The sequence below is a fragment of the Hesperophylax consimilis genome, chromosome 20 (genome assembly GCF_061612785.1).
Source record: "Hesperophylax consimilis isolate HC1 chromosome 20, BYU_Hcon_1.0, whole genome shotgun sequence".
NCBI classification, from domain to species: Eukaryota; Metazoa; Arthropoda; class Insecta; order Trichoptera; family Limnephilidae; genus Hesperophylax; species Hesperophylax consimilis.
Genome location: NC_142855.1, coordinates 32827935 through 32900023, shown reverse-complemented (window position 1 = coordinate 32900023; position 72089 = coordinate 32827935). Strand labels below are relative to the sequence as shown.

Sequence of the window (72089 nt, the reverse complement as noted above, 5' to 3'; positions counted from 1 at the left end):
CGATTCACATTACCAATTCACCCTGTTGAGGGGGAGAGAGAATTCGATAATATGTGTTCTTTAAAGCTAATATGTGCTCTCCGTGTAATTCTACTGTAATAAAACTTTGTCCTACAAGTTCTGTTTTGTGATAATTGAAGTGACCTTTCCCCATATACTGACCGTTGGGGACGTGGAAGTGAACAGAGAGTCCCCCACGCCCTGATGAACTTAGATTCTCACCTGTCTACCACGAGCTAGCCTAACCTGCCCTTGGTTCGATTCCAATTTGGGGCCTAAACACCATTTATATTACACTGACTTCGAAGATGGGGGCATTTTACATTACAGTAGGATAATGAATATTTATAAAAAGAATTAGGAGAAACCTTGTGTGTAACAAGCAAGGTACCCACGGAAGATACCACAAATCAAAACAACCCAAACTAACCTAACCCAACCTAACCGAACCGCTAACCCAACGAGCTACTTCCATTGCTCAGAAAAAAATGCACATTGTCAACAATCAATACTGATGCATTTACTATAATTTAAAAAAAAATGATACAAAAAACGAAAAGATTATTGGTGCATACAACGAGATATTATAAGATTTGTATCAATTCCTTTTATTGAATAATCAATCAATTTACAGAGTATAATCATTTATGATTACAAAGATTATTAAATTTATGTTATAATGCATATTGGCCCATAACTCGTTACTTCTCTCTTTTTTCCTTATTTGTGAATATAGGCATCAAATGACTAAACTTCCAAAAGAAACACACCTGATGAGAGTAACTTCATAAATAACTTATGTAAGGGATGTGATAATGAATGTATACAATTAACTAGGAATCTAGGTGGAAATTTATCGGGTCCTGCGGATTTGGGGGAATCAAGACTCTCCAGATTAGATATAACGTCATCTATAATGACTGCACAGTCAGATATATTAAGGTTCTCAACCAAATTAGAACAAGAGTACTTACTGTCTACACTTTTACTAACATATATTATACACCACCATAAAACTCAGCAAACAGATTAACAGTTTCCTGTAGATTTGTGATAGTTTACAATCGAATGACAAATGACATAGTACTAGGTATATAAGTTCAATTTTCTTTTTGGAATTAAACATATTTACAAAATAAATTTCAGTTCTCTATGAGAGAGCCTTCGACAACACACAAGTAACTGTTATAACATTTAGTAGAGAGTTTATTACATTCTGCCCTCAATTTATGAAAGGAAATATGATCGATAGCCAGGCGACTTTGTAATTAAGTCTATCAGTTCTTTTGAGAACCATTTCGGCAATTCAGTTTGCCTGTAAATTGTCAAGGGTACAATATTTTTGATTGCAAAATTAACAATGGAGTAAAATTTAACAAGTTGTACATTGATGTCAGCATCAGTGTCCAAGATTGACGGGTTAATCTGTTTAATTGAGTTCGTGTTTAAATAAGCCGCGACCAATTGGCTGGCACAATCGTAATTCAACACATCCACAGTTTCGTTCTGGTTGGACGTATAATCATTTTATCTTCAAAATTTAAATATATTTTAATGATCTAAGATGCACGAGCTGTATGAAAGTCGTAGTTGCGTCCGAGAAGAGTAAATAAAATCAAGCTTTTTAACATCAGCTAAACTAAAGATTTTAACGTTTTTCGTGTATATCATTTATCTTGCATTTCATGGAGAATTTTGAGGTGTGGTTAAAATTTTCAATTAAAATGTTTTCCGGAAACTTTTAACTGTGAATCAGCATGTGGTTCATTAGAAAACCCTTTCGAGAATATTAATCGTTGAATGTGAAACATGCAATATTTTTTCCTGACTCTTCTGTTAATTATAACGTGTCTTCTCAAATCTCCCTTTCGAGTTCATGGTTAGTTTCATTCGGAACATAAAAAAGGTTAACTCCACTGTTAGTCAGCATTTGTCTTATCAGATTGCCCTTCAGAGATCATAGTTGCATTCGAAAAATGAATAAGGTTTTTCTACACTGTGAGTCAGCACGTGTTTCTTCAGATAGCCCCTTGGAGAGCAAAAATTGTTGCACTCGGAACATGAAAAAGGTTTTTTTCCAATGTAAGTCAGAATGTGACAAGTCAGATTGCTTTTTATAGAAGATGCATAGCTACAGTCAGAACATAAAAAAGGTTTTCCCCACTATGAGTCTGCATGTGGCTCGTCAGAGTGGTTCTTTGAGAACATGAATACTATCACTATGAACATGAAAAAGGTTTGTTGGACTCGAAACATAAAAAAGTTTTTCAACACAGTGAGTTAACATGTGGCTCTTCAGAGTTGCCTTCAGAATATGAAAAAGGTTTTTCTGAACTGTGAGTCTGCATGTGGCTTTTCAAATTGCTTCTTTTAAGAAGATGCATAATTAAATTCAGAACATGAAAAAGGTTTTTCTCCACTGTGAGTCAGCATGTGAATCGTCAGATTGCTTTTTTGAGAAGATGTATAATTGCACTCAGAACATGAAAAAGGTTTTTTGCCCCTGTAAGTCCACATGTGTCTTTTCAGAACGTCTTTTTGAGAACATGAATAGTTGCACTCCAAACATGAAAAAGGTTTTTCTCCTCCGTGATTCAGCAAGTGTCTCTTCAGATGGCTTTTGGTAGAATATGAATTGCTGCACTTGGAACATGAAAAAGGTTTTTTTCCACTGTGAGTCAGCATGTGGTTTTTCAGAGTGATTTTTTGAGAAGATGCATAATTGCACTCAGAACATGAAAAAGGTTTTTCTACACTGTGAGTCAGCATGTGAATCGTCAGATTGCTTTTTCGAGAAGATGTATAATTGCACTCAGAACATGAAAAAGGTTTTATTCCACTGTGAGTGAGCATGTGGTTTTTCAGAGTGCTTTTTTGAGAAGATGCATAATTGCACTCAGAACATGAAAAAGGTTTTTCTCCACTGTGAGTCAGCATGTGGCTTTTCAGAGTGGTTTTTTGAGAAGATGCATAATTGCACTCAGAACATGAAAAAGGTTTTTCTCCACTGTGAGTCAGCATGTGAATCGTCATATTGCTTTTTTGAGAAGATGTATAATTGCACTCAGAACATGAAAAAGGTTTTTCTCCACTGTGAGTCAGCATGTGAATCGTCATATTGCTTTTTTGAGAAGATGTGTAATTGCACTCAGAACATGAAAAAGGTTTTTTTCCACTGTGAGTCAGCATGTGCCTTTTCAGATTGCTTTTTTGATAAGATACATAATTGCACTCATAACATGAAAAAGGTTTTTCACCACTGTGAGTCAGCATGTGTCTCGTCAGATAGCTTTTTCTAGAATATGATTTGATGCACTGGGAACATGAAAAAGGTTTTTTTCCACTGTGAGTCAGCATGTGGCTTTTCAGATTGGTTTTTTGAGAAGATGCATAATTGCACTCAGAACATGAAAAAGGTTTTGTTCCACTGTGAGTCAGCATGTGGTTTTTCAGAGTGCTTTTTTGAGAAGATGCATAATTGCACTCAGAACATGAAAAAGGTTTTTCTCCACTGTGAGTCAACATGTGGCTTTGCAGAGTGCTTTTTCGAGAAGATGCATAATTGCACTCAGAACATGAAAAAGGTTTTTCTCCACTGTGAGTCAGCTTGTGAATCGTCAGATTGCTTTTTTGAGTAGATGTATAATTGCACTCAGAACATGAAAAAGGTTTTTCTCCACTGTGAGTCAGCATGTGAATCGTCAGATTGCTTTTTCGAGAAAATGTATAATTGCACTTAGAACATGAAAAAGGTTTTTTTCCACTGTGAGTCAGCATGTGGCTTTTCAGATTGGTTTTTTGAGAAGATGAATAATTGCACTCAGAACATGAAAAAGGTTTTATTCCACTGTGAGTCAGCATGTGGTTTTTCAGAGTGCTTTTTTGAGAAGATGCATAATTGTACTCAGAACATGAAAAAGGTTTTTCTCCACTGTGAGTCAACATGTGGCTTTGCAAAGTGCTTTTTCGAGAAGATGCATAATTGCACTCAGAACATGAAAAAGGTTTTTCTCCACTGTGAGTCATTATGTGAATCGTCAGACTGCTTTTTCGAGAAGATGCATAATTGCACTCAGAACATGAAAAAGGTTTTTTTCCACTGTGAGTCAGCATGTGGTTTTTCAGAGTGGTTTTGTGAGAAGATGCATAATTGCACTCAGAACATGAAAAAGGTTTTTCTCCACTGTGAGTCAAAATGTGAATCGTCATATTGCTTTTTTGAGAAGATGCATAGTTGCACTCAGAACATGAAAAAGGTTTTTCTCCACTGTGAGTCAACATGTGGCTTTGCAGAGTGCTTTTTCGAGAAGATGCATAATTGCACTCAGAACATGAAAAAGGTTTTTCTCCACTGTGAGTCAGCTTGTGAATCGTCAGATTGCTTTTTTGAGAAGATGTATAATTGCACTCAGAACATGAAAAAGGTTTTTCTCCACTGTGAGTCAGCATGTGAATCGTCAGATTGCTTTTTCGAGAAGATGTATAATTGCACTTAGAACATGAAAAAGGTTTTTCTCCACTGTGAGTCATTATGTGAATCGTCAGACTGCTTTTTCGAGAAGATGCATAATTGCACTCAGAACATGAAAAAGGTTTTTTTCCACTGTGAGTCAGCATGTGGTTTTTCAGAGTGGTTTTTTGAGAAGATGCATAATTGCACTCAGAACATGAAAAAGGTTTTTCTCCACTGTGAGTCAGCATGTGAATCGTCATATTGCTTTTTTGAGAAGATGTGTAATTGCACTCAGAACATGAAAAAGGTTTTTTTCCACTGTGAGTCAGCATGTGGCTTTTCAGATTGCTTTTTTGATAAGATACATAATTGCACTCATAACATGAAAAAGGTTTTTCACCACTGTGAGTCAGCATGTGTCTCGTCAGATAGCTTTTTCTAGAATATGATTTGATGCACTGGGAACATGAAAAAGGTTTTTCTCCACTGTGAGTCAGAATATGAAACTTAAGATCAATTTTTCGAGAGTATGAATTGTCGCACTCCGAACATGAAAATTGTTTTTTTCCTGCATGTGTGCGTAAGTGTCTTTTGAAATTCGACTTATGAGAATGGGAGTAGATACAATGAGGCCAAATTATTTGTTTTTCCACAGGATGCGTCGAGACGATATCTGTTGAAAAAAATAAAATATCACGATTATAAATGCTTAGTACGACTTAATATCTACACTTAGCATAAGAAAGGACAGAAATTGAAAAAAAAATTAACAAATCACGATGTCAGAAATAGTTAAATTTCAGAAAAGAAATTGTTTTTACCGGATTGGTCAATTCTTTCAAAGCGTTCTAAGCATTCCTTTTTAACATCCGGCAGGTCTATGTCAATTTCCATACAAGGGAATACCCCATCATTATCTTCTCGGCGTCCGAGTTCCGCCTTGACGGTTATAGTCTCCACATTAATGCAAGCTAGAAAACAACATGTACGTACATTGACAATTATTGTTAAACACAACAATTTTTTTCAAAATTAAATATTTTTGATAAAATACATAATTTTTTAACCCTGCAGAAGTGAGAATTAGTTGAAGAGAGTTCAAGGTTCATTTGAGAAAATTAATAAGAATAACCCCGGATGTCCGCTTTTAGAAGGAAAAGGTATTTGTTCTTGAGCACCTTAAGTATGGAGTTGTTTTAAGTTAACAAAATGATGTTTTCTTCCATCGATGTGTATTTTTAACGTATGAGGATGATGTGGAAAACTTAAGGAATCGAGCACTTTTTGTGTGCATTGACGGCTTCTGTGATCGTAGGCTTTCGTATGGCTTTCGACTAGTAATTTGGAGGCCCCGGGATAAAATCCAAGCGTGATACGTGATAATATATTCCAGAGTGGGAGATACTATCGGTATCGCTTTGCTATAAACATTTTTTTCATTTAAAAATCGATTGAAATTATAAAATCTGAATAGGCAGTTACTTTCACCTTTCACCTCCCTCCCCTCCTTTTGACCTTAAGCCACACAACATACTATTACGCCAAGAGCTTAAGAGCAGTTGGGACTCGTGTGGAGTATTCTCCATTGGGGTAGGGAGGTTGGATTAATAATATATAATTTATTTAACATAAGCAATGCAACTCACTGGCTGTCTGAGTACTCTCCGCATATCGCAAACATTCCTTCTTTACATATGGGAGGTCAAAGTCCAGATCCGTGTACGGCATTTCACTTCCGCCTTCTTCCTGGAGCCCTGGTTCCGTCTTGATGGAAACAGTTTCTGGATTTACTAGATCCATGGCACCGCTGTCGTAGGCTGAGGTAATTGTTACAATATATATACCTGAAACAGAACATAGCTGTAAGGGAACCTTATTTTAAATGAGCCTTATATTTTGTTTGGTTAAATATATTGTCAAAACAATGATATCTTATGTGAAAAATTTATTTGGAAATACATATTGTGACTATCTCGACCTTGAAGTTGACATTTGAAATCTGGTGAAAGATTTGTCGGATAACTCAATATAACTAGAACCATAAGTAAAGTTAAGTCGGTAAAGCTTTTATTGAGTCACTAATCCGCTTTTAACAGACTAATTTAATTTTAAACTAATTTAAAAAATATTTTTATCAAAATAAGCAGACGTCTGATTGACAGTTTGAACGTTCCCCAAACAAAAGGCCAATATATTTCCTGACTTAGGTGTACCGATAACGGCCGCTATTAAAATGATTAGCGTGATTACTAAAAAACTTACTAATAAATATCACAAGCACGGGAAGATAAATTTAACTTCGTGGGTTCAACAGTGTAAGCGATATAAAGAAGAACAAAAACCAGGTGATGCGACTGGGCATAAATATACCACTCTCTAGATCGATATCTTCGGGCTTTTTGTATCCAACAGAATTATACAGTACTCAACCACAGATATACAAGCAGTACCTACCGTGCGGAGCAGAGCAGTAGACAAGGTAGAGGAAACTCAAGGCCATTTAAAAAAAGATGCGACCATAGACAACATAATTGCTCTCAGCCTACTCTATTCATTCACTAGCCCAAAAAAACTATTATAAAAATAAAAATGTCCTTGAAGCAGAAAAATGTCGAAATGTTTTCCAAGGGCAAGGTTCATCTGACTAAGAAAATAAACTTTTACAGTGCATTTCCTTAAGATGAAACTTGTTAATCTGAGAAGAAACCCAAAATGACAAGAAATTTGCAAAAACACTGAAGAAAATTTCCAAAACATGATTTTCCGACAGTACGACGAAAAATTCCGACATTTTTCAGCCTCATGAACTCATGGTTACATATGTTTAAAAATCTTTAATTTCACCAAAACAATAAGATAATACAGGATAACACTAATCAATAACATGAATAAGTTTATCGATATAATAAATAACATTTATACGTTGTGGAGGAAGACATATGTCAAGTATGAAGCATTGTTCAAAAAACCGAACGAATAACCGAAAAAACTGTTAATTCACTTTAAACTTGAACTTACGTAGGTAGGTTGAATATATGTTTGTAACTCGCTAAAACTATACTGGCTTATATTGTATTTTTATCACGAACAACTTTAACACGCAATATTTTCGACGGAAATGATAGTATTTCGGCAGCAAATGACAACCCGCGTGTATAAATAAACCACTCTCATTTTGTTTGAATGATTTGAAACTGTCAAACGGCAAAATTCCGTCATCTCTTTCTGTTACACGAGTCATTATGGTAGAGAGCGAGAGATCAAACCAATCATTCTGCTCTCACCAATGAGATCTGAGCTTTTAGCCATATTATTCGTTTTCTATAAGAATTTTGAGGTGGGCGTGGCGGTTTCAAATGAGTTTCAACGCCAAAGCTTAGTTAAATGCCCCTGCGACTGGGCAAATGGCGAAGAAAAAGGATGAGTCAACAAATTAGGTTACTTTTACACAGACAATAATAAAGTCATAGACAAGCATTATGCCACCAGCAGTAATGCTTGTATATTTTATTTAACAAAAAACCGATGTATGCAAAAAGTTACAGACGGGTAAATTAATTATATTGTCTCCAAAATACGCATTTATTGCGTTGTGTTGTGTGTTAAAGTGGTTATCTCCAGCCATAGACTGAAGAACATTAGACATTGCGTATGAAGATATAAACAGTTTGAATAAATGGTTGGATGACAATTACCTATCATTAACCCTAGACACCTAACGTTCGTGTGTACCCTAGTAAACCTAACCATTCGTCGAATCGACGAAAAAAAATTTCATCAGTATTTTATCTATTTAATACTTATTTAAAAAAAAAATTATTTTCAAAAAAAATGAAACAAAGGTTATATTGATAAACAAAACTATTTATTTAAATGTAATTGGAAAATATATTTGTTTTTAAATCTTTTTAGTAAGGCACTAGGTATTTATAAAACTAGAAGTGAGATCATACTTAGAAAATTAATAATAAAGAAATAAAAATAAAAACAGCCTCTTTTCTTTGTCAAAAATAATTAAAAAGATCACGATCCTTTGTGTGAAAAAATAAAAAAAACTAGTTTTTTGAAGCGCAAATAGTGCAAAAATCAATTTTATGTTCACCACAAATTGCAGTGCTGCACTTTGAGCAATAAGTCTTCGTCATACGCCTTTTTTTATACGGACATAATCCACAAACTTTTCTTTTTCGCAAATTGGCAGTCTCTGTCGATCCAGGGTCATTTCTGGAGGTAGACTGACCACTTTGATCTTGAATTTCAGTGCTGACACGTAATATATCTTGTATTTTACTTTTTATGTGTGTTGGCATTGTACGAATTTGCAGTCGTATTTGGAGCCAAGGTGTTACAAGTTGTGAATGAATTTGTGTCCTCTTCCGTCAATAAACGTTGAATATTTGCAACATACAGCGATTTTTGCGAAGCCATAGCGAAAAAACTGCAAAAAACACGACAATAACAATATACCAAAAAGTCACACAAACCCTAACCATTCGTTGAAACGACTATGCGCGTAATATATCAAAAAATACTGCACTTACCCGCCGAACACTGCCACTCCCCGTAAGAGTTGTACGAGCACTGAGTTGGCAAGGAACGACACGATCATCCGCGCATGCGTTAAAAAAGGACAGCATATTTTGTGTCGCGTAATCGTTGAATCGACGAAGGTTAGGTTTCTAGGGTTAAAAACTTATTACAAAACAACTAATAGACAGACAGTCTGTGGAGGATCATATAAAACTTATTACATGACATTTACACTAACAGACAGACAGTCTGGGCAGGATAATATAAAACACACTTAGCCCACAGACATAGGAATTAATAGACGAGAAGATAAAGGCGAGGGGTAAAATCAACTGTTGAAGAACGAAGGGAGTGAAGATGACTGTGATTCGTCAATAAATCAATCTGACAGTAAATAGGCATCTCGCATTATAATATCACCATTTACTTCTTAAAAGTAAAATCTGCTTTGAATGAATAGACATTTTTACATGGGAGCGCAAATTACTCGCCACGTTATGAACAAATTTGCGAAGACCAAATTCGGCAAAGTAAATTTCTTCTGTTTGCAGAGTCGTAGTTAGTTTCAGAGTATTTAGTTAAGACCCTTTTACGAATGTTCATAATTTACTTACCCCAGTAAACAGCGACAAGCACACTTGACAACGGCTATATTATTACTCTAAGCAACGGCCACATTCGAACAATGATCTAGGGTTGTCACAACCGCTTTTTTTCCTATTAATAATAAAATAGTGTAATTATCACTTTTAATTAAAATTAATTTACGCGAATTATTTCAAACATTATTTCATCACAATAATACGTAGCATTTACATTATTATTTGCTCCTTGTTTTTGTAGATACTCTCAGTATCGCCCCAACTACTTGAAATGGCTTTAGGCGTGTTCAGTGACCAGATTTACATAGCTAGGTACTTCTCACCACCACATAGCCAGGTGTGGGGTATTATTTGGGAGTATTTTGTCGATGAAGGTGCTTTTTATTTATTTTTTGGGTATAATATTTGCATAAACATTTTTTTAGGTACATTTAAGCATCATAATATGTCTGCAAGAAATTAGTAAAACAGTATTATATACACCGACATAATAACAGTATTCTAAGACTATGCATAATATTATTAAAAAATATACGAGTTATACATATAAATTATGTAAATATAAATATATACGGACAATGGAAGAAATCAAAAGAAAAAGACAAAAGGGTTAATAATTAAAGTATATTTGTGAGAACAGCATCCAATAAACAACTTACAGGGGTTTAAATAATGTACAAAAATAAAAGCACAGTTTAAGAGAAAACAACATGTACAATAGTTATATTATCGATGCTAGATAAATAATAACAGCTGAATAAAAATATATTTTAAAGATGAACCAACATAGAAAGAAGGTATTAATCTGTTGACTGTGATGACGCCCGTGTCCGTGAGAAAAATTACAAATCATAGATATGAAGGTCTCCGTAGTCGAGGGGTAACGCTCTCAACTAGCAAGCGGGAAGTTTCGGGTTCGAAACCCAGCGTGCAAATAAAATTTTTATTTGATTAATTTGAATTATTTCACGATTTACTAATTTAAAATAATTTAAAGGATGTTTGCGGCACGTTCTAAAGTGGAAGATAATATATTCCAACGCCGTCAAAGAAGCTGCGTTTATCAAATAAAAAATATTTCCTAAAGAAATATTTAGCGCAAGCGATTCTGGCCGTATTATTCATACAGTTCCTTTGTAAACACGGGTTAAAATTGATTTAAAAAAAATCTTCGATTTTAGTTTGGAGGACTCCGGAGTCCCTCCCACAGTTGATAGGTTAATAATTGAATATGATCGAAAACAACGTAATACCATAGACATATGAATATTAGTAGACCTGCCCTAAGTGATTAAAAGCGTATTATCCCCACTCCCCATACCGGTTCCATTGGAGCCGGCTGGGCTCGCGTATGGCCTCAAGTGAAATTTGAAAACGTGACGTCATCATTCTTGTGCGAACTATGGTCGAGGCATCATCGGTTCATTTTACGAAATAACACGGCAAAATGTTGACTTGTGATATGAAAACTTGTAAAAATAGATGTGAAAAAGAGAATAAACCCAATTGTCGTATTACATTCCATAAGTAAGTATTATTTTACTTTATTTTAAGCTTATTCACACCGTATTATATGGATCAGTTTTAGAAACACATACTACCACATCACAATGTAGCGATTCTCAAGTGTGCTCATCGTTGTTTACTGGGGTAAGTAAATTATGAAACATTTGTAAAAGTCTCTTAACTAAATACTCTGAAACTAACTACGACTCTGCAAACAGAAGAAATTTACTTTGCCGAATTTGGACTTCGCAAATTAGTTCATAACGTGGCGAGTAATTTGCGCTCCCATATAAAAATGTCTATTCATTCAAAAGCAGATTTTACTTTTAAGAACTAAATGGTGATATTATAATGCGAGATGCCTATTTACTGTCAGATTGATTTATTGACGAATCACAGTCAGCTTAACCCCCTTCGTTCTTCAACAGTTGATTTTACCCCTCGCCATTATCTTCTCGTCTATTAATTCCTATGTATGTGCGTAATACGACAATTAAAACAGAACATACATTGTCTAGTGAGGCGGGTAACTTACTAACATTAACTAAATATAATTCAATAAACGCCCGGGTTGCCGGCAATTAAATTAATTAATATATATTTTTTATATAGAATAGGTGCTGAAATTTCCAATTTTATGTCCGGGTTAAATCTTCCCCATAGGAAAAACTAAACCCTTTCACGCACTTTTCCACAAATTATCATCTAGTCAATCAACATTATGCAAGTGCATTATATAAGCAATATAAATACAAAACAATACAAGAACAACACGTCAACTCACCAGAGATCAAATGGGAAAATAATTCACCGACTCCAGATATTTTCATATCAGAGGGATCGGCTCGGTAGAACTCTATTATTTGTTATTATTTCTAATACACCTATGTGTAAATGGTAAATTAATCTTTTACACAGATGACATCTGCACAGTTTCGCAAATGAATATACCAAAGATAACATAACAAGTAAAGATTTCGATGCATAAAACCACAATTTTCAATATCATTTCAAATAATTATTTTTGGTAACCTATTGTTTATTACTAAACCTTGTGTAAAAATGTAAACAACACGTACCCGTGATATGTATAAAATAAAATTAATAAAATATTAAGTAAATGAATAAAGCAATTTCAGTTCCCAGAAAATAAAATCGCTTTCGTATAAACTTGTCTTTTCAACTTCCCTGAATTAGACATCAATTTTGAAAAATAATGTAGTCTAACATCGGTATATTTGTCAGCAATAGCTCTTATAAGGTCGTGAATGTGATTTTCGGTAGGAAATTGATCGAATTGATGACTGTACAATGAATGAAATAGGTTTGTAGCTAGAAATGCCTTTAAAATTTTACCTACCATCCAAGATTTTTTAAACTTTGGTGAAATAACGGTTCCTCCACTTTGTGCCAGAAGTTTTTTTAAGAGGACTTCTGTTTTCCAACAAACATCAATTACATCCTTTGAAGGATAAAGTAATCCACCTTTATCTTTAATTACTATCAATCTATGTTCAGGGTATATTTCATTGGAAAACAGAGCGTTAATGCACTGATTGCAGCGTAGTTTTTTTCCTAAGTGTCGAACGATAAACCCTGAAATGTATGTCACAACAATGAGGTTCAATTGAACCGTAACTAAGTCTTGGCTTAAATAATTATCTATTTCGTCAAAATAACATATGCTATCGTCATTGTCGCTACAATTTTCAAAATATGTACCAGATGTAATATTTATTCTTTCTACTGCCGATGAACAGTTTAAAACTGAAATTTGTTCAAACGGAATACAATTGCCTGTTGTTGTTTGTTTTAGTTCCATATGAACTAGCGATTTTTTATATATAGACATAAATTGCCGAGCTGTTGGGTTATTGTTAAATCCTCCAGCCGATCTAACGTTGCAAAAAAATAATTCTAAATGGTCTTGTGAGCATTTATACAAAGGTATGTATTTTAATAGTTGCCTCTCTTCTATTAAGGTATTGTACAACCGTTTTGTGCTTTCTATACAAATACAAAAACCGAGGAAACCTGTTTTTCGATTCGTATTTATAATATTTTTGTTGTTTGCTGCAATGCGTATATTTTGTAAGTAATATATGGCTTTATTCAAAAAAAATATATTTGTATTGTAATTTTCAGCATTTATCGGCTTTTTAAAACCAAATTGATGCAAATTACGCGAATTTAAAATATCAAATAAATCATTTATCAGTCTTAAAAAGAATACGGTTCCTTCTACACCATCAAATTCTTTTAGTTTTAAATCGTTTCTATAAAATTCTAGAGCATTAGCACAGCTATTGCTAAATAATTGTGAGGCCAAATTAACCTTCATTTTGTTGTTATGGAAATCAATATGAATTGGCCTTAATTTATTTGCGACGTGGAGTTTTTCACGCACCTGAATCTCATTCAATTTACAAAGGTAATTCCAATTTATTTCATTTCCTTTACTATCAATCAATATCTTTTTGGCTTCGAATGCATTACGTACTAGCTTCAGCATGTGACAAGCGTCAAGAAAAATAGCCACTTCCTTTTTCGTAACCGGATGAATGAAGGATGGTTTCAAGTTATTACTCTCTAATGAACAACCGAGTATCTTAGCCATAGAAATATTTGAGGGACAACCATCGAACGTCATGGACACAATATCAATACCCACTTTGTCAGCTTCCTCTAAACACTCAAGCACGAGGTCAGCTCTTTGCCGACCAGATACGCCATCCACAAGAAAGTAACCAACGGGTACTTTCTAATTGGCGTTTATAGCAACAATCATGAAAACGAGTGCCTCTTTTGCAACGGACTGACCATGATGGAGTTTGTCTCCGCCAAATCCAAAGTCTACGTACCCATGATGATTATTTCCATCCCACTCCACAAGTTGCCTTATGGCCATCTCGTCTATGACCAAATTGCAAACAAGTTTATATCCTGTAGTCGACGCTTTTAACTCCAAAGCACGAAAAGACTCTTTTGTAAAACCAGGTCGTCCATCAATCACTTGAAGCCATTTACACAATGTTCGTGGGGCAGGAAGGCAAAAATCAAAATATTCTCTAACGTACTGATAAGCTTTGGGAGAATAATAGTTAAGGGTAAAAGCAAATACTCTAAGTGATGCGGAATATTTTCTAGGTAACTTAAGCTTTTGGTTTTTTGTTTCTACTCTTTTAACGAGCTCAAAACATTTAGAATTAGCTAAAATATCGCCATGTGAGGTTTGATTTGATTTACATTTTTCCAGTTTGCAAGTAAGTTGCGAGATTTTACGTTTATAAACAACGTTAATTTTTTTCAATTTTCTAATTAGTAACTTACTTTCTAATAATAAGTTTTCCATTTTTTTGCAATTGACTTCAATTGCTTTATTTTTTTGAGTGGTTTTTGATATTATAAGTGGTTCTTCCATAAAGACGGGTTGGGGTTCCTGAATCTGCGGAATAGAGACATAATATTATATTTTTAGGTATAAAACATTAAATCGGTTACTAGGTGATCCGCGCACTACATTATAATACAATATGTTTTTGAAGTCATCAAAGGTCAATAATCAATTGGTACTCACAATGCTTTCTGGAATAGGAGTGGGTAACATACAACTGACGAGCACACATGACTGTGCAGCTGCAGCTACGGCCTCGATCTCCGTGAAGCACATAGTCATAGGTTCTGGTTCGCATTCCTTTTCGTAACGAGAAAAAGTTGACAATATTAGGTATATAGTCATTATTTTATTTCAAAAATGTACATATTTATTACAAATTTGTGACATGCACTAGTTGGACAGCCAAAGATCACTGTAATATGTAATGTTTTTTTTTTTAAATTAATAAAAAAAAAATATATATATATATATATATACATATTTTATCAAAGCGCAAAAGGCGAAGGCACATCCCTGATTCTTGTGGACACGGCTTTGTTGTTCGCGTCCATCGCGTGATAGTATATGTTTCTAAAACTGATCTATATTATACGATGTGATAAGCTTAAAACAAATTAAAATAATGCTTACCTATGGAATGTAATACGACAATTGGGTTTATTCTCTTTTTCACTTCTATTTTTACAAGTTTTCATAGCGCAACCGACCATTTTGCCGCGTTATTTCGTAAAACGAACTCGACCGTAGCTCGACGCTAGTTCGAACAAGAATGATGACGTCACATTCTTTTGATTCATGGGAAGCCATACGCGAGCCCAGCCGGCTCAATGGAACCGGTATGGGGAGTGGGGATAATACGCTTTTAATCACTTAGGGCAGGTCTACTAATATTCATATGTCTATGACTTAGCCCAATTGGAAGTTATCCAAAGAAATTTCATAACAAGGTGAGTAACTCTAGTTGCAGGTTAGTACAACACAGAAAATTTGTTATCTAATGAGGCGGTTAATTGACTATTTATAGAAACAATTCACATTCATTAGTAAAAGGAGCGTAACTGATGGCAATTCTTTACCTGGAACTGACGTTTTTTATACGCATTTAAACAAACACAAAAACTAACATTTGATTCAACTCAATGACAATGAACAACAACTTGTTGCATTTACGATTTTGAAAAATATTGATAATTAATATTATATACGAAAATAATAATTTACGCGAAAATTAGCCAACCGACGCACCATTTCGAAAGAACACCGATATGAAGTTTGCGCATAATTCGCGTTTGTTTGTAGGCAGTACTGCCAACCTAACAATAGAAACCACGTAACACATAATCAGAAACGCAAAAATCTAAATGCAATTAATAATAATTGACAATAATATACTTATCTGGTATGTACAATAAAACAATAATTTTACCAGGTATATCTTTTATATATTAAATAAATATATATTATATATTTATTTAAAATGCATTAATTTTTATTTACCCACTTAGGTAATTATTCGGGATCGCTGGCAATGCTTAATACGATTTATTTTTTATATAAAACGTTTTGATTTTAGATTAGGATAGGTTAGTATATGTACCGGTTTAAAACAACAAGCCCCAATGGACAATCTTATAGTGTATCGGCATATAACTCCGCTCTGGCCTTGAAACCCATTTATATACACATATTCGACACCTAGCATATGGCCCATTCACACTTTTAGTTTAGATTTTATTAATCAAGATGGCGTCAAGTGAAATGAAATTATCGCTGCGTGCGTCCCTATGATTTCGGACTTTTACAGAACGAACTTTAGAACTTAAAAAAGCACAAAAACTTCGAATGTGGGCTACAAAATAGATCATAAGGATTAAATTATAAGTCGTTAGAAGATACTAAAAGCTATCGCAATCATTTTCGAATTTCGGAAGAACAATTTGACGTACGTAAAGATTTTTATTATTATTACGTCTAAGATTCAAGAAAAAATCAAAAAAAAGTTAAGCGCGCGACTGTCCCGGAAAAAATAAAGTTACAAATTACGCTAAGTAACCTGTCAACGGGGGATTCTTTTTCCTTATATGCACAGAGTTCCAAAAATACGATATCATTGTTTATGAAAGAAGTGTACGTTGCAATATAGTTGATGCCCTAAAACTTGTTATTAAGATAATTTTATTTTTATTTTTTTAAACATTCAGAGATGTTTATAACATATAGAGATTATTTAATAATAATAACTACTAAGTTACAACAAACATTTCAAATATAATATTATTAACTGCAGTGTCACGGGCATTCTTATTTTTGTAAACTTCTTGCTTTTGATCCCCAAGATAAGGATGGCTTTGATATAGATCCAGAAATGTAAACATCACATCATCATATGAGTATAATATTGAAAAAAGTTATTTATTTAAGTATTTATTTATTTATTAACGCCCTATTGGGCTTTTAGATTATTACAATACATTATAATTACAGTATGTAAGTACAAGTAGGAAAATATTGTTCTATTAGTTACAGTGCATAAGTATAATACCAGTACAACAAGTATGAATATATTATTATATTAGTTACAGTATTATAACAGTACAACAAGTATGAATATATTATTATATTAGTTACAGTATAATACCAGTACAACAAGTATGAATATATTATTATATTAGTTACAGTATTATAACAGTACAACAAGTATGAATATATTATTATATTAGTTACAGTATAATACCAGTACAACAAGTATGAATATATTATTATATTAGTTACAGTATTATAACAGTACAACAAGTATGAAAATATTATTATATTAGCTACAGTATATAAATAAAATAACAGTACAAGTATGAAAAGATTGCTATATTACTTACAATATTTCGGCCTAACTCATGTTTCCAAAACAGCTGTATTACGACAGAATTGCACGGAATCGCGGCCGGGATAGTGAACTAATTCGTGGTTCAGTTCGCGTTTTGTTCGCTAGATGTATGCGTAGAATTAGATCTGGGCAAGATCTAGAGTCTAGAATCTAAACGACATACGTCACTTTTTTTCTGTAAGACGACAAAAAATTACCAAATCTTTATTCGGCCATGAGCTGAGCTCAAGCAACTGGAGGAGGAACAACAGAGACCACACTTACAATGTTGACAGTTTTGAATAAAATGAATCAATATTTTTATTCCATATCAACATCATAAGTGTGGTCGTAGCGATAGCTACGCAGTTGTTCCTCCCCCTCCAGCTGCTTGAGCTCGGCTTCGTGCACGGCCGAATTTAATTTCATTTTCAACTGGTCTATCTTTGGTAGTTTTTTTTAACGTCTTGCCCGAAATAGATCACCTTTTTCATGCCCAGAAAAAGTGATCTATTTCGTCCAGATCTTGTTTTTTGCCTTATTTCCTGGGAATTTCTCATCATTCCCATAATTTCCGCCACAGTTCCATCAGCACTTCCATTCCTTTTGTACGCCCCACTGGTCGTGGGCGTCTGATAAATCTACGATAGATGTGATATCAAGATTGCCTGTGGTGGGACGTCCTTTCCCCGCTTGGCCAATTTTCTCAATGCGCCTTTTAATCGCACTGTTGTAGTAATTACTTACATCTTAACTTATTCCAGTCGTCTTTACACTGCTCAACTTAAACAATCATATTTTTTTATTAACCACAGGTTTTTGGCTACGGGAAATTCATTTCGATCTATAGTATTCAGTTATCGCAGAGGATTTTCCACTGTAAACAATATAGTCAAAGAAGTTTGTGAAGCTATTTGTAAACATCTGGAATTTTCCTATTTGCATTCAATTGGTGCTCTAGATGGTAAACATATCAATATTAAGTGTCCAATAAATGGCGGTTCAGACTACTGGAATTATAAAAGTCAAAATTCCACAGTATTGGTGGCCTTAGAAGATGCTAATTATAAATTTATAACGGTAGACGTTGGCTCATATAGAAGAAACAGTGATACCCATTGGTAACAGGACGAAACCGTTACCATACGTTATAGTGGGTGATGGTGCGTTTCCGCTGAATTATTGTTTAATGAGACCGTACAACAAAAACGCCTTGCTGAACAATGAACCGAATAAAATTTTCAACTATCGGCTGTCTCGAGCCAAAAGGATAGTGGAAAATGCATTTGGAATATTAAGAGCATTTTTTTCCAAAGATATTGTTAATGATTCCACTGCAGACTATTCATAGTAGAATATAATTCATAGTAAATGTAAGACTGAATTTCTTCAGACTATAATTCATAGTAAAATGTAAGATTATTTTTTTTCCAAAAATGCAACATTACCCAGAAGTTGTTAATGATTGTACTTAAGACCATAATATAATCTGTACGTTTGCAAAATTTTAGTCAGTTCAGCCTCATCATACAGCCTGAGAAAACGTCATTAAAATTTCGAACCCAATTGTGCCCATACTACTGAAAATAGCCCGGTGCTGTACATATATTTTGTAAATTCTAAGAATTCAGCGGAATTCGACTAGTTTATAATTAAAATTATCCTTTGGGAATATATTCAGCTAATAGAAAAATTGTCCCAAATAATTGTTTTAGAGAGTTTTCTATTATTTTTAGTCATGTTCATTATACTTTTGAAGCAGAAAACAACAATCGATTTAAAATGAAAGTCCTATTCCATAGATATCGCATTTTTTGACAGGTTTACCGCCCGATAATGGCCCTTTGTTATAAATTTCATTAATGATTGTCAGTGTTCTGTGGATATGTCCTGTAATTTGCTTCCTAAAACCTTACAACGCAATTGATTGTGTTAAATTTATACAACTTGAGACTATTTCAATAACCATTTTATACATACATATACATTTTTATAAGCAAAGTTTCGTTTATTTAGTTAAGCATTTCTACTATTCTAGTGACTTTTCTTCAACACTTCGGAATTGTCCGCCCTATACGTTGGTGGGTTCTCGCCATGTTGTCTAAGTAACACCTAACCTCCTTAATTGGCGATTGTTTAATGTTTTTATAGCTAGACGAATTCGTTCATTATTTATTGACGGCCGCTGTCACAAATTTAATGAAAGCGTTTAGTTAGTTGATTTAAAATTCCATTGGTAAATTTTATCTATTTTGTCTTGCATACACTCATTATATTTACGGGGGGGATAAGACCGAGTTAGTTTAAAACGTTCTGAGTGGTCAATCTTGTGTCGTTTCATTGGTAAAAGCGGCCGTTAACAATATATTGATAATTTATAAATTGCGTTTCACCACAGCGATTTTTAACCGCCAGGGATGTGGGTTTTTTCCTGCTGCAATTTATTTGTAGCTACTTTAAAACCAATCAATTCAAACGTTTTTTTATAGGAAATCTACATTTCCAGTTAATAAAACTAATTATCAATATATATGTTAGGGGACAAGTTATTTAAAAGCAGAATCATTATTCCGACCGGCACAATGTCAATGAAAGGTTAGGTTAGGATAGGTTCGGTTAGGTTAGTAGGTAGGTTAGGTTAGGTTAGTAGGTAGGTTAGGTTAGGATAGGTTCGGTTAGGTTAGTAGGTAGGTTAGGTTAGTTCTGCATCTCAGAATAATAAAAGTCGTGTGCCTGCGGGCTAGCGTGGAGTTGTCGGTAACATTTTGTTTGTATAATATCAGAAATACAGACATGGCCCTTCATAAGATTATGTTCTGTCATCAGAATAGCAGTTTTAATTCTATCGGCGAGGCTATTTATACCCAGCATACCGGACAGAAAGAATGATGGATGTAACCAGAGAATTATTAATCTAAAGTCTATTAAGATAAAAATCTCTCAGAAAATTGTTTTGCTTTGTTACAGTTGTACTTTACTCTAAGCAGAGACCAATTACGATGATCGGATTTCAACTCCTAATTAAATAATGTTTATTTTTTCAGTTTTACTTTATTTTCAGCCGAGAACAATTACCGCCACATGGCAAGACGGTATAACAGCAGTGCCATGGATCGTCCCAACATAGAGAGTGTTTTCATCAAGATGGAACCAGGGTCTCAGGAAGAGGATGAAGGTTTTTTTTACTTATTAGTATTATTCTTAGCTCTTGCGAGTTCAGTGAAGAAAATATGCATATACAGTACAAAAAATTTATTCAAAATTGAGAAGAAATCAAATTTTCTAAGAAACCAATCCTGGTTCCGAAGGCAATTATGAATTATCTGTATGTTCACATTCTTGCGTATTCTCAAAACAAACCATTCCTTGGAGTGCAATTCATAATTTTCTCCTTAAGTATCATTTGCAAAGCATATTTTCTCTTTAGTTAATAACAGTCAGTGACAACAATATTACGAGCAAGCAAGCTAATAAATACTTGAACATTGGCGGGATGGATCGAATATTTTACAATTGTTTTCGTATGCTTAATTTGGATTTTTGAATGCTGATTTTTTTTTAGTTTTTCTACTATATTTTTTCTTCCGACTTTATGTCCGGGTTAAATCTTCCACACAGGAAAAACTAAACCTTCCACACACTTTCCACAAATGATCATCTAGTCAATCCACACAATGCAAGTGCATTATATAAGCATAATAAATACTAAACAATACAAGATCAACAACACGTCAACTCACCAGAGATCAAAAGGGAAAATAATTCACCGACTCCAGGTTTTTTCATATCAGAGGGTTCGGCTCGGTAGAACTCCGAAACTGGACCTATAAATCCTTCTGATCCCTCAATATAAATATTTTAAAAATCTTTCGTAATCCTACATGTATTTAATATAACGGATTTTTGCATTTTTATATATATATATATATATATATATATATATATATATATAAATTCTTTGATTTTTTTATTATTTATTTATTTGATAGATTTTTGATAGATCTAATAGCCTAAATTTTGAATAAGAGAGCTAGGTATAATGCCAGTAACCGAAATAACAAATGGTTATATTTTTATAGTCTGAGAATGCCAAATTTTTTTATCTCATTTCCTAAATCTGTGTATTTTCTTAGTTTTTCACTAACAGATTTTTGAATAATAATAATGATATAATTTAAATTTAATAATAACATTATTATTAAATTTAAAAAAAACCGTCTATTTTTAAAAAGTTCTGCTGCGACTATTATGTTCTTATTACTACGCGCGACAGTTGTTTCGTTTAATTAATCTGTACTTTATATAGAAGTTTCTAATTACTCTCTTAATTGCTCAATATTTATTATTTTTTTGATAAATTAATGTTTTTAAGACAAGATTTTATTTATGCATAGCACAAAGGATAACAATTATTTTTATAAGCAATAATTGTTCGCCTGAAACACTCATCCACATTGAAAAAATCTCCTGATAAAAAATACATGACGCCAACGGGACTCGAACCCGTGTCCATTCGATTTCCAGGCGAATGTTCGATGTCCAGTGTTTCAGGCGAACAATTATTGCTTATAAAAATAATTGTTATCCTTTGTGCTATGCATAAATAAAATCTTGTCTTAAAAACATTAATTTATCAAAAAAATAATAATTAATATTTGACAAGTTCAAGTATTTCACCTAAAAATGTAGACAATTTGTCTCAACGCCATCTAGTGAGAGAGTTAGCACTTACAATGCCTTTCTCATATAAAATAAAGTTGGTTGTTCTCAGGTGAAAAAAAATGTAACAAGCAGTAATTGTTGAATGAAACACTAGCATATATTGAATAATTTCGCGGGTAAGAGATTAGCCTCCATAGCTCAGTGGTCAGAGCTTTCGACCGGAAATCGAATGGACACGGGTTCGAGTCCCGTTGTCGTCATGTATTTTTTATCAGGAGATTTTTTCAATGTGGATGAGTGTTTCAGGCGAACAATTATTGCTTATAAAAATAATTGCTCAATATTTTGTAAGTAACAGAATCATATACATGTACATCTCCACATATAGATGATCCAGAACTTTCAACTGTTCATATATATATATATACTAACCTACTGCATAATGTTATTATATTTTCCTTATAATTAGTGTAACTCGCTCACCAAGTACAAGAACCAGTCTCTTCTTTGGTAATATTGCGATAATAAATAAGTTTTGTACCTATATGTAATTTATATAACACCACTGTACCCACTTATATCTATATTAAATATAAAACAAATTATTAACGTACTGTTGATGAACCCTTAACATATTCACTGTGTGTTCGTATATTTAAAGAGAAATTGATGTATTTATAAACATGTAAAATCACTCTTTATTATTTTTGTTTCGTATTTATTATTTACCTATTGTTGTTTTGTTGTTTCAGGTAGCATTAATGTGAAGAATATTCCCATCAAGGCAGAATCGGAACCCCGAGAAGAAGATGCTAGAGGGATTCCTTATATGGAAATAGACATAGACCTGCAGGATGTTAAAAAGGAATGCTTAGAGCATTCTGAAAGTATTTCTCACACTGCAGGTAAAATTGATTTGCATTTGTCTGAAATAATAATTTTGCTGTTGTTATTATAGATACCTACTTATTGAGCTTTATCCGCCATCTATTTCAGACTTAATATCGGAACCGAAAACGCATCCTGGAGGAAAACCTAATTCAAGTTCCCATTCTCACTACTTCGGCCACCAATCGTCAGTGTTAGCGCGGCACTTGCTCACCCGTACAGGAAAGAAACTATTCTCGTGTTCTGATTGCAATGCTTCATTTTCTAAGAAGGGGACATTAAAAGTTCACATGCTCATACATACTGGAAAAAAACCTTATGCGTGTTCCTTCTGCGACTATTCATGTTCTCAAAAAGGACATTTAAAACTTCACATGAATGCTCATACTGGAGAAAAACCTTTTTCGTGTTCCATCTGCAGCTATTCGTCTTCTCAAAGGGTATCTTTAAAACGTCACATGTTTACTCACACTGGAGAAAAACCTTTTACATGTTCCATCTGCAGCTATTCATTTTCTCAAAAGGGACATTTAAAACTTCACATGCTTTCTCATACTGGAGAAAAACCTTTTTCGTGTTCCATCTGCAGCTATTCGTGTTCAACAAACGGAAGTTTAAAAGTTCACGTGCTAATCCATACTAGAGAAAAACTTTTTTTATGTTCCTACTGCAGCTGTTCATTTTCTCATGAGGTATCTTTAAAGCGTCACATACTTACACATACCGGAGAAAAACCTTATTTATGTTCCGAATGTAACCATTCGTGTTCTCAAAAAGGACATTTAAAACGTCACATGCTTACACATACAGGAGAAAAACCTTTCTCGTGTTCCTACTGCAGTTATTTATGTTCAGAAAAAGGACATCTAAAAAGTCACATGCTTACCCATACTGGAGAAAAATCTTTTTCTTGTTCCCTTTGCAGTTATTCATGTTCTCAAAAGCAATCTTTAGAATTTCACTTGCTTACCCATACTGGCGAAAAACCGTACTCATGTTCTGTCTGCAACAATTCATATTCAATAAAAGGACGTTTGAAACGTCACATGCTTACGCATAGAGGTGAGACAACTTAATCGGGTTCCTACTGCAGTTATTCGTGTATTTCAGAGGGACGTTTTAAAAGTCACATGCTTGCCCATACCGAGAAAATCTCTTATGCATGTTCCAGTTGCAACTATTCAAGTACTTTCCATCTCAGTAGAGAAATCAATTCTCGAGTCGGGGAGTAGTGTCATTACATTTTTAATATAAATGTATAATATTATAATTTCACAATATTTGGATTGAATAACCTGGCAATATTTGAAAATATCCTACTACCGCCACAGAAAGCGGAAAGTGATGCTTGTGTAGTGTCGGGGGACTAGTACGACATTTGTGTGGCACCCAAACGCGATTCCAATTCAGTCACTGACCTGTCAATGGACAGTCACATAGTGGTATGAGACGTAAAATAAAATAAAACAAGGCGTTAAGATAACAACAATTTAAACATTTATGAATTTTTTGGAATATTTGAAACGAATATTTCAATAAATCATTTTTCCAAATCCAAAGACTACATCTGATTTTTAAACTGCTCGTATATTTAATTTGGCTTTTTAGTTTAAGCGCATTATTGCATAATGATAATTATCCCTAATAACTTTTATTTTATTTTATGTTTTTAATTTGTTTTATATATTTCTTACGAAACTGAGTATTTTCTTGTTAAATTGTAAGAAACCTCTCATTGTAACATTTTTTTTAATACATTAAATATTATCAGTAAGTTTTTTCTTTTACTTATGTTAAAAGTTTTACTTGATACAATATGCTGCAGCGTGAATTAAAAGTAGGTTTATTTCTGGCAACTAATATTTTATGTGATGCGTATTGTATTATTTGTACTATTTTCTGCTGAATGTAGTTTTGCATACCTAATTCATAATATGATAGATTCATAGATAGAAAGGTATTTATTATTTTAATGTTCTATGGAGGTTGAAAACTGAAACTAAACCTGACTTCGAAATAGATGTCTCTTTTTTAATGTAGTAATAACTTCATATAGTCATTGTAGCCTTTGGGAGGCGTGTATGAATACCGCCGCTCCATTTATTGGATAACTAACACCTCTGCAATGCTAAGTGTGGTGTTTTGTTGTTTGCCACTGTTATGGTTCCTTTGATGGGCACTTTAATATTCCAGTTAGGACTTTATAATATTAATAACTCTCTCGGTTCGTTACAGTATTTATTTACGATGAAGGCTACGACAAGCTTGTACAATAGAGGATATGATAACGTCAGATCTTTAATAGGGTGAATTCTCGTCTGCGGAGCGCGGACTCGAGCCGCGCTCGCAAAGCCTATGCCAAACCAATCGGAAGTGCTCGGCGATCCCGAGTAGTTCCGAGCGCTTCGCCAATCTACCAACACTACACTAAGATTGGCGATAAGTCACCTGCTAAGGCAGGTGTGCCCGGGTTAATCGGGTGAGGATAAGGGTAAGATCCTGCGGTGGATGTGTCTGATACCGGTTTGGAGAGACCCTTTAACCTCCAGCTCTCTCAACCCATCGTCACGGGAGGGAACGTCTCGGATAATGGTAATCAGCGGAATCGACGTAACTGCTACAAAGAACATGCAAAAAACTCTAAAAAGGAACCATGAACGAGAGAATCGCCGAAACACATCCTTAAGCACTTCAACGTTAGCTGAATTAAATGCTAGTATTTCTTCAGCCACATCATCAGAGACAGAAAAATCTGATTGCTCCATGATCAAATGCGTTATTAAAAAGAAAATAAAAAAATCGACGCTTAATTTCCCTACAATATCGAAGACATGTGATAGGTATGGAGTGTCTGACAGAGCAGCAGCAGCAATAGCATCATCTGTTTTGTTCGACATTGGGTCTGATGTTGAGGTCATTGATCGGCACGAGTTACGAAGAGAGAGAACTAAAACTAGAGAAAAAATAACGGAAAATGCAACAATTACAGAGCTCTTGGCCTTATACTTTGACGTGAAAAAAGACAAAACTTTGAGTATTGTTAAAAAGGGCGGTAAATGCTACAGGACTATGGTTGTGGAGGAACATATCTCACTAATTCAAGAGCCGGGATCCATTTACATGGGATACGTGGTACCTGATGTTGGGACAGCAAAAGGAATAGAAACCGCGATAACAGGGTTTCTGTTACATAAAGAAGTTTCCCAAGATAGAATTATGGCAATTGGTTGCGATGGTACGAATGTAAATACTGGAAAGTATGCTGGAATTATAAGACTGCTTGAGAAAAAGCTACAAAAACCACTTCAGTGGATAATTTGTTTGCTTCACATGAACGAACTGCCTTTGAGACATCTGTTTCTTCATCTCGATGGGTGTACTTCGGGACCTAAATCTTATATTGGTCCACTGGGAAAATCACTGGAAACCTGTGAAAAGCTGCTTGTTAAAAAATTTGAACGCATCGAAGGTCAAATGCTACCAAAAAGGCCAAAGATCTGAGTTCAGACCAACAGTACTTGCATAAAATTGTCTCGGCGGTAATTTCAGGTGAATTTCCAGAAGACCTAGGCAATAAATCTCCAGGGAAACTATCACATGCCCGTTGGATCACGCGTGCTAACCGAATACTACGTTTGTATGTATCTACTGAAGAACCATCTGAAAATTTGAAAACTCTGGCTACTTTTGTGGTCAAAGTTTACGCACCGTCTTGGTTCTCAATTAAAAATAAACCATCATGCAAAGATGGCACGCGTCATCTGTTCAATATCATTAAGGCCTCCAGATACCTGCTAGAAACTCTAAAAAAATATAAAGATCCTGTTATCCAAAGAAACGGCTACTTTGCGCATCCTGAAGGGATTCTACTTGCGATGATAACAGATGATAAAAAACATGTTAGAGAGCTGGCAGCCCGCCGCATACTAAAAGCACGCAGTACAACTTCCAACACCTATAATGTTTCAAGTGCCATTGATAGATTTCAATGCTTCTACATATATTGATTTAATAAATTGGCAGGAAAACTTAACCGAACCACCGATTTTGAAAAACTTATCGGACCAGGAAATTCAGAATATCGTGGAATCTGGTGGCGAAAGCGAACTATTGTTTATAAGGCTTCCCTGCCATACTCAAGCTGTTGAAAGAACTGTAAAGAATACGACAGAAGCTTCCATTTCTCAGTGCACAAGAAAGTCGCGACTAGGTTCCATAAATGCCAAGCTGGAATCGCGGAACATAATGCCTAAATTTAAAACTAAAAAGGATTTTAAACCTCAATAATAAATGTATAATTTTTCAAGTTTGTTTCAAATTTCAAGAGCTGTAAAGACTACGACAGAAGCTTCCATTTCTCAGTGTACAAGAAAGTCGCGACTAGGTGATGCCCGGCTGGAATCGCGGAACAAAATACCTAAATTTTAAACTAAAAAAGGATTTTAAACCTAAATAATAAATGTATAATTATGTTTAATTTTTTTTTTTTTAGAGCGATGCCTTAATAAACATCTTAATATATATTGTTTATCATTTAACACCTACTTACTACTAAATTAATCATAATGTATCGCCTTAAAAACTTTTAACTTTTTTACCCTAATTTTCAATTTTTGGGGTCACTGCGCAGGCAGAGGATCTTAATTAAATGAAATGAAAAATCCCACGTATTTTTATTTTAACATAAGGCACAAATCCCCCCCCCTCTTAGAACTCTGAATCATAATTTTTGTTGTTTGTTTTTGGGGTGTTATGCCGTGTTGCGCTAACTCCTTCTTTAGCCGACGTTTCGGACAGCGTTGCAGTGTCCATCATCAGAGAAGATCCGGTAGATCCGAAGATGTGTCTACCGGATCTGCCCTGATGATGGACACTGCAACGCTGTCCGAAACGTCGGCTAAAGAAGGAGTTAGCGCAACACGGCATAACACCCCAAAAACAAACAACAAAAATGCTTTTGGCCGTGAGAATCTAAAAACTTATCTGAATCATAATTTTTTTTTTCATACATCCGTGCTGCTTAATTACGCATGTGACGTTAAAATACAATCAGCCAATCACGGGCCGTTTTAAGTTTGTCAGTATTTGATCGTTTTTAAAATCAACAATTTTTAATGAAAACATAAAAAACAAACATTTTTAGTACGATGATTAAAATCAGAAAAATGATCTTTAAATATTCCATACATTTTCAACAGAATCCCTCGTTTGTGGAAATACCCCATTAACGCAGAAAACATGTTACCTTTGGAAAACGACACAGTTTGGAGACACAACAACACACTCTCACAAGGTGCTCTGTACTTCTCTGCAAACCCCTCGCTTTGTTAAGGCTGTAGGATCTTGGTAGTGTGACAATGAAAGGTAAGGATGTTGTTGTTGTCACAGCGTTTATTGAAATTCGGAATAACAAATCGGTTGAGTTGTGCAGTTGAGAAATGGCTCTGGATAGATGATGGTGATGAAGCAGGCGTAGACGACGATGTCGGCGATGGAGCCGTGGAGACCGGCTTTGTTGCTGCGTTCAGCACTGATGAAGACGTGGGGTCTTCCGGATACTCCAGTGTGAACGAGGTAGGCGAAGGTGTGACGGACTGGTCTGCAGATGAGTGGAAGATGCTGACCGGGAATACCACGGGGCCGAGGCGTAGACTCTCGGTATGCCAAGTCGGACTTGTTGACTGGAGTGATGTGGTATGAAGACCGATGATGACTGACTGATGTACTTAGGTGCTCCACCGCTTATATAGCTGCCGATTCCTTTGTTCTCGTCTGGCACGGGTTGGAGTAGCGTCTGGACTTCAAACCCGCAGAACCGCTGACTCGGTTTATTGTCTGGGCGTTTGCATCACCCTATATGCAAGTCAGCAGTCTACGTATGGCGGTACTGATATTATTATTGAAGTCTCGAAAGAATAATAATTGCTGTCTCGGCTGTTTTAACACATGCCGTCTGGTTATGATTTTGATGACTCTAGGAGCGGTGACATAATCGCTACAAGGCAAAGGTGTTGAGGGAAATCTCAAATGTGGTATACACCCTATCGGACGCCTCTGGTAAAAACACGGCAACTACCACGTGAAAGATATTGTCAAACTAGAAAGAATGGACACAATAGACACCACCTTCACTAGGTTACCACCACCACAACAAACAAACTTACGGCTCTACCCTAATCCCACGAGATTTGGCCCTCGTGCAGACAACAGCATGTCTTAACACGTTAGTTTCATATAAAAACTCACATTTCGACCTCTGCATGATAACCCTCTCTTTTTTCCAAAACACAGAAGGATCTCAACTTCCTGACCCAAATTTGTTATACTGTTGTACTTTATTTTGACTTAAATAGCATTAATTTGCCTTGTCAAATACACCGAGCCAGGTCACTCATATCAAGTCATCCTGTGTCTCTAGGTGCCTTTTGTATAAAATTTGTAACATATAAAGTTCACAACATTCGTGTTTGTGGCAATTCTGGCAACACCAAGTGTGTTTCCTAGCTTTTTTGTTTGGTCATTTTAAGTAGGTAAAACCCAATCAGGGTCTTAAATAAACCACTACAAACCCTTTTTTTGTAAGCAAAGAGTTGGTAAAATCAAATAGGTCTCTTTTGCTATACTTGTGTCTTGTGTAAGACATCCTTGTAGGCACGTGTCTTGTATTATTGCCAACATAACGCATAAACCCAACCAAAGGTTATGCCATCGTCATTTTGTCTTTTTGATAATACCAATAGCCACAACTTGATCGTTTATGACATTGTGTATGTATCATATTTTTTCCGGAATTGAAATTGTACTTTTTTAAAAATATTAAACGTTGGTATGTTGTTTTCATGATACATGAGAATGTTAAAATATCCACCATGAGACGAGGGATCGTTATAAAATCTAACACCATACATGAGAATGTTAAAATATCTACCATGATACGAGAAGCTCGTTATAATTACTTTTTTTACTGGCTAACATACGCTGTGGCCAAAGAGATAATTTGTTCCATTAAATGGTTATAAATATCTAATGTTGTACCGTCCTTTCAATACTAGGGTTCTTTCGTAAATCGTTCAATTTTACATGAGACGTGGAGACGTCATAATACTTACCATGATTCGTGCGAACGATGCAATATCTTGTTGTTTTCTTTAAATAAATTGACACTATGTACTTGTTCTACCGGACGTAGATCATTTTTATCCCGACTTGTCGCCCTTAATCGGGACCTTTTGTTAAAAATCATCACACTGCTCAACAAACATGAAGCTGTGCATTCAGCAATTTTTCGGTTATTGATACCTGTGGAATTCTTGTCAGCGTACTCAAGAATCATCCACTATTCATTGACCATGGACTAGCAATCAGCTTCACTTTTGGTTAAGAGGTATCGTGTCGTGGGAGGTCAAACGGGACATTGACACAAAAACACCTAACTTGTTATCTGGGAGACGAATAAGAAAACTCCCAGGTTTGTGAAATTTGAGCAAGGGTCCATCATGTTCTCATAAACTGTAGAAAATTAAAAAACGACCCCTAATCTTTCACCAAATACACGTGAAAGTTTAGATTGTTATTACTGTATATTCTCCCTCACCTTTTCATCAAATTCGTGTACATTTGTAAAGAGTCAGGAAATTTGCTGGTTGATATATTTCGTCCTCACATAGAGATCGAATTGGGAACTAGCCTAGTCACCATCAATTTTCGCTGCTCAACCCTCCATCCTTCACCTTTTCATCATATTCATGTATATTTGTAAGGAGCTAGGAAATCTGCTGGTTGACCATATTTCGTTCTCACATAGAGATCGAATTGGAAATCAGCCCAATCACCAACAGACCTTCTCGCTCAACTCCATGTATGTTTTTTCATCCCTCATTATCCTTGAGGTTAAGTTCATGAATCTGGAAAGTGAAGTGTATAGCGTATCGTCTGTCTGTAAGACAATCTTTATCCATGAAATTTACTTCAAATAATCTCTCCTTTTCACCCCATTCCAAGGTAATCAACACACATATCTTGTAATTTTGAAAGTCGTAAGTTGCTATCGCTCAAGCGCTAACACCGGCCATTGAAGGCCAACTTCTTTCAGAAACTTGGTGTTACTACTGTACAACCACCTACCTATACCTTGTATTTGCTTTTGATACAACAGTATCAAATAGGTAACCTCACACCAGTCGTGATACTTTTTGTCTTCCCAAATCTCGGGATACCCATAGTGTAGTCAGCATATCGATTATCTCTCTTCTCTCTAACCAACTACGTTTTTTTTTCTCTTTCATCTCTTCTCTTGAACACAAATTGTTTCTCTTAAAACATTTTTGCATCATTGGTCTACCAGGCAGGTAAACTTCAAGAATTTTGGCTCTAATAATAACCTGTCCCTGGATTAAAAAGAAGACCAGCAGCCCTCCTCATCACCTGCAAGCTGATCTTCACTTCATTGCCGCCTTCACTTCCGTCATTCACATCTCTACAATCTCTGCGTACCAAAAACACTCGACCGCACCCAAATTAGGTGTGAGTCGTGCGTGCAGTTGCAAATCAAGTTGTCTCACCATACAAACAATATTAAAAAACCAACCTCCGAGCATGTCAGCTCATGGTTAGTTATGTTCCTGCCAAACCACTTGCCGTTGTACAAACTCAACATAATAGCCATTGTGCGCTTAAACCATCAATCAACTTACTGGTATTACTCCATGTTATTACCAACTCCATTTCACCTTGACAACCACTGCCCCACCACATCAGCATAATGGAATTCATGCTGGTACGACAACAGAACCCGGATACTTCTCGACCTCCGCAACAACTTATCTCAACCACAACCAAGAAGCACAGTTCAATTTCTAAGGCCCTAGTGAATACTTGAGTGCAATCTCAAATGGGTCAAGTTACAGTGAAAGTGTTTTTTTTTTTTTTTTTTTTTTTTTTTTTTTTTTTTTTATTTTTTTTTTTTTTATTGAATAAATAGTTAATACATAATATCAAAAAACAAGTCCTGCTAAGCCGATTGAATTGGCTTGTCAACAGGTGCTTAAAGTTAGTTTCAAATAACTAACTTCATAACTTCAGTGAAATTACGTCCACTTGGTACTTTACGAAAACACTACGCTCTTTAAACTTAGCTTACAGACAAATGAAATTTTAGAGTCCTTTTTTTCAATCGCATAACCTTTAATGTTTTCTCACCATTGCATAACCATGTATTTTTTTTTCTTTTTTCAAATCAACACTGCAATTTACTCTCTACTTCTCTCACAACAAGGTGAAAAGGATTTTTCTGCGCCTTTTGCTTCATTACCACGTCGCCTTTTACTGGCGGAGAGGGAATGTGTGATGAAGCCCAGTCACCCTATACATTAAAGCACAGTCACCTTATACATTAAAGTACGGTCACCCTAGATCCCCACCCCGCGGACAAAGCACGCAAAACAAATGGTCAAGCGCGCCGTCGCTCCCGCGTGTGCCGGCCGCCAGTCAAAATCCAACCACGGCCTCGAACACTGTTCCCTGCGCCCCGCGAGAATCATCGCTCACTCGAGCATGACGCAATCCTTACCGGAACCCGCGAAATCACGCGACCGAACCGCAACATAAACGGACTCTATTGTGGCCACGAGCGTCCAGCATGACATGGCGAAGCAGTAAGCAACTCCAGAATTTTCCCCCTTTTATTGTGTTCAATTCATAAATTCACCTAGTTACCAATTCACCCTGTTGAGGGGGAGAGAGAATTCGATAATATGTGTTCTTTAAAGCTAATATGTGCTCCCCGTGTAATTCTACTGTAATAAACCTTTGTCCTACAAGTTCTGTTTTGTGATAATTGAAGTGACCTTTCCCCATATACTGACCGTTGGGGACGTGGAAGTGAACAGAGAGTCCCCCACGCCCTGATGAACTTAGATTTTTACCTGTCTACCACGAGCTAGCCTAACCTGCCCTTGGTTCGATTCCAATTTGGGGCCTAAACACCATTTATATTACACTGACTTCCAAGATGGGGGCATTTTACATTACAGTAGGATGATGAATATTTATAAAAAGAATTAGGAGAAACCTTGAGTGTAACAAGCAAGGTACCCACGGAAGAATTCCACAAATCAAAACCACCCAAACCAACCCAAACTAACCTAAACCAACCTAACCGAACCGCTAACCCAACGAGCTACTTCCATTGCTCAGAAAAAATGCACATTGTCAACAATCAATACTGATGCATTCACTATAATTTAAAAAAAATGATACAAAAAACGAAAAAATTATTGGTGCATACAACGAGATATTATAAGATTTGTATCAATTCCTTTTATTGAATAATCAATCAATTTACAGAGTATAATCATTTATGATAACAAAGATTGTTAAATTTATGTTATAATGCATATTGGCCTATAATTTGTTACTTCGCTCTTTTTTCCTTTTTTTGAAAATAGGCATCAAATGACTAACCTTCCAAAAGAAACACACCTGATGAGAGTAACTTCATAAATAACTTATGTAAGGGATGTGATAATGAATGTTTACAATTAACTAGGAATCTAGGTGGAAATTTATCGGGTCCTGCGGATTTGGGGGAATCAAGACTCTCCAGATTATATATAACGTCATCTATAGTGACTGCATAGTCAGATATATTAAGGTTCTCAACCAAATTAGAACAAGAGTACTTACTGTCTACACTTTTAATAACATATATTATACACCACCATAAAACTCAGCAAACAGATTAACAGTTTCCTGTAGATTTTGTGATAGTTTACAATCGAATGACAAATGACATAGTACTAGAAATATAAGTGCAATTTTCTTTTTGGAATTTAACATATTTACAAAATAAATTCGAGTCCTCTATGAGAGAGCCTTCGACAACACACATGTAACTGTTATAACAGTTTGTAGAGAGCTTATTATATTCTGCCCTCAATATATGAAAGGAAATATGATCGATAGCCAGGCGAATTTGTAATTAAGTCTATCAGTTCTTTTGAGAACCATTTCGGCAATTCAGTTTGCCTGTAAATTGTCAAGGATACAATATTTTTGATTGCAAAATTAACAATGGAGTAAAATTGAACAAGTTGTACATTAATATCAGTGTCCAAGATGACGGGTCAATCTGTTTAATTGAGTTCATGTTTGAATAAGCCGCGACCAATTGGCTGGCACAATTCAACACATCCATCGTTTCGTTCTGGTATTATCATTTTATCTTTAAAATTTAAATATATTTTTAATGATCTAAGATGCACGAGCTGTGTGAGAGTCGTAGTTGCGTCCGAGAAGAGTAAATAAAATCAAGCTTTTTAACATCAGCTAAACTAAAGATTTTAACGTTTTTCGTGTGTATCATTTATCTTGCATTTCATGGAGAATTTTGAGGTGTGGTTAAAATTTTCAATTAAAAATGTTTTACGGAAACTTTTAACTGTGAGTCAGCATGTGGTTCATTAGAAAACCCTTTCGAGAATATTTATCGTTGAATGTGAAACATGCAATTTTTTTTCCTGACTCTTCTGTTAATTATAACGTGTCTTCTCAAATCTCCCTTTCGAGTTCATGGTTAGTTTCATTCGGAACAAAAAAAAGGTTAACTCCACTGTGAGTCAGCATTTGTCTTATCAGATTGCCCTTCAGAGATCATAGTTGCATTTGAAAAATAAAAAAGGGTTTTTTTCCAATGTAAGTTAGAATGTGACTAGTCAGATTGCTTTTTATAAAAGATGCATAGCTACAGTCAGAACATAAAAAAGGTTTTCACCACTGCATGTGGCTCGTCAGAGTGCCCCTTTGAGAACATGAATAATATCACTAAGAACATGAAAAAGGTTTTTCTCCACTGTGAGACAGCATGTGAATCGTCAGATAGCTTTTTTTAGAATACAAATTGTTGCAATCAGAACACGAAAGAGGTTTGACTCCAATGTGAGTCATCATGTGTCTCGTCAGTTGGTATTTTTGCGAAGACGAATTGTTGGACTCGAAACATGGCTTTTTCGAGAAGATGTATAATTGCACTCTGAAAATGAAAAAGGTTTTCTCCCTTGTAAGTCCACACGTGTCTTTTCAGAACGTCTTTTTGAGAACATGAATAGTTGCACTCCAAACATGAAAAAGGTTTTCCTCCTCCGTGATTCAGCAAGTGTCTCTTCAGATGGCTTTTGGTAGAATATGAATTGATGCACTTGGAACATTAAAAAGGTTTTTCTCCACTGTGAGTTAGAATGTGCCTCGTCAGATTGCGTTTTGTATAATATGTATTGATGCACTTGGAACATGAAAAAGGTTTTTCTCCACTGTGAGTCAGCATGTGAATCGTCAGATTGCTTTTTTGAGAAGATGCATAATTGCACTCAGAACATGAAAAAGGTTTTTCTCAACTGTGAGTCCGCATGTGAATCGTCAGATTGCTTTTTTGAAAAGATGTATAATTGCACTCAGAACATGAAAAAGGTTTTTTTCCACTGTGAGTCAGCATGTGGCTTTTCAGAGTGGTTTTTTGAGAAGTTGCATAATTGCACTCAGAACATGAAAAAGGTTTTTCTCTACTGTGAGTCAGCATGTGGCTTTTCAGATTGCTTTTTTGAGAAGATGCATAATTGCACTCAGAACATGAAAAAGGTTTTTCTCCACTGTGAGTCCGCATGTGACTCGTCAGATTGCTTTTTTGAAAAGATGTATAATTGCACTCAGAACATGAAAAAGGTTTTTTTCCACTGTGAGTCAGCATGTGGCTTTTCAGAGTGGTTTTTTGAGAAGATGCATAATTGCACTCAGAACATGAAAAAGGTTTTTCTCTACTGTGAGTCAGCATGTGGCTTTTCAGATTGCTTTTTTGATAAGATACAAAATTGCACTCAGAACATGAAAAAGGTTTTTCACCACTGTGAGTCAGCATGTGTCTCGTCAGATAGCTTTTTCTAGAATATGATTTGATGCACTTAGAACATGAAAAAGGTTTTTCTCCACTGTGAGTCAGCATGTGGCTTTTCAGATTGCTTTTTTGATAAGATACAAAATTGCACTCAGAACATGAAAAAGGTTTTTCACCACTGTGAGTCAGCATGTGTCTCGTCAGATAGCTTTTTCTAGAATATGATTTGATGCACTTAGAACATGAAAAAGGTTTTTCTCCACTGTGAGTCAGAATATGAAACGTAAGATCAATTTTTCGAGAATATGAATTGTCGCACTCCGAACATGAAAAATGTTTTCTTCCTGCATGTGTGCGTAAGTGCCTTTTTAAATTCGACTTATGAGAATGGGAGTAGATAAAATGAGGCCAAATTATTTGTTTTTCCACAGGATGCGTCAAGACGATATCTGTTGAAAGAAATAAAATAACACGATTATAAATGCTTAGTACCACTTAATATCTATACTTAGCATAAGAAAGGACAGAATTTGAAATTTTTTTTAACAAATCACGATGTCAGAAATAGTTAAATTTCAGAAAAGAAATTGTTTTTACCGGATTGGTCAATTCTTTCAAAGCGTTCTAAGCATTCCTTTTTAACATCCTGCAGGTCTATGTCAACTTCCATACAAGGGAATCCCCCATCATTATCTTCTCGGCGTCCGAGTTCCGCCTTGACGGTTATAGTCTCCACATTAATGCAAGCTATAAAACAACATGTACGTACATTGACAATTAATGTTAAACAAAACAATTTTTTTCAAAATTAAATATTTTTGATAAAATACATATTTTTTTAACCCTGCAGAAGTGAGAATTAGTTGAAGAGAGTTCAAGGTTCATTTGAGAAAATTAATAAGAATGATGTCCGCTTTAGGAAGGAAAGGGTATTTGTTCTGGAGCACCTTCAGAGTTGTTTTAAATCAACGAAATTATGTTTTCTTCCATCGATGTGTATTTTTAACGTATGAGGATGATGTGGAAAACTTAAGGAATCGAGCTTTTATTGTGTGCATTGGCGGCTTCTGTGATCGTAAGGTATGGCTTTCGACTAGTAATACCGGGATAAAATCCAAGCGTGATACATGATATTATATTCCAGAGTGGGAGATACTATCGGTATCGCCCTGCTATAAACATTTTTTTTCATTTAAAAATCGATTGAAATTATAAGATCTGAATAGGCAGTTACTTCCACCTCCCTCCCCTCCTTTTGACCTTAAGCCACACAACATACTATTACGCCAAGAGCTTAAGAGCAGTTGGGACTCGTGTGGAGTATTCTCCATTGGGGTAGGGAGGTTGGAATAATAATATATAATTTATTTAACATAAGCAATGCAACTAACTGGCTGTCTGAGTACTCTCCGCATATCGCAAACATTCCTTCTTTACATCTGGGAGGTCAAAGTCCAGATCCGTGTACGGCATTTCACTTCCGCCTTCTTCCTGGAGCCCTAGTTCCGTCTTGATGGAAACAGTTTCTGGATTTACTAGATCCATGGCACCGCTGTCGTAGGCTTCAGTAATTATATATACCTGAAACAGAACATAGCTGTAAGGGAACCTTATTTTAAATGAGCCTTATATTTTGTTTGGTTAAATATATTGTCAAAACAATGATATCTTATGTGAAACATTTATTTTCGAAATACATATTGTGACTATCTCGACCTTGAAATTGACATTTGAAATCTGGTGAAAGATTTGTCGGATAACTCAATATAACTAGAACCATAAGTAAAGTTAAGCCGGTAAAGCTTTTATTGAGTCACTAATCCGCTTTTAACAGACTAATTTAATTTTAAACTAATTTAAAAAATATTTTTATTAAAATAAGCAGACGTCTAATTGACAGTTTGAACGTTCCCCAAACAAAAGGCCAATAGATTTCCTGACTTAGGTGTACCGATAACGGCCGCTATTAAAATGATTAGCGTGATAAGTAAAACTTACTAATAAATATCACAAGCACGGGAAGATAAATTTAACTTCGTGGGTTCAACAGTGTAAGCGATATAAAGAAGAACAAAAACCAGGTGATGCGACTGGGCGAATGGCGAAGAAAAAGGATGAGTCAACAAATTAGGTTACTTTTACACAGACAATAATAAAGTCATAGACAAGCATTATGCCACCAGCAGTAATGCTTGTATATTTTATTTAACAAAAAACCGATGTATGCAAAAAGTTACAGACGGGTAAATTAATTATATTGTCTCCAAAATACGCATTTATTGCGTTGTGTTGTGTGTTAAAGTGGTTATCTCCAGCCATAGACTGAAGAACATTAGACATTGCGTATGTAGATATAAACAGTTTGAATAAATGGTTGGATGACAATTACCTATCATTAAAAACTTATTACAAAACAACTAATAGACAGACAGTTAATGGAGGATCATATAAAACTTATTACATAACATTTACACTAACAGACAGACAGTCTGGGGAGGATAATATAAAACACACTTAGCCCAATTATTGGAAGTTATCCAAAGAAATCTCATAACAAGGTGAGTAACTCTAGTTGCAGGTTAGTACAACACAGAAAATTTGTTATCTAATGAGGCGGTAATTGACTATTTATAGAAACAATTCACATTCATTAGTAAAAGGAGCGTAACTGATGGCAATTCTTTACCTGCAACTGACGTTTTTTATACGCATTTAAACAAACACAAAAACTAACATTTGATTCAACTCAACGACAATGAACAACAACTTGTTGCATTTACGATTTTGAAAAATATTGATAATTAATATTATATACGTAAATAATAATTTACGCGAAAATTAGCCAACCGACACACCATTTTGACAGAACACCGATATGAAGTTTGCGCATAATTCGCGTTTGTTTGTAGGCAGTACTGCCAACCTAACAATAGAAACCACGTAACACATAATCAGAAACGCAAAAATCTAAATGCGATTAATAATAATTGACAATAATTCTCTAATTTGGTATGTACAATAAAACAATAATTTTACCAGGTATATCTTTTATATATTAAATAAATATATATTATATATTTATTTAAAATGTATTAATTTTTATTTACCTACTTAGGTAATTATTCGGGATCGCTGGCAATGCTTAATACGATTTCTTTTTTTATATAAAACGTTTTGATTTTAGATTAGGATAGGTTAGTATATGTACCGGTTTAAAACAACAAGCCCCAATGGACAATCTTATAGTGTATCGGCATATAACTCCGCTCTGGCCTTGAAACCCATTTATATACACATATTCGACACCTGGCATATGGCCCATTCACACTTTTAGTTTAGATTTTATTAATCAAGATGGCGTCAAGTGAAATGAAATTATCGCTGCGTGCGTCCCTATGATTTCGGACTTTTACAGAACGAACTTTAGAACTTAAAAAAGCACAAAAACTTCATATGTGGGCTACAAAATAGATCATAAGGATTAAATTATACGTCGTTAGAAGATACTAAAAGCTATCGCAATCATTTTCGAATTTCAGAAGAACAATTTGACGTCCGTAAAGATTATTATTATTATTACGTCTAAGATTCAAGAAAAAATCAAAAAAAAGTTAAGCGCGCGACTGTCCCGGAAAAAATAAAGTTACAAATTAAGTAACCTGTCAACGGGGGATTCTTTTTCCTTATATGCACAGAGTTCCAAAAATACGATATCATTGTTTATAAAAGTAGTGTACGTGCAATATAGTTGATGCCCTAAAACTTGTTATAAAGATATTTTTTTTTTAATTTTTTTAAACATTCAGAGATGTTTATAACATAGATTATTTAATAATAATAACTACTAAGTTACAACAAACATTTCAAATATAATATTATTAACTGCAGTGTCACGGGCATTCTTAATTTTGTAAACTTCTTGCTTTTGATCCCCAAGATAAGGATGGCTTTGATATAGATCCAGAAATGTAAACATCACATCATCATATGAGTATATTATTGAAAAAAGTTATTTATTTAAGTATTTATTTATTTATTAACGCCCTATTGGGCTTTTATATTATTACATTATAATTACAGTATGTAAGTACAAGTAGGAAAATATTGTTCTATTAGTTACAGTGCATAAGTATAATACCAGTACAACAAGTATGAATATATTATTATATTAGTTACAGTATTATAACAGTACAACAAGTATGAAAATATTATTATATTAGCTACAGTATATAAATAAAATAACAGTACAAGTATGAAAAGATTGCTATATTAGTAACAGTATTTCAGCCTTACTGAGTTACTAAGTTTCCAAAACAGCTGTATTACGACAGAATTGCACAGAATCGTGGCCGGGATAGTGAACTAATTCGTGGTTCAGTTCGCGTTTTGTTCGCTAGATGTATGCGTAGAATTAGATCTGGGCAAGACATACATAACTTTTTTTCTGTAAGACGGCAAAAACATTACCAAATCTGTATTCGGCCATGAGCTGAGCTCAAGCAACTGGAGGAAGAACAACAGAGACCACACTTACAATGTTGACAGTTTTGAATAAATTTAATCAATATTTTTATTCCATATCAACATCATAAGTGTGGTCGTAGCGATAGCTACGCAGTTGTTCCTCCCCCTCCAGCTGCTTGAGCTCGGCTTCGTGCACGGCCGAATTTAATTTCATTTTCAACTGGTCTATCTTTGGTAGTTTTTTTTTACATCTTGCCCGAAATAGATCACTTTTGTCATGCCCAGAAAAAGTGATCTATTTCATCCAGATCTTGTTTTTTGCCTTATTTCCTGGGAATTTCTCATCATTCCCATAATGCCACAGTTCCATCAGGACTCCCATTCCTTTTGTACGCCCCACTGGTCGTGGGCGTCTGATAAATCTACGATAGATGTGATATCAAGATTGCCTGTGGTGGGACGTCCTTTCCCCGCTTGGCCAATTTTCTCAATGCGCCTTTTCATCGCACTGTTGTAGCAATTACTTACTTCTTAACTTACTCGAGTCGTCTTTACACTGCTCAACTGAAACAATCAAATATTTTTATTAACCACAGATTTTTGGCTACGGGAAATTCATTTCGATCTATAGGATTCAGCTATCGCATAGGATTTTCCACTCTAAACAATATAGTCAAAGAAGTTTGTGAAGCTATTTGTAAACATCTGGAATTTTCCTATTTACATTCAATTGGTGCTCTAGATGGTAAACATATCAATATTAAGTGTCCAATAAATGGCGGTTCAGACTACTGGAATTATAAAAGTCAAAATTCCACAGTATTGTTGGCCTTAGAAGATGCTAATTATAAATGTATAACGGTAGACGTTGGCTCATATAGAAGAAACAGTGATACCACCTGATCAGCCACTGGTAACAGGACGGAACCGTTACCATACGTTATAGTGGGTGAAACGCATCAGCGTTTCCGCTGAATTATTTTTTAATGAGACAAAAACGCCTTGTTGAACAATAAACCGAATAAAATTTTTAACTATCGGCTGTCTCGAGCCAGAAGGATAGTGGAAAATGCATTTGGAATATTAACCCTAGATTCATAACCATTCGTCCCACAGACCGCACAAAACGTAAATTTGTTTCTAGTGTCTCGGGTGAAAGAGATAGAATGATGACCTCTCAAGTACCTTCCTAGATCGCATGTTTATTAGTAACGCGGGTGCGCTTGCCTCGCAGTGAAGTCTTGTGGACAAGTTATAGACCTTTGAACGTCTGAGAGACGAATGTTTATGAATAGTGTAACTTTTGACGAGACTGCAAGTTATTTTGAAAACATTCTTTGCAAAACATGAAATGCCTACCATTGCCACACCCGGTCCAAGTGGTACTCAAAAAAAGGTTTGTGGTTATTGTGATTATAAAAAACGGCATATGACAAGGTTCCAATGCAAGCAATTCAAAAAGTTTATGGGCATGGACCATCGCGGCCTCATGTGTGTGGAATGTACTGATGAAATATAATTTTAACTCGTTTATTATTTTTTTTGTTACCTAATTAAACATATTAAAGAGTGCCATACTTAATTTATTTATTTTGTTTACAAGTACCCCAAAATTCGTCACTTAAATTTAGTCGTCTGTGAGACGAATTTTTATGAATAATGTTCCTCATAATGGATAAGGTTATGAATCTAGGGTTAAGAGCATTTTTTTCCAAAGATATTGTTAATGATTCCACTTCAGACTATTCATAGTAGAATATAATTCATAGTAAATGTAAGACTGAATTTCTTCAGACTATAATTCATAGTAAAATGTAAGATTATTATTTTTTTCCAAAAATGCAACATTACCAAGAAGTTGTTAATGATTGTACTTAAGACCATAATATAATTTGTACGTTTGCAAAATTTTAGTCAGTTCAGCATTATCATACAGCCTGAGAAAACGACATTAAAATTTCGAACTCAATTGTGCCCATAATACTGAAAATAGCCCGGTGCTGTACATATATTTTGTAAATTCTAAGAATTCAGCGGAATTCGACTAGTTTATAATTAAAATTATCTTTGGGAATGTATTCACCTAGTAAAAAATTGTCCCAAATAATTGTTTTAGAGAGTTTTCTATTATTTTTAGTCGTGTTCATTATACCTACTTTGGAAGCAGAAAACAATCGATTTAAAATGAAAGTCCTATTCCATAGATATCGCATTTTTTGACAGGTTTACCGCCCGATAATGGCACTTTGTTATAAATTTCATTAATGATTGTCAGTGTTCTGTGGATATGTCCTGTAATTTACTTCCTAAAACCTTACAACGCAATTGATTGTGTTAAATTTATACAACTTGAGACTATTTCAATAACCATTTTATACATATACATTTTTATAGCAAAGTTTCGTTTATTTAGTTAAGCATTTCTACTATTCTTGTGACGTTTCTTCAACACTTCGGAATTGTCCGCCCTATACGTTGGTGGGTTCTCGCCATGTTGTCTAAGTAACACCTAACCTCCTTAATTGGCGATTGTTTAATGTACGTATATATTGCTTAGCACTTGATTTATTAGTTTTTATAGCTAGACGAGTTCGTTCATTATTTATTGACGGCCGCTGTCACAAATTTAATCAAAGCGTTTAGTTAGTTGATTTAAAATTGACGAAAAAAATTTAACCGATTCCATTGGTAAATTTTATCTATTTTGTCATTCATTCACTCAGTATATTTACGGGGGGGATAAGACCGAGTTAGTGTACAACGTTACTCGCACATGCGTTCTGAGTGGTCAATCTTCTGTCGTTTCATTGGTAAAAGCGGCCGTTAACAATATATTGATAATTTATAAATTGCGTTTCACCACAGCGATTTTTAACCGCCAGGGATGTGGTTTTTTTCCTACTGCAATTTATTTGTAGCTACTTTAAAACCAATCAATTCAAACGTTTTTTATAGGAAATCTACATTTCCAGTTAATAAAACTAATTATCAATATACAGGGTGTATCGGCAAGTACCCGACAAACTTTAACCAGCTTTTCCTCAGCACATTTGGAGTAAAAATGTTATGTGCGCTTTGCTGTCCGGTAACATTTTTTTCCATTAAAAACAAAAAATCCACACTCCGTCACTGTCATTTGCATCGTTTCTCGCGTTCAACAGCTGTTATTAGCAAGTGTGTCAAAAGTGTCCTCGCTCTTTCGTACACACTAAATAATAATAGTTAAAAATGAGACGAATGGTGCCGTGCCATTTCTTTGTGATTGTAAAAGCGCGCCAACGTAGGTACGTACGTACATTATTCAACGAAACTCGAACAAAATATTGCCAGATGGGTTTTCAAACTTTGACAAAGGATAAAACATTGGTGACATGTGGTGAAAATATTAATAGTAAATTTTTTATTAAAAAAAATGTTACCGGACAGCAAAGTGCCCATAACATTTTTTTCTCCAAATGTGCTAAGGAATAGCTGGTTAAAGTTTGTCGGGTACGTGCCGATACACCCTGTATATGTTAGGGGACAAGTTATTTAAAAGCAGAATCATTATTCCGACCGGCACAATGTCAATGATAGGTTAGGTTAGGATAGGTTCGGTTAGGTTAGTAGGTAGGTTAGGTTAGGTTAGTTCTGCATCTCAGAATAACAAAAGTCGTGTGCCTGCGGGCTAGCGTGGAGTTGTCGGTAACATTTTGTTTGTATAATATCAGAAATACAGATATGGCCCTTCATAAGATTATGTTCTGTCATCAGAATAGCAGTTTTCCTTCTATCGGCGAGGCTATTTATACCCAGCATACCGGACAGAAAGAATGATGGATGTAACCAGGGAATTATTAATCTAAAGTCTATTAAGATAAAAATCTCTCAAAAAATTGTTTTGCTTTGTTACAGTTGTACTTTACTCTAAGCAGAGACCAATTACGATGATCGGATTTCAACTCCTAATTAAATAATGTTTATTTTTTCAGTTTTACTTTATTTTCAGCCGAGAACAATTACCGCCACATGGCAGGACGGTATAACAGCAGTGCCATGAATCGTCCCAACATAGAGAGTGTTTTCATCAAGATGGAACCAGGGTCTCAGGAAGAGGATGAAGGTTTTTTTTACTTATTAGTATTATTCTTAGCTCTTGCGAGTTCAGTGAAGAAAATATGCATATACAGTACAAAAAATTTATTCAAAATTGAGAAGAAATCAAATTTTCTAAGAAACCAATCCCGGTTCCGAAGGCAATTATGAATTATCTGTATGTTCACATTTTTGCGTACTCTCAAAACAAACCATTCCTTGGAGTGCAATTCATAATTTTCTCCTAAAGTATCTTTAAAGGATCACATTCTTAATAATTGTTCTGCGAAGAAATCATTACCATGTTCTGAGTGCAAAGCATATTTTCTCTTTAGTTAATAACAGTCAGTGACAACAATATTACTAGCAAGCAAGCCAATAAATACTTCAAAATTGGCGGGATGGATCGAATATTTTACAATTGTTTTCGTATGCTTAATTTGGATTTTTGAATGCTGATTTTTTTTTAGTTTTTCTACTATATTTTTTCTTCCGACTTTATGTCCTGGTTAAATCTTCCACACAGGATAAACTAAACCTTCCACACACTTTCCACAAATGAACATCTAGTCAATCCACATAATGCAAGTGTATTATATAAGCATAATAAATACTAAACAATACAAGATCAACAACTCGTCTACTCACCAGAGATCAAATGGGAAAATAATTCACTGGACTCCAGGTATTTTCATATCAGAGGGTTCGGCTCGGTAGAACTCCGAAACTGGACCGATAAATCCTTCTGATCCCTCAATATAAATATTTTAAAAATCTTTCCTAATCCTACATGTATTTAATATAACGGATTTTTGCATTTTTATATACAGGGTGTATCGGCACTAACCCGACAAACTTTAACCAGCTATTCCTTAGCACATTTGGAGTAAAAAATGTTATGTGCACTTTGCTGTCCGGTAACGTTTTTTTTTAATAAAAAATTAATTAAACATATTTTCACCACATGTCACCACTGTTTTATCCTTTGTCAAAATTTGAAAGCAACATCGCAACTCTCGCGTGTTGCTGCGAACGAAGCCCGTATTACATAATCCAGTACCAGAAAAGAAATATTTTATTTAACAATAATGATTATTCACATTTTTCGTATGCGAATCACTGATTGTCTTCTTGTATTGTACACATCAGTTTTATTTTTGTATCTAAATTGTTTCACCTCTGGAATGCTTTGGTTTCACCTCTTACGCGTTTCACGTATTAAATAGTCTAATTTTGAAACTAAGAAACTAATTAGTAGATTTCCTGAATTTATAATCGAAGTCCAATAATTCTGAGCACTTTTAAAAACAATTTTCCTCACTTAGGTACTTATCAATAATAATAATTGGATTATTTGAACAGCGCCGTTGTTTTTTAAATCACCGTAAGTGCTCTGTCAAAATGTTACTTGCTAGGCTATCCTACAACGTATATTTTTTAATAAATTTAGTTATTTACAACTTCGCGGAATGTGATTTATGAATATTATTGCTTATGTTAAAAGCCTTCCAGAATTACCGGAATATAACGAGCAGCTTGACACACTTAAGTTTATTTCCACTAATTTGAAGGTACAAAGAATGTATAGTTTTAAAAACAATCCCGATGAATCAAAAAACGGTTCATATAAAACTGCTGCGCAACACACTGAGACAAAGGAAAGCACTCACACAAACGTCATGACTGCATTGGATTGACCACCTGCAAATGAATGCTGCCAGATTGCTAATTTATTTAAACAATAATTATTAAATTTTATTTAAAATATCGCAATTTTTTTAAAAAATCGACAATAAATTACAACTATAATTTAAAAAAAATATTCTTAACCCCACGCTTTTTCGTAATTGATTAATTAATTCAGAATTTAAACGTTGCTTGAAATGACTAGCCGTATTTGGTGACCAGATCTGAATATCCAGGTTCAGAATTTAAACGTTGCTTGAAATGACTAGCCGTATTTGGTGACCAGATCTGAATATCCAGGTTTAGAATTTAAACGTTGCTTGAAATGACTAGCCGTATTTGGTGACCAGATCTGAATATCCAGGTTCAGAATTTAAACGTTGCTTGAAATGACTAGCCGTATTTGGTGACCAGATCTGAATATCCAGGTTTAGAATTTAAACGTTGCTTGAAATGACTAGCCGTATTTGGTGACCAGATCTGAATATCCAGGTTTAGAATTTAAACGTTGCTTGAAATGACTAGCCGTATTTGGTGACCAGATCTGAATATCCAGGTTCAGAATTTAAACGTTGCTTGAAATGACTAGCCGTATTTGGTGACCAGATCTGAATATCCAGGTTTAGAATTTAAACGTTGCTTGAAATGACTAGCCGTATTTGGTGACCAGATCTGAATATCCAGGTTCAGAATTTAAACGTTGCTTGAAATGACTAGCCGTATTTGGTGACCAGATCTGAATATCCAGGTTTAGAATTTAAACGTTACTTGAAATGACTAGCCGTATTTGGTGACCAGATCTGAATATCCAGGTTCAGAATTTAAACGTTGCTTGAAATGACTAGCCGTATTTGGTGACCAGATCTGAATATCCAGGTTTAGAATTTAAACGTTGCTTGAAATGACTAGCCGTATTTGGTGACCAGATCTGAATATCCAGGTACTTCCTCACCTTCCACTCCTTCCCTTAGCCATAAAACTTACCCCAATTCAACATAAAAATTGTTTAAATTATCGGATGTAATGAAATGCATAATAATTAGACCCCAAAATACTTAATTATTCAGGGAAATAAACCCCTGAGTCATCAGTTGGAAATACCAACGACATTAAGTGAAATTAACAATGCAATAATCCTATTATTGCATTGTTTAAAATTTCACTTAATTATTAGCATTAGCAAATAATATTGGGATTAGCAAATAATAATTTACGACAATTTACTCGGAAATCAATAAAGCCAGAATAATAAAAAAAGAAAGTTATCACTTACGTCGTCTGTAAGTGGCTTTACCAAAGTTTGATAATGCCGTCAGAAGGTGAAACAGCTGTCACGCGTAATAATAATTACAACTAGCAGAACTTGTTTATAAACACACTGTTTTTATAAATTTTTTAATAAGACTGTTAAAATAAAAAAAATCTCTAAATTGAAATGGAGTTCTACAAACTAAACTTAAAATCAAATAAATTTATTGCGAAGGTTCAAAGTACTGTACTGTAATATTATATTAAATAATTTTTACGTGTTTAATTATTGTTTAAAGTCAGATTAAAGCGATTAAAAAACCCACCTGGCAATTCTTATTCGAGTTTCGTTGTTTTTACGTATTGGCGCGCTTACAAGCATCAGTCGTCTCATTTTTAACCATTAATATTTAGTGTGTAGGAAAGAGAGAAGACGCTTTTCGACACACTTGTCGAAAAACTTGTTGAATGCCGACGGGCATACTCTTCTACAGATTTTATTAAATATTGATATGTAGGTAATATTGATGTGTAAATGAATGACATTGTGAGAATTTTACCAATAAATAATAAATGAAAATGCGGACATGTAGTTTATGTTAATTTTTTTATTGGAGCATTTGTTCGAAGTGACTACCATTATTTTCGATGCAAGCGTGTAGTCTTGTTATATTTTGATTATTTAAGTTTGCAGGATTTGCTTTAATTTCTGCAGCGGCTTCCATCACTCGTTCGAGCAGTTGCTCTCTTGAGGCTATTGGCTTAGCATACACTTTTTCCTTGAGAGCCCCCCACAGGTAGTAATCCAGGGGGGTCAGGTCGGGTGATCTTGGTGGCCAAGCAATGGCCGGACTTCCACGGCCTATCCAACGACCAGGAAACTCGACATCCAAGTAGTTCCGCACGGCAATCGAATAGTGTGGTGGGGCTCCATCGTGCTGGAACCACATTCTCCGTAGTAATTCGAGGTTCACATCTTCCAGAATCTCGCCCAGTTGCACTTGTAAGAACTCCAAATACATCGGTCCATTTAGTCTGGGAGGCAACTCGATTGGACCGAGTATTTGATTTCCCAGGATTCCTGCCCACATGTTGATGGAAAATCTGTCCTGGCTCGACGACTCCCGAACAAGCTTGGGGTTTTGTTCAGCCCAATGGTGCAAGTTGTGCACATTTAGCACTCCTGTTTTAGTGAACTGTGCTTCGTCGGTAAACAATATGTTTTTCATGAAGTCTGCATCTCTTATGACATTATGCAGCATTCTTCTGCAGTACACGACTCTGGAAAAGTGGTCATTCTCCATGAGGCCTTGGCAGCGCCTATAGTGAAAAGGTTTGAGCCCGTGCTTCTTCAGAACTCTCCATACCGCCATGTGTTCCCTGTGTCCTATCATCAGAGCGACCCGACGCACGGACAGCGTGGGGTCTTCGGTAATTAAGTTCAGGATTCTCTCCTCAACTGCCACAGGAACGATGTTGTGTCCTCCGCCGGCGCCTTCAATCCGTCCGATGCCACAGTCACGCAATTGTTGATACATCTGAAACAAAACAACAAATAACAACTGCTTTTATTATTCAGCTCAGTAATAATGTCAAATAAACAATCGCGGGCTTTTTCACTCATTTTATTTTTAAAGAACACTTATTTTAGGCACATATCAGAAAACTTACGTTTTCTCTTCATTTATTTCATTTTTTTATAGTAAAATGTATAACAAAGTGTTTTAAATTATAATTTTCTTAACTAGGTACGGTTGATATCTTGGATTCACAGGGGTGAAATTGAATTCAAGTAATTTAAATAATCCCATGGTGAGAAAGGGAGTGAATTCAATTGCAGTGAATGATGCATTTATTAGAGATTAAAATTAATTAACTTTTTAAAACGCCGTTTAGTGACCACTGAACACAAATCACCTAAAGTACAATTTACATTTTTAAAGTTGGTGGCCCCTTGTTATGTTTTTAATGTTCCCAGTTTAAATTTCAAAAGCGCTTTTTGGCATTATCAATGAATGTAAATAGTTTCAATAAACAATTGATAGGGTACAAACCTGGACAAAGGTAGCATGGTGTGGGACGCGTCTTCCAGGAAACCTCATGCGATACTCCCTTACGGCTGCTCGTGAATTTCCATTGCAAAATCCATAAACAAAAACAATATCTGCTTGCTCGGCAGGTGGATAATTGAGGGGCATATTTCAACAGTAAAAACTTAGATAACAAAACAAAAACGAAACTAGAAACTTGATGACATGCGAACTCCCAAAACAGCACTGACCACTGATACGAGACGGGGTGGCGGGAACCACACGGGACTTGAGACAGAATATGTGTGAAAGAGATGACAGTAGCGCGGCGTTGCCAATTATTTTACCCCTATACTGTGGGCAGTAGCGGAGTGTGGAAATTTTATTTATTTTTTGTTTTTAAAAGAAAAAAAATGTTACCGGACAGCAAAGTTTACATAACATTTTTTACTCCAAATGTGCTAAGGAATAGCTGGTTAAAGTTTGTCGGGTTAGTGCCGATACACCCTGTATATATAAATTCTTTGATTTTTTTATTATTTATTTATTTGATAGATCTAATAGCCTAAATTTTGAATAAGAGAGCTAGGTATAATGCCAGTAACCGAAATAACAAATGGTAATATTTTTATCGTCTGAGAATGCCAATTTTTTTTTATCTCATTTCCTAAATCTGTGTATTTTCTTAATTTTTCACTAACAGATTTTTGAATAATAGTAATAATAATAATAATATAATTTAAATTTAATAATAACATTATTATTAAATTTACAAAAAACCGTCTATTATTAAAAAGTTCGGCTGCGACTATTATGTTCTCATTACTACGCGCGACAGTTGTTTCGTTTAATTAATCTGTACTTTATTTAGAAGTTTCTAATTACTCTCTTAATTGCTCAATATTTAGTAAGTAACAGAATCCTATACATGTACATCTCCACATATAGATGATCCAGAACTTTCAATTGTTCATATATATATATATATATACTAACCTACTGCATAATGTTATTATATTTTCCTTATAATTTAGTGTAACTCGCTCACCAAGTACAAGAACCAGTTTCTTCTTTGGTAATAAATAAGTTTTGTACCTATATGTAATTTATATAACACCACTGTACCCACTTATATATATATTTAATATAAAACAAATTATTAACGTACTGTTGATGAACCCTTAACATATTCACTGTGTGTTCGTATATTTAAAGAGAAATTGATGTATTTATAAATATGTAAAATCACTCTTCATTATTTTTGTTTCGTATTTATTATGTACCTATTGTTGTTTTGTTGTTTCAGGTAGCATTAATGTGAAGAATATTCCCATCAAGGCAGAATCGGAACCCCGAGAAGAAGATGCAAGGGGGATTCCTTATATGGAAATAGACATAGACCTGCAGGATGTTAAAATGGAATGCTTAGAGCATTCTGAAAGTATTTCTCACACTGCAGGTAAAATTGATTTGTGTTTGTCTGAAATAATAATTCTGCTGTTGTTATTATAGATACTTACTTATTGAGCTTTATCCGCCATCTATTTCAGACTTAATATTGGAACCGAAAACGCATCCTGGAGGAAAACCTAATTCAAGTTCCCATTCTCACTACTTCGGCCACCAATCGTCAGTGTTAGCGCGGCACTTGCTCACGCGTACACGAAAGAAGCCATTCTCGTGTTCTGATTGCAATGCTTCATTTTCTAAGAAGGGGACATTAAAAGTTCACATGCTCATACATACTGGAAAAAAAACCTTATGCGTGTTCCTTCTGCGACTATTCATGTTCTCAGAAAGGACATTTAAAACTTCACATGCATGCTCATACTGGAGAAAAACCTTTTTCGTGTTCCATCTGCAGCTATTCGTGTTCTCAAAGGGTATCTTTAAAACGTCACATGTTTACTCACACTGGAGAAAAACCTTTTACATGTTCCATCTGCAGCTATTCATTTTCTCAAAAAGGACATTTAAAACTTCACATGCTTTCTCATACTGGAGAAAAACCTTTTTCGTGTTCCATCTGCAGCTATTCGTGTTCAACAAACGGAAGTTTAAAAGTTCACGTGCTAATCCATACTAGAGAACAACTTTTTTTATGTTCCTACTGCAGCTGTTCATTTTCTCATGAGGTATCTTTAAAGCGTCACATACTTACACATACCGGAGAAAAACCTTATTTATGTTCCGAATGTAACCATTCGTGTTCTCAAAAAGGAAATTTAAAACGTCACATGCTTACACACACCGGAGAAAAACCTTTTTCGTGTTCCTACTGCAGTTATTTATGTTCAGAAAAAGGACATCTAAAAAGTCACATGCTTACCCATACTGGAGAAAAATCTTTTTCTTGTTCCCTTTGCAGTTATTCATGTTCTCAAAAGCAATCTTTAGAATTTCACTTGCTTACCCATACTGGCGAAAAACCGTACTCATGTTCTGTCTGCAACAATTCATTTTCAATAAAAGGACGTTTGAAACGTCACATGCTTACGCATAGAGGTGAGACACCTTAATCGGGTTCCTACTGCAGTTATTCGTGTATTGCAGAGGGACGTTTTAAAAGTCACATGCTTGCCCATACCGAGAAAATCTCTTTTGCATGTTCCAGTTGCAACTATTCAAGTACTTTCCATCTCAGTAGAGAAATCAATTCTCGAGTCGGGGAGTAGTGTCATTACATTTTTAATATAAATGTATAATATTTTATTATAATTTCACAATATTTGGATTGAATAACCTGGCAATATTTGAAAATATCCTACTACCGCCACAGTATGCGGAAAGTGATGCTTGTGTAGTGTTGGGGGACTAGTACGACGTTTGTGTGGAACCCAAACGCGATTCCAATTCAGTCACTGACCTGTCAATGGACAGTCACATAGTGGTATGAGACGTAAAATAAAATAAAACAAGGCGTTGAGATGGCAAAAATTTAAAAATTTATGAAATTTTTGGAATATTTGAAACGAATATTTCAATAAATCATTTTTCCAAATCCAAAGACTATATATGATTTTTAAACTGCTCGTATATTTAATTTGGCTTTTTAGTTTAAGCGCATTATTGCATAATGATAATTATCCTTTTTTTTTTTTAAACTTCCGATTTAGTTGTCCGGGTTAAGTCTTCCCCAAAGGAAAAACTTAACCCTTCCACTCACTTTTCCACAAATGATCAGCTAGTCAATCAACACTATGTAAGTGCATTATATAAGTAAAATAAATACAAAACAATACAAGAACAACAACACGTCAAATCACCAGATATCAAATGGGAAAAAAAATTCACCGTCTCCAGATATTTTCATATCAGAGGGTTCGGCTCGGTAGAACTTCTAACAGGGCCTATAAATCCTACTGATCCCTCAACATAAATATTTAAAAAATCTTTTGTTATCCTACATGTATTCAAAATGACCGACTTTTGCATCTTTATATATAAATTTTTTGATAGATCTAATACGCCTAAATTTTTAATTAGAGAGCTAGGTATAATGCCAGTAGCCGAAATAACGAATGGTAATATTTTTATAGTCTGAGAATGCCAAATTCTTTTTATTTCATTTCCTAAATCTGTGTATTTTCTTATTTTTTCACTAACAGATTTTTGAATATTACAGGAATTTGGAATAGCAACATCAATGATATAAGTTATTTTTTTAATTTTGTCATGTAAAACTATATCGGGTCTATTATGACTAATCGCTCGGTCTGTTAGTATAGTTTTATCATAATATATTTTATAAAATTCGTTTTCTAAAAATGAATTTGGTTCGTATTCATAATATGGTACTACATTACGGCAGTCAATCAAGTTATGTTTAATTACCAAATTTTGGTGAATTATTTTTAAAACTTGATTGTGCCTAAATGTATACTCGGACGGTGCTAATATAGAACATCCCGATATAATATGTTCTATAGTTTCCGGAAAAGCCAAACATTTTCTACACAAATCATCAATTTGATTTGTATCTTTGATTATATGCTTTCTATAATTTTTAGTATTAATGACTCTATCCTGAATTGCAAGCATAAATCCTTCTATTTCTGCGCTCAACTCTCCAATACTCAACCATTTGTTTGACTTAATTTTGTCAACATACGTTTGGTTGAGATAATTGAAGTGTTTTGCGTGTAAAATTTTATTTGACCAGGAATCTAATAATTCCTGATTGGGATTTATAAAAATGTTGGCATTCTCATCGTATAAATTTAAAGGTGTAATATTTCTATCTGCCTTGCAAATTATTTCGTGCATTTCTGAGCTATGAGCTTTCCTATGGAAAAAAGTTCTTAGCATTTCTACCTGATTATGTTTCAAAGAAGTGATTTTGACTATACCTCTACCTCCTAAATTTCTAGGTAAATTAACTCGTTCTATAGCTGAATTTGGATGATGGCAATTAAACTTTGTTAGCGTAGTTCTAATTAATCTTTCTAAGTTATCTAAATCTGTATTAGACCATTTAATTATGCCAAATGGGTACGTTAATAGAGGTATTGCCCAAGTATTTATTGCTTTTACTAAATTTTTAGCAGATAGATTGCATTTTAAAATTTTCCTTATCCTAGTTTGAAATTTAATCCTAATATCATTTTTAATACTACTATGGTCTAATCTATTTGATTGTGGGTATCCTAAATACTTATAAACCTCATCCCTTTTCATACTAGTAATTTGGAAATTTCTAAATATACTCTCGTCCCCATCTACAATTTTGCCTTTCTCTATGTGGATCGTTCTACATTTATCTAAACCAAATGTCATTTTGATATCATCTGAAAAGTTTTTAACTACCTCGATCATTTTCTCTAAATTTTGTTCAGAATTCGAAAATAATTTTATATCATCCATAAATAATAAATGCGAAATTGTACTACTCTCCCTTGTATTACCCTTAACTTTTATTCCAAACTTGCTTTTAATTAACATTTTAGATAGAGGATTCAATGCTAAGCAAAACCAAAGAGGACTCAATGAGTCTCCTTGAAAAATCCCTCTTTTAATTGAAATGCCCGGTATTACTATTTTCTTACCTTTTAAATTGATAAGTAAATTGGTATTCCAAAAGGACATAATATTTTCCAAAAAGCTAATAATAATGGGGTTAATTTTATATATTTTTAATACTTTGATCAGCCACGAGTGCGGGACACTATCGAAAGCCTTTTGGTAGTCTATATAGCAAGTATGTAAATTACGTTTTCGAGTTTGAATCTGTTTTAGAATTACAGAATCGATAACTAATTGTTCTTTACATCCCATATGTTTTCTGCGACAACCTTTTTGTTGTTCAGATAAAATATTTTTTTCATCTAAATGAGTATATATTAAATCTGTTAAACAAGAGGTTAAAATTTTGTATATTGTCGGTAAACATGTAATGGGTCTGTACTGAGAAGGATTATTAATATTTTCGCTTTTGGGTAACATATAAGTAATACCCTTAGTTAGAAAATTTGGAAAATTTTGAGGTTGACTGACAAATTTTGAAAGATTTTTTGCCAAAAGAGGATGTAAAGTAGTCAGACGTTTGTACCAAAAATTATGTATCCAATCGCAACCCGTGGCTTTCCAATTATGAGTATTTTTAATAATTTTGGTTAACAATTCAACCGATATATTAGAAAAACTCATTTGTTCAATACCTGAAAAATTGAGTTCTTCATTTTCTATCCATGGAGTTGACTCGTTATGTTTTATATCTTTACTCCAAATTTTAGTCCAAAAATCGCGCATATCTGATTCAGATGGTAACGGAATATTATTATTCGAAATAATATTTTGTTTACCGTCAAGTTTGGAATAAAATATTTTTTCATTTTTCTGAAATAATCTATTATTATTTTTTTTATTATACGTATAATTATATCTTTTTAATCTACTAGCTTTTACGCCTAATTTTTGTTTTAATAAATCCAATAAATCATTGATTATATTTTCATTATTATGACTATCAATGTTATAACCAAATTTTCTACCAATTTCATCTACATGTCTCAAAATTTTCCTACTTCTATTTCCATTTTTATATTCTATTACTCTAGCTATGTTACTTCTTAAAAATACTACATCATTTTCTAATCTGATCTGCCATTCTGGTTTACTATAACTATATGATCTATCGTCAGAGGATGATAATTTAATTCCTAACTTATTACAAACAGTAATCGCACTAGCGTATACTATTGTATGAAGATCTAAAAAACTAATTTCGTCAAATATGATTTTTGGTAAAATTATGTTATTTAATTCAAAAATTAATTTAGATAATTTCTTTGACGTATGCAATTTCGGTAATTTTGGTCTAACTGTTGGCTCTACATCTATATATCTGTTTATATTATTATGAAGTAAGTTAGCTAATTCTACTACATTTTCATCAACAAAGTTTAAATTTGCAATGTTGATTTCCCTAAGATTATAAATAACGGCTAAGTTATTTGAATCTACTGTAATATCATTGGACATTTCGACTAGAATATTATCCAAACTATCTACATTCAATGCATCTGATATGACATTGTTACTTGTGTTAATTTGTTCTAAATTATTTCCCCTTTGCAATCTATCTGCTACTTCTCTTTTAATCTGTTCTAATGTGACTACAGAAATAAAATTATTTTTGAAAATAGCTCGCTTTTGGTCTGCTAATCTTTGTTCGCTTACCTGGGCAATCGGATAATTTTGTGAGAAAAGTAAATGTAATTTTTTCCTATATAACAACATATCTGTTTCTACTTTGGTTACATAAAAATATGAACGAACAATGAACATATTGACATCGTTCGTCCATTTCATACGCTGTCTAGGAATACCTGCTTTTGTTTTTTGGGGTCTTAGACTATCCATGTTCATCTGTACAGATGACATAATAATCCCCTGTTCATCTACGTTGGTTGCAAATGACATTGTTGTCATTTTGCAAAACAACTTGGAGATGATTGTATCTTTACTACTACATTCCAGTAACCAAATCAATAAATAATTTTCAATGTGACCAAATTAAATATTCTAATCAAACTACCTTTCGACATAACAAATCTATAATTTCTAATTCAACTACCTTTCAACATTACGAATCTATGATATATTATATTCCAGAAAAACGTTATCAACATAAAAATATATTTTTATTTTTTTCAAATGAATGTCAAATATTGTTGTTTACCTTGGTTACTGGGGTCCTCAAATAATTTTTTTTTTAAATCCTATTTATTTACCTAAATATCCTATGGCTTACTGGCAGTTTATTTAATGCGTTATCTGATATACTCTTCTTTAAATATTTATATTTTTTGGGATCAAAGCTAATTCTTTTCTATCTGATATTACAAAAAATAATCAGAGAGCAAATGCAAAGTATATGCCTAAACTAGCGTTGCTAAGCATTATTATAACTTTTATTTTAATTTATGTTTTTTAATTTGTTTTTATATATTTCTTACGAAACTGAGTATTTTCTAGTTAATTTGTAAGAAACCTCTCATTGTAACATTTTTTTTAATACATTAAATATTATCAGTAAGTTTTTTTTTCTTTTGCTTATGTTAAAAGTTTTACTTGATACAACATGCTGCAGCGTGAATTAAAAGTAGGTTTATTTCTGGCAATTAATATTTTGTGTGATGCGTATTGTATTATTTGTACTATTTTCTGCTGAATGTAGTTTTGCATAATTCATAATATGATAGATTCATAGATAGAAATCACTCTAAATAATCAGATAAGCGTGCGTTAGTGAATTGACGATGGGTTAGGTTAGGTGTTCTCTGTCTTAGTTTTTAATTAACATCCTGATGAAGCTTGACTGAAGAGAAACAAGTAAATGTGAAAATTATTAAAAAAACCCGTGGTTATTTAAACAAAGTATTTTATTTAAATACAAAATGTTTATACACAGCCATAAGATTACATTTACAAATATTTATCAATTCCACTTGATTCTGCAAAAGTCATAAAAAATTCTCAGTAATATTTTCATACGTAAAAAAATGGTTTGCAAGAGCTAGGGTTTAAAATTTTCCTGGATTTGTTGAGATTTACCCATTAATTTAATATACTTATGCTTATGAAGCTTTATCTCTAATATATGTTTATTATAATCATAATATAATTTTTTATAATCTTTTCCAGACTTATCGAAACGCCTGAAGACGCGTCCGACACTCCTGTCTCTATTGTAACTACTCCCATAAAACATCGTTCGAACAACACTTGTTCATCCATTCTGGAGAAAAACCTTTTTCATGTTCTTACTGCAGCTATTCATGTTCTATAAAGGGAAATTTAAAACTTCACATGCATACCCACGCCGGAGAAAAACCTATTTCATGTTCTTACTGCAGCTATTCATGTTCTATAAAGGGAAATTTAAAACTTCACATGCATACCCACGCCGGAGAAAAACCTATTTCATGTTCTTACTGCAGCTATTCATGTTCTATAAAGGGAAATTTAAAACTTCACATGCATACCCACGCCGGAGAAAAACCTTTTTCATGTTCTTACTGCAGCTATTCATGATCTATAAAGGGAAATTTAAAACTTTACATGCATACCCAAGCTGGAGAAAAACCTTTTTCATGTTCTTACTGCAGCTATTCATGTTCTATAAAGGGAAATTTAAAACTCATATACTTACCCACGCTGGAGAAAAATCTTATTCGTGTTCCCACTGCATCTATTCATGTTCTAAAAAAGCACAGTTAAAAGGTCACATGATAACCCATTCCGGAGAAAAACCTTTTTCGATTCATGTTATAAAAAAGGTTAAAAAATGTTATAACAAAATTTTAAATCTGCAGTGTTGCTAGTGCAAGTTAAAAAAAGTTACATTTGATTTAGTAATCTAATTTAATTTTTTAACCATAAGCTTAAACGTAATATTTTTTAAATATGCAGTGTTTGTACTAAACTAATATTACTTTTAAGCCCTATGTTTAAACCTGATATTTTTTAACTTATCTGTATTGGATCAAAAATATATTTAGAGTTTTAAAAAAAAAAAAAATTGTGATTAAATGTGCATAAAAAAATTATGTTTTTTTCTTATTTTTTTTTGTTAGAAAAAAAAATGAACATTGGTCGGTCTTAATGGTATAATTTTAATTTACGTAAATAATATATGTACACTGAAACATTTAATTTAGTTTGATAATCCCTAAAGCATGCGTTTTTCGAGCAACGTTAACGATACCAGAACCACTCGCCATTGAGAAAAATCACTATTACGCCTTTCGCTAGCAATATTTAATTATCAGTGAAAAACTTAACACTCGTATTATTGCCAATACTACGAAATGGAATACTATACTATTTTTTTGTTTATTCCAGATCTCGTGGAGGGTGGTGCAATCCCACGAGCTCCATATTATACGTAGAATATATAAATATATTTTCTACGTATAATATATAATATAAATATTTTTAAAATATTGTAATATAATTATACATTATTGAAGTTATGAAGTAGGGGAATATTTTGATAAAGCTATTTAAATTGACTAACACATTAACAGTATTTTGTCGGCGGAGTTTTTATATTTTGTGCCTACATACTGTTGATAAAATTCAATAATATTTTTAATTTACATTTATTTTTGTGCAAGTGTTTTAAACAGTCATTTCTTGTACTATTTACTTGTTATAATTTCGTAAATATTGTTATATTTATATATATGTAAAAGCCTTAATAGGCGTAAAATAAATAAATAAATTGGTTGTATTGTGCTGTGTACTACACATTCTTATAAACTAATGAATTGTGAACATTCCAAAATTAATAAATAATTACGTAGAATATATTCGAGTAGATTAGCTTGTTTGTATACAAAATTAAAAATATGTAATTTTTTGTGACATGATTACTGAAGATTTATCTGTATAGTTGCCATTATAATTCTAGAAAGTTATCTCAATAACTGGATTGATCTTAGTACCTTTAATTGTAATGATTCCCTATCGTAGTTTAATTCCTTGAAGCACATTGCCATTCTTATTCTAGAAATGAATTTAAAATTTATTTTTTTACTTTTAATAACTGCGTTGATCTTGGTACCTTTAATTGTAATGATTCCCTATCATATTTTTATAACTTGATATGGCTATCAATTGAAAAAATATACTTCGGGCTTAAGAACCAGCGGTAAAAGGTTTCCGATTTGGTTTAGCAGTGTTTTGATCCACCAACTCGGATAAAAATAAAAGTTGAGAAAGAAATGGAAAAGTTACAGAATCAATGTGGCTATCTTGAGAGCTAGAACAAAACAATACATACACATCTGCCAAGCCTATGTAGAATCTACAGAAAATTCTCTCCAAACAGTATCAAAACTTTATCAACCCTCATTAATTCTAAAATTGTTTCTTATTTCTCACTAAAATTATCCATCTCCGTGACAAGTTTGCAACAAATGGTGAGGAAACATGCGAACTCTTATCTAGTTACTTCTCTTCTGTATTTATTCACCACCTAACTCAAGAAACTTTCACACATGGTATTTTTATCAAATATCAAAAAAAGCCAAGACGAAGTCAAAGGTGAAGTTGAATTCTGTCGGTATCAATAAGGGTTCGGGCCCAAATAGAATCCATCCACTATTTAAACAAATGACATCGGTTTGACGAATATATGGTTGAGCGGCCAAACCTTCTCACGTGGTTTCTTCAGCTCTTTTTTAGATGAAAACTACGAAGATAATGAATATTGACGTTTCTGTTTTAGACGAATCAAATCAATGCTTTACAAAGACTATATAATATTACTAGCTGATGTGTACCCGGTGTTGTAAACAAATAACAGAAAATGTTTACTTTGTTTATAAGCGCAATTGGGGCGTTTACCCGGGAATGGGATTGATCTCAACTTCGGAAAGAAATTCATAGGTATAATCAGAGGCGGATTAACTGTTGAGAGCGCCCTAGGCAAGCACCTCATCGGCGCCCCTCTAGCGACCACATATTATAAATTTTAACAAGTACCTAAAGTAGCCGAATTTGTAGTTAGGTGGGTTTTACGTGAAAATAAAAATTTCGTGGGAGGGGGGGGGGGGTGGCTAGAGAATTTCAAGAAAATAAAATTTGTCCCGAAAAAAAAAATTCATGGGGGGGGGGGGGGTGGCTAGAGAATTGTTTAAAATTGATGTTTTTACGTGAAAATTATGTTTTTAACTTGACTCTGAAGTAGCCCGACCAGTCGCCTTTTAGATTTTTTCAGCGCCGATTCTCGTTCTGAGTAGCCTAAATGGCGATATATCGCCCTCGTTGGCAACACTGCCAGCTATCTTTTTTTTGCATACCAAGTTTCATCACAATAGGTTCAGTAGTTTTTTTGCATGAAGAAGTAACATATACCTATACAAACACACACATATACACTTTCGCAGTTATAATATTAATAGGGATAATTAATAAAACATAAAAAATTTAAATGATCAATTATCTATGTAAAGGAATAAGTACTCACTAATAAGTACCTACCTAGAAATGCCTAGGATCCCTTTGTGTTTAAATTACGAATTTTATTTTATGCACTTTTCAAATGTCACTTATGTGTTGTCTTGGTTACACTTAAACAGCATTTATTTATGAACAGCATTGTGTACTCGCTATGTGGCTGACTGAGTGACTAATAAAAAAAATGTAATTTTTTTATATAAAAAAGGACGACAAATAAACTTTAAATGTCGTTTCTTTGTACTTCAGAGCAACGCATTGTTTTATTTGTCTTATAAAACGATATTTTTAGTGAAGAAAAATGGAAAAGTTACGATTCACATTTACAGTGTGACAAATCGTGTTGTTTAGAACTAGTAGGAATTTCACATTGAATAGACTCGGTAGAAGACGCACTGTGAATTGGGTTAGAAAATTCCGAATCATCACTTTTTAATTTAGAAAAAAATGTCTCAATATGTTTCGTATGCTTTATAATATTTTGATTTTGTTCTTCTTTTTCCTTAGCCTTCCTTTTATAAGCTGCACCACTAGGTTTCTTCTTCAATTCACTCATTATTTGGGTAATGAACTAAAACGCAATGTACTAATTAATTCACACAAATACCGCTGCGAGTACGTAATCAATAGAAGCGCGCGTAACCGGCGACATCCAAGCTGAAAGTGATGAGTGTGACTGTCACCCCGTCATCCGTTCGGAAGTCCGGTGCCGGCCGCTTAGCCCCTGCCCCCGCTGCGCCCTTTGCCCTGCAATCTAGCAACGCCCGCGAACGAATCCACGAGCGAGCGGTCTTCTATTAAAAAATCATGCGATGGAGGCATGGAGGAATAATCAAGAAGGCGAGTATGCTTTGGAAGCTCTGCATCTCTACAGAAGTAAATAATCTTTTATATTGTGTAAGCAGGTGCATACTTACTTACAAAATTAAGTTTATATATATATTTTTTTTAATTCTAGGGGCGCCCGCCGGCGCCCCTTTGTAACTGGCGCCCCTAGGCACGTGCCTACTTTGCCTTAGGGTTAATCCGCCACTGGGTATAATGCTTGCTTCCGGCAGACATAGTACCTGAAAACTAAGTTTAAATGAGTTGTGGACAAGTAAAAGTCAATTTCAAATGTTACAGCTGTCATGAAAATTACTTGAAATTTGAATGAACATTTTCCAATATTATTGTTGTCGGGACAAAGAATGGAGATGTATAAGGGGACTTGGTAGTGAGACAATAAAATATGATGTTGTGTGGTATCACAGCGTTTGTTGCGAGTCAGTATAATTGTGCAGTTGGGAGATGGCTCTGGACCGATGATGATGATACCAGGCGTAGACGGCAATGACTTCGGTAGAATGGTCGAGATGCGGGTCAGTAAATCGAAGTTTCGTAAGTCTGATTGTTGGTTCAGCTTATTTACTCGTGCGGAATGGTTATGATATGATGACCCTAGAAGCGGTGACTTAACCGCTACATGTATAAATGCAAAAGTAATAAATTAAAATAACTTCAAATTTTGAAGATTTTCAAATATTATTGTACATTTTCCGTTTATAACAGGGAAATGAAAAACTCGGTTACATATTAAATTTTTTTTATTTTTTTATTTCAGTACGACAATTAATTATGGATAAGCGGTTAAATCATTAATGAATAAGGTAGAACGATAGAATTATACATTGAATATATTGATTTAGTATAGGTACATTGGTCGATGCCTGCATTTTTATTTCAGACAAATAATTGTGGATAACCGGTTAAATCATTAATAGATAAGGAAGAACGCGTGCATTGATGTATTATACATTGCCAGATGCTTGCACGATATAAACGATATTATCACGATCTAATACGGCATCACAATACGAACAATCCAACCCTGGCAGAAACAAAGGGATACGCTCTGAAAAATAAAACAGATTTTATTTTGCGGTCAAGTTAAGTTAATGCTGTTACAAAATAAAAACAAATACAAATAAATCGACAGCTATTTTTGGTTACAATTACAAGTGCTATATTGTGTTCAAGATGTCAAGAAGATTGGCAACGCACAATTTCTTAACAAACAACTAGGCCTTTAGCTTTCGATTAAGAAATGAGACCCACAAACTGACGGCTAATATCGGATAAACAAGATTCAAATCTGCCAAGTGGCACAACGTCGTGGTTCAAGTTCAAGATATCAAACCACCATAGAAATCCACTCAGCCAGTACTTAACTGTCAGTTATTCCATAGACATCGGACCACGAAGAATACCGCATCCTTTTTTTCGGTTCCAATTTTTGATCGCAGTTATATCCCCTGTATCTGACTGAAGCCCGTGGTATGTCACAGAACCGTTAACTTGTAACCGATGTTACTTCGAACGCCAATGTAAGCTCTATCTATAGACCTCAGTGTCTTTTGCTAAACATAATCATATTGTTATTACTATACTAAGGGAGTTCTAATATTAACACTACGCATGTAAAAAAAAGGAGGAACGAGTATAAAAATAAAAAAAAGTAAAATAATAAAACTACAAAAATAACTTTCAAAATAAATAACAAAAATAAAATGGATGCGATACTATCATCAAGAAGAGGTCTCACCACGGATGCAATAAACCAGCCCGGAAAACAAAACATTTACATTGGAGAAGTAATGACGCCATACTACAAGCAACTAATGAGGAAATTAAAAAACCATGCAAAAATAATTAACTACAAATTTGTATGGTTTGGTAGAGGCCAACTACTAACCAGGAAGACCCCGAAACGCAAAATTTTCAATATTAAACATTGTGATGATATAAATAAACTGACATAAACACAACTCCACACCTAACTACACTTCACAACATATACTTACACAATTAATCACCAACATGACGGATTACATGGAATATACAGACTCGGACAACCAACACTACTGTGTAAGTACAAACGATTTTAATGTACAAACATCACAAAAGAAAAAAAAATCAAAATATTACACCAAAACATTAGGTCGATTAATCAAATTTTTGGTGAATTTACGATATACCTACAACAGCTTGATAATTAACAACCATACTAGTAAACCACTGCCGATTACATATGGAGTTCCACAAGGAAGCATACTAGGGCCCGTTCTTTTTACTATTTACATAAATGAACTTTGCAGCATGAAAATAGACGGTGAAATAGTTAGCTATGTTGACGACACAGTTTTACTCTTCAAATCTAAGGATTGGAATAATGTATATAACATAGCGAATTTGGGAATCTCGCAAGTGAAAACATGGCTAGACTCAAACATACTTACACTTAACATATCAAAGACAAAATTCACAACATACAGTATAAATAGCATGGGACAGCCAAAAAACAACACAAACACCATAAAAGTACACGAATGTTTAAACACCAACATCTGCGATTGCCCTCCTCTAGAAAAAACAGAACAAATAAAGTATCTAGGAATCGTAATTGACCATAACCTTAAATGAATACCTCACATCAAACAAATCACAAATAAACTTCTCAAAACAATACACATTTTCCTAAACATAAGAAACATATATAAAATAAAACAATTGAAAACAATATATTTTGCACTCTGCCAATCAATAATAGAATATGGAATTATTGCTTGGGGAGGAGCAACAAACTCGGCTATCAATTACATAGAAACCGCACAGAAAACGATCTTAAAGGTAATACTAAAAAAACATAGACTGACTGATACAGACCAAATATTCAACAGCTGTGACGTACTAGATATACGCCAATTATACGTTAAAACACTACTAAACTACATTTTTGAAAAAAAAAAAAATTTCAACATACACAAAATAACACTATCAGACCAGTTAGACAAAAGTACAAAGAAAACATAAAAACTCCGACAGAAAATTCTAGCTTTGGACAAAGACACTACCAATACCATGCTATAAAAGCTTTCAACAGTCTAAAAATTGAAATAAAAATTGAGGAAAATAAAAATAAATTCACACACAAAATTACAAAATGGATTAAAGAACAAAAAAGACAATATTACCAACAAAACCAATATAAACACACATCACTCACAAACACACAAGATTATATTTTTAATGTTTTATTTTCTCTTTAAATGTATTATGTAGATTATATATTCATATTATAAAATGAAGGCCTCAGCACGGGCAAGCCACCAAGTGAGGCCAACATTATTGGAAAACTTTGAAATGTAAAAACATATTGTACCAAATAAAAATTTAAAAAATAAATAAAAAACTAAAAGTAAAAAAGAAGTAACTAGGCATAATACTATTCTTATATTCTAATTCTTAAAATTAATTGTCCTTTCCTTAATTCTAATTTATTGTTCATTCAATGTCTTAAAAAAGTAATTTCGCGTTACGAAATAAACACACAAAAATTGTTTAGGCACTTCCCATTTCGATGATTCTGGATTCTTCACGTTCGCACTTATCACTGATAACACACGCGGTAACTTGGGCTGGTTCTGGAGGGCGGAATCAGTGTATTGTTGAGAGTAGGTCGGTCACTCGCAGTTCAGCCTGGGCCAAGGCTCCGAAGGGCGGAGTTGGCAGGCAGCGACCCCTGAGAGGGCAGCTTCCTGGGCGGAAGTCTGGCGACTACTTTGGCTTCCTGGGCAGAAGTTCGCGGGGTTACGGTAAGAGCCTCGGCGACCGCTCCAAGGGGGAGGGCAGGAGGTTCCTCGGCGGAGGCGAGATGGTAACTCTCTTGTTCTGAGTCTTAAGCTGCGCGATCCGGCGACCCTCGCACCCCTGTCGCGAGGTTGCTAAACCATGCTAAACTATCGTGGTTCCGCTTTACACCGTTCATAGCGCTGGCGTCGCCATTCTTACAGCTAGATGTCACTGGCTGGCTGATTCTGATCTCCCGATCCACTTAATGTTCAAAATCTTAATAGGTACCAGGTATCTTAATATTATGCAGACATACATTTAATTGATATCTGGTTACAATTAATTCTAAATCTAAGTTTACAATTATACTCTTATATCTATATTAATAATTCTTGTTAAAAATCTTAAAATTACATATTTACAATACGACCTTCAAATATTCCCAATATAGCCCAGCCTTGGCCGAAGGTTTTTTACTGCCCTTGGGTCGCCGGCTTAACATTTTCCCATTTCAGATTTATTACTTTATGAGGGTCTAGAGCTAAATCTACGGCCTAATGTATTCCTAGGTTGGCTTTCTAATTTTTATGGCGGTTGCCGGCCAGTCTATAAAACTAAAACTTAAGTCTAATTGCCGCCTCCCTCTGCGTGTAATATTATGGCGAACGCACGTGTTCACATTGGTCGTTTTGTGAATTCAAGTCACGTCGATACCTAGGGACATATCAATCTGTTAAGGCCCGTTTATAATAGGAATAAGCGGTAAGAATAAGCCGTAAAGTCCTAGGCCGTAGAATTTGGAAGATAGGAAACCTGTGTATCCGTTTATAATAGATGGCGATAATCTTTTATTTTTTTCCATAACCGAAAAGATGGTCCAACTTTATCTTTTACGGTTACGGATTACAGAAAGCTGGGATATATACCGAGATTTATGTATTTTCGATCGATACTCTATGGTATCTACTATTTGACAAGAGTGGTTTATTTATGTATTTGACAATCGAACATTAATCGAATATTAAAAGATATTATCCTTACAATAATGTGATAACTAGTCTATGTTCCGGACTTAAAGGCTCACGTCTGCTTCGTTTTACTAATTTGTGTTGTAGCAGTCCTAACAATTTATAGAAATTGGTCTGCGACATTCTTGTATATTTCTTAAATTGATCGTTGTCTACTGTCGCCATATCTTTAAACAAATTATAGAAATGTCCTGTTTTCTTCCTTTTATGATTAATGGGACGCACACTCCAACGTCGTTTTTTTCCTTATTTTTTTCGTCAACTGTGCGTCTCCTATTGCAGCGTATGCTAGCCCCAGAATTGACAAAAACATTCCACACGCAACAATATCTGATGAATCTATCGTTTCAATATTTATTTATGTAAAACAATAATACTTTTATAAGATGGAGCAAGAATATATTTTCGGTTGACAGTTGACATAGACAAGTGACAGCGGCATATTCACTTCTATGGACGTATTCTATTCTATTCCTATTCCAATTATAAACGACGGTCTAAAATATTACGGATTGGCACCGGCCTATTCTTACCGCTTATTCATATTATAAACGGGCCTTTAAGGGCTACATAAATATTGAATGGGGCTTTGCGCTCAGTAGTACCTACTTGAATTAAATAATAATAATTGTCTATGACCTTATTATTGTCTATTGGTGACGCGCGATATCTTCAGCACCAACCTAAAGCCAATTGTCAAACGCTACTACAGCAGGCGCCATGGATTTCCTAAATCCGGTAACGGTTTCTATCAAGACGGAACCAAGGCCCCAGGAAGTGGGCGGAGGTGAAATGCCGCAGACGGATATAGATGTCGACCTCCCAGATATAAAGAAGGAATGCTTGCAGTATACAGAGGGTTCTCGGACAGCAAGTAAGTAGCTTTGTATAGTATGTAAAAATGTTAAATTCAGATATTCGGAATTCATGTCCGTTTTGAAATGTTGTGCAGCCTGGGCATAATGGTTGCTTAAAACGCCCTGCGGCAGCGGCAAGTGTAATATCTTTATAGGAAACTGCCAAACTACAAAACTCTTATAGTTTTCACTAAAAGTTCTCGATTCCTCAAGTTTTCGTTTCTTACCATTTGATCTACGCCACTTTTAGCATTTAAAATAGTATAATATTTGAAGTGAGATTTTTTTCCTTTAGCTGTAAACAACAAAACTCCGTACTAGAGATGTTTAAGAGTGTTTTAATTTGAAACAGTTAATTTTTAAATTCAGTTAAAAACTTTAGTGGATTCTCTCTTATTCAAAGCCTGAATCAAAAAACATCTACCATGAATACTAAGTGCTCTACCTGTGGAATAAAAATCGATAACCCCTCAAACTGCACTTCATGCTGCATCTGCGAAGGCATCTTCCACCTTGCCTGCGCTGATATCTCTGAAACACCTCGCCGCACTGCAAGAAGCTCACAGTGGAAATGTAAAACCTGCATAAAAAACACAAAAGACCCAAAATTCCCAAACAAAACAACAAAAAACGAAGACCTGCCATCTATTGCCAAACAACCAAAACAGATAATCCTACCACAGAAACTGGAAACTGCTCGGCCCAATAACATAGAAAGTATCATACCCACAAACACAGATTGCGCTCTCCGCACCATCCTAACTACACAAATATTCACATCGGAAATTCAAACATTCAAAATGAAGTAATGAATCTTGTAAAGCAAAAATTCGATTTTTTTCTAAATAAATATGAAGCAATCATCCAACAGAACAACAAAATCATAAAATCCATTCAATTTGATGCTGACCATCAACAAGAAATGAAGAACTGTCTAGATACTGTCGAAAAATCAAATGTTAAAATCAACTCTGAGGCAATCGAATTATAAAATCAGTATGCTGTCTTACAAAACATAATCTCCAAACAAGATGAAAAAATTGATCGATTGGAGTATCAAAGCCTTCTCTGTTACATCGATATAAGAGGCGTTCCCGAGACAACCGCTGAAAACAACATGGAATTAATGAAGAAAATATCAAAAAATATTAACCACAATAACACATCTTCTCCTCTGAATACTAAAATCATAAAGATCTGCAGGCTGGGACAAAAAACATCCGAAAAAACCACGAGATCCATTATAGCGACATTCAATAACACCCAAGCACGAGACAACTTTTTAGACAAGATTAAATCATATATAAAACCGACTAATAGCAATCTTAACAAGCTTAATACAGTAGATCTTGGATTCTCGCAGGAAAGAAATCGAATCTACATCTTGGAACAGATAACTCCAAAAGGCAAATTTCTACTGGCCCAGACAAAAAAAAATGCTAGAGATCATCACTTCAAATACACATGGGTAAAATCTGGCCGTATCTTACTTAGGCAGACCGACAACTCAAACATAATATCAATACACAATGAAGGAGATATTGAACGAGTGAAACGCCAACTTATATGACTAACGATACACGGTATGCCTATATTTAATGTCATCATGCACACATTTCCAAGTACCGCCACTCTATACCTTTTTAACCACTAAAAACATATTTTAATTAACAATAGCATTACTATCATTACACGCAACTTGTAACTTACTAAATCCAAATTATCCGGGCTTATTTTTTCATAGTCTTGCCAACATCGTAATCCTCTTCAATCACACCACTCTCATTATCTATAAATATACAAAAACAGCATACTGTAGCAACAACTCTTACTTTCTCTCTAAATATTACTTAATGATTATATCTTTCTATAACAACAGTCTTTATGTAAACATTGCTTATTACCCTGCAATACCAAAATATTATTTATATACAATTGAATTTGACCTTAAGTACTAGAAAGTCACCACCTACACCAATAAAAATGTCATTAAACTCTGTTATGACAGAACTATGGATAGATACTATTTCTCACTACAATTATCAACTTTAAACACCTATGCCACCACTTACTAATAATTCCTATCATTTTAACAGGTTCATCCATAAATACAAAAACATCATAGCTATAACCTCAAGTGAAACTAACCCCTAACACATAAGTGCTCATAACCACAACAAGTCATATGTACACCACTTACCCTCAACACCAACGCTTACGTTCCTTACTTGCGTAACTCTGGTTATACATGTAATCCATTCCACCGTTATAATTATCTACATAGTTATAATCAAACAAATAAATCTCATACTTTCATTGCATTTAATAACCATTACGATTGTAGATCTTCTATTTATACTTACTTGTTATTCTCTCAAGAACTGTAAAATTCACACTCCATAATACAGGGTCATCCCTAGCATGGAGGGTCAAATATCACAAAAACCATATGTACCCTCTAAGTCTTGTATTAATAAAATAAAAAAATAAACGGATTCGCGCCCGCTATACGATATTACTTCTACAAACATAAATAGACACTTGACCACAATCTACACATTAGCCCTGATGGTGGACACTTTAACGCTCTACAAAACGTTTACTCAAGAAGTAGGAAACGCAACACGGCATAATAACCCAAAAAAATCAAACAAGATAGTTTTGGAAATGCTTTATTAGTGCTGAATTTCCCACTAGAAAGAGTCGAGACATATTATGTCTACATTTTTATTTTGACTTGTCAAATATTATTATTTTTTTAATGAAAAACTAATGTTTGTAAGACAATTCTTTTTATGCATGGCATAAAGGATAAAAAAATATTATTAGCAATAATTACTCGTCAGAAATATCCATACAAATTTAAAATATCTTAAGAGTAAAAATAAATAAATAAAAAACAAATAAAATATTTCACAATTGACCTACGCTGGAAATAACCAAATTAACTTGACAACAAACCAACTCAAATAATGTATGTACCTTTTAAATAATATCTTGTCTCGCACAAAACTGAGATGCTCTTTCCCATTATTTAATCACGTATGGTCTACTGACTTGGGAAAATTTCTCGATCCCACTGTAAAAGCACAAACGGCTACTATTAAACTAATTCTTCAAGTACCATCAAGATACAGACTCTCAGAAAATGTAATGCCAGATCATCTATTATTCACCTCTTCAAATACAAACTACATTTCCCCCAACAGTTTCAGTTATATTTTCACTACGCTGTGTCTTTATAATATTATGATGCTTAACTCAAGACAGCCACTAACTTATAATATAATACTGCCGCCTCGGGTGGAACCACAGTGTCCTCCTTGGGAGTCTCAAATAAGATGCTATCTTTCTACTTATATCGGCAGAATGAACTCTGGTCCACCTACTGAGGTGTTCACAAAACGTTACCACTTAAGTTTTAACCATTTATATACAGTTACTAATCAGTATCACACTCTACTACCTACTAAGTTTAATATAAGAAACTTTTTTATAACGTATACTTATCCTCTTTTCTATGTAAACTTTACGTACGAATATAAAAATAAATAATTAAAAATTATGAACATATTATGGTTTTCCAGGTAGTAATCATGTGGACACTGTTACCATCAAAACGGAATCTGGACCCCGAGAAATAGATGAAGGCGGGATTCCTTTTACGGAAATTGAGATAGATCTGCCGGATGTTAAAAAAGATTGCTTGGAAAGCGTTGAAAGAATTACCCCGAGAGCAGGTAAAACCGATTTGGTTTGTTGGAATTAAAAAATCCTGGTATTTTATTTTTTCACATTTTTGTAAATTAACTGTGCTAACAACTATACTTATTTAGCTTCTTTACCCTCATTTTTTTCAGATTTATTAACAGATCTGAAGATACATTCTGTGGAAAAGCGATTATCTTGTCACCATTGTAACTACTCCTGCTCTCATAAATTGAATTTCGAAAGACACTTGCGTATCCATACTGGAGAAAAACGTTTTTCGTGTACTAACTGCAACTATTCATGTTCTCGAAAGGGAGATTTGAAGAAACACTTGCTGACTCACAGTGCAGAAAAACCCTATTCATGTTCCTACTGCAATTTTTCATGTTCCCAAAAAGGATATTTGAAGAATCACATGCGGATTCACAGTGGAGAAAAACCCTTTTCATGTTCGGACTGTAACTATTCGTCTTCTCGAAGGAATGATTTGAAGACCCATATGTGGACTCACACTCGAGAAAAACTTTTTTCATGTTCCAACTGCAGCTATTCGTGTTCTCGAAATGTACAATTAACAAAACACATGCGCACTCATACTGAAGAAAAACCTTTTTCATGTTCTGACTGTAACTATTCATGTTCTCTTAAGGAATATTTGAAGAGACACATGGTTACTCACAGCGGAGAAAAACCTTTTTCATGTTCTGTCTGTAACTATTCGTGTTCTCGAAAAGGATATTTGAAGTATCACATGCTGACTCACAGTGGAGAAAAACCTTTTTCGTGTTCCGATTGCAACTATTCATGCTCTCAAAAGAAACATCTGGCGACACACATGCTGACTCACAGTGGAAAAAAACCCTTTTTATGTTCCGATTGCAACTATTCATGCTTTCAAAAGGCACATCTGGCGACACACATGTTGACTCACAGTGGAAAAAAACCCTTTTTATGTTCCGATTGCAACTATTCATGTGCTCAAAAGGTAAATTTGAAGAGCCACATGTTAACTCACAGTGGAAAAAAACTCTTTTCGTGTTCCGTCTGCAACTATACATGTTCTCGAAAGAGACATTTGAAATATCACACGCAGACTCACAGTGTAGAAAAACCTTTTTCGTCTTCGGACGGTA

General features: G+C 34.3%; 2 protein-coding genes across 3 annotated transcripts; one reads left to right on the top strand and one right to left on the bottom strand.

Moving 5' to 3' along the window:
- Positions 1-19397: 19397 nt before the first annotated feature.
- LOC149414576 (uncharacterized) lies at positions 19398-28598 on the top strand. Its single transcript, XM_089644238.1, has 5 exons — positions 19398-19489; positions 20410-20523; positions 22763-22915; positions 23007-23243; positions 28330-28598. The coding sequence occupies exons 2-5, from the start codon at positions 20430-20432 to the stop codon at positions 28596-28598; spliced, it is 753 nt and encodes a 250-aa protein (XP_089500364.1). The 5' UTR covers positions 19398-19489; positions 20410-20429.
- A 6443-nt stretch (positions 28599-35041) lies between these two features.
- LOC149414575 (uncharacterized) lies at positions 35042-37873 on the bottom strand. Of its 2 annotated transcripts, XM_089644025.1 has the most exons (4): positions 37780-37873; positions 37173-37362; positions 36379-36528; positions 35042-36230 (listed from the first exon to the last, which is right to left on the bottom strand). In XM_089644025.1, exons 2-4 carry the CDS (start codon positions 37324-37326, stop codon positions 35284-35286), a joined length of 1251 nt encoding a protein of 416 aa, XP_089500151.1. In that variant the 5' UTR covers positions 37327-37362; positions 37780-37873; the 3' UTR covers positions 35042-35283. The 2 variants fall into 2 exon arrangements, with proteins under 2 accessions (XP_089500151.1, XP_089500152.1); XM_089644026.1 differs by lacking the exon at positions 36379-36528.
- Positions 37874-72089: the final 34216 nt, after the last annotated feature.

Coding starts and splice junctions, on each gene's coding strand:
- LOC149414576 (XM_089644238.1), top strand. CDS start 20,430: ATGGCAAGACGGTATAACAGCAGTGCCATGGATCGTCCCAACATAGAG. Junction 20,524..22,762: donor GTCTCAGGAAGAGGATGAAG/GTTTTTTTTACT, acceptor TTGTTGTTTCAG/GTAGCATTAATGTGAAGAAT. Junction 23,244..28,329: donor TTCCTTCTGCGACTATTCAT/GTTCTCAAAAAG, acceptor TGAGTTGTGCAG/TTGAGAAATGGCTCTGGATA.
- LOC149414575 (XM_089644025.1), bottom strand. CDS start 37,326: ATGGATCTAGTAAATCCAGAAACTGTTTCCATCAAGACGGAACTAGGG. Junction 36,529..37,172: donor GGAGAGTACTCAGACAGCCA/GTTAGTTGCATT, acceptor GTTGTTTTATAG/CTTGCATTAATGTGGAGACT. Junction 36,231..36,378: donor TGAAAGAATTGACCAATCCG/GTAAAAACAATT, acceptor TTCTTTCAACAG/ATATCGTCTTGACGCATCCT.